The following is a 72,089-nucleotide window of genomic DNA, read 5'->3' as shown; positions in this document are numbered from 1 at the left end:
CTGAAATTAAACCAGATTTCAGGCACCTCACTGAGAGGAAAGGCAGCTACTTAAATACACACACAAAACCCCTGGTTTGCTTTCATTTCAATTTTCATTTCTAGAGATACTGAGACCATGCTGATTTTATTAGCAGGGTGTGTGAGGCTACATCCAAAGATTAATTAATTAATTGGAGAAGGTCTCCTTCACTCTAAACATGTCCTCTGCAGCACTGTTCATGTCCCATTCAGCTTCCCCTGCACACAGTTCCCTCCTGGGTGACAGGAACAAAGCCAGAGCTTGTGGCAATGCAGCAGTGCCCTGAGCAATCCCTTGTCCCATCCTCTGGCCATGCTTTGATTTGTGCTCCAAGCCTCTCCAAGTCAATTCCCTCCTGACAAGCCAGGAACAAGTAAAATCTTTACCACCAAGAGCTGCAAAGTTGAACTGAAACACTAATACAGACCTTCAAACATACAGCTGTCCTGTAGAGGTGAAGTTAAAAAAAAAATCCTTCAGTCATTTTAATAGACACTGAAAAAGCTTTTATTTCTAATAAAACTCTTTTTTGTGCATTAGAAATATTGTCCATCGTTCATCCAAACGTCCTCAATTATCCATCCCCATTGCCCTTCTTTCTTTTTTTTTCCATTTAATGCCCCTCAGACGTTGTCAATTCTCTTTTATGTTTATGAGGGGATTATTTCTGGCTTTTATGAAACAGCTTCATAAGACATGAGCAGAATTATGGATCAGTTCTCAAAAATGTTTCATTATCCCTGATGTGCTGTAATTAGATGAGAAGAAATGCAGCCTTTCATGTGTGTCAGCTGGTTTGTGAAGGAAAAACCAATAGCCTATTTATAAAGATTTTTAAAAGTTTTTTCCTGAAGCAAAACCAATACATAACTTGAAACCCTTTGAATAATTTCAGTAGGCTCAGACCACTGATAAAAATCCTCAGAACAATGGGTATATTTCCACTTAACAGACTATGACATTGTGCACTTCCAGTAACTCATTTGTCTCATATTTAAATTCTGCACCCCAACAAACAAAAGGTAAATCAAGCCTTGCCTAGCTCAGACCTGTGTGCATAAGTCTTGCAAACTGCATTATCAGCTCAGGACTTAGCCTTTGTCTGGAAAAATAAATGTTAAAAAATCTGGCAGTGTGCAGAACACGAGCTGGAACTACAGGTTACTTTTAAAAATTCAAAATACAGTGATTTTTTTATTCTTATTGCCTTTGGCATAAAAGAAGTAGTGAGCAGTGGTAGAAGACATCTGCTTGGAGTGAGAAAAAGGGAGAGTTTCAGAGCAAAACAAACTGACAAAAAATCCATATTTTTTCCTGATTAAATCTTTCTGACTTGGGAGGATCATTCCCTGAAAAAAAATTAAAATTGATTCTTAATTCTTAACAAGTGGTGACTCTTATTGGTAGAAACATTTGCCCGTGAAGTTAAATGGGAGTTTATTTGTCCCAGGCATGAAGAAAGGGCTGGGGATGCTGTCCAGGCTGTGTGACTCCTGGAAAAGGGGCAGCAGTGGGGACTTTGCTCCAGGAGAGGATGTACTTTCAACAGTCTTAGTACAGCCATGAGATTCCTTCATTTTCTTCTTCCATGGAAGGAGAATTCCAGAGAAGTGAGGAAAGTTTAAGAGGTGAAGTGCTGACGCTGAGGCACTGAGCTGAGGAAGGTTTGTTTCCCCTTTGGGTTTCACTGCCTTTTCCATGACCAAAAACTTCTCAAAGCTTTAATCAATACTCACCACAATCCCTGGGAGTTTTACAACACCTTGCATGTCATGACTCAAGGTTGGTGTAGCAGCTTAGAGTGATTTGCTCACATGCCTAGCCCACCTGGCCTGACCAGCTTCTCTTTCAGTCCTCACTTGCTGTTATGCCTGGGTTGCAAATTTTGGAGGGGTTTCGAATCCAGGCTTTTTTGGTATATTTCTGCTGCCTTCAGTTCTTGTGTGAGGTCAGTTTGTTCATCTCCTTGACATATTCAGTTTTAAATTCTGATCATTAGGGGAGGATTTAGCTGATTTCCCTATTTCTCTATTACACAATGACAGAATAATGGCTGATGCTGGAAAGGAAATCTGGAGGTCATCTGGTCCAACCTCCCCGCTCAAACAGGACCACCCAGGACATTGCCCAGGGCTGTGTCCAGACAGTTTTTAAATATCTCCAAAGAGGGAGACTCCACAACCCCCCTGGGCAATCCATTCCAGTGTTCCATCCCCCTCACAAGGAAAAAGTGTTCCCTGAGGTTCAGAGGGAACCTCCTGTGTCTCAGTTTGTGTCCACATCCTCTGGTCTTGATTCACTGAAAAGAGCCTGGATTTGTTCTGTGTCCACCCTCACTTCAGGTATTTTTGCACATCAATAAATCCCCTCTGAGCCTTCTCTTCTCCTGGCCAAAGAGTTCCAGCTCTCATTTTCTCCTCAAAGGAGAGGTGATCCAGTCCCTTAATCACTTTAGTGACCCTTCACTGGTCTTTCTCCAGTATGCCCACATCTCTTGCTCTGGGGGACCCAGAACTCAACATAAGACTCCAGAGATCTCTGCATTAGAGGGGAAAGGTCACATCCCTTGACCTGCTGGCATCCCTTTCCCTAATTCAGGCCAGCGGTTAGAGCTCTGAGGATGCACTGCTAGCTCCTGTTGGACTTGGTGCTCACCTCCTGAACAAGGCATTGCAGCAACTGCTCTGTTCAATTCCTAATAAATAACTGGGAAGAGATTCCTTGTGCAATTAGGAGGAGAATTTCCAAAGCAGAAGGGTGAATGAATATTCAAACCAACAATCTTTAGCTGACAACCCCATTCCAAACCCTTAGGATGGAGGGTTGATTTAACTTCACATGTCAATATCTGAGTTATTCACCACAGGCTCCCTTTGCAGATGTCATCAAGAGAGTAACTGAGACTCGGGGCCTGATTCATCCCTGCAAAGGAATGTATTTAAATATGCTGCATGAATCATGAGTTAAGACACGTATTTTTATGTAAGGCAGTCTGGACTCTGTTGCAGGCACTTGAAGAAAGTTGGGGAAGTGAATTCTACAGGCTCAATCCCTTTAGAAGGTGGTCTAAATAGCCAGGGTGTGGCTGCCTGTTCCAAGCTTCCCCTCCCCGAGACAAGCCAGGACTTACCTCTGCCATGTGTTCTGAACCCCTTTGTTCCAAAGGTGGGCAAAACCAAATGTAACTCTAACTCTTTAGCAAAAACCAAATGTAACTCCAACTCTTTAGCAGTGTCTGATTGTCCGGGCACCCCGAGTCCTCCCCCAGTCCTCCCCTTTCCCCTTCTCTGAATAAAAGAGAGTTCCAAGGGGGGACCCACCCTCTTCGGCTTTGCAACTCTTTCTGCAAACGTCTGTGTGCTTCTGTTTGTTTTGAAAGCTCCTAATTGCAGAAATTCGGCAAGCTGGGAGCTGTATTTCTCCCTCTTTGCTTCTGCTGGTGGTATTAGATTTGCAGCTACCATTTTGCTGCTTTTAGAGCTACTGAAATGCTGGAGTGCCCGTGCTACCTCTCTAGGCTGCCCGAGGCTTTCTAAGGCATTGAACTACGAGCCTAGCCGGTAAAAAGCTGTAAGTATACCTCCTCACCAGGGCTTCATCAAGAGGTGTTAATTTTGTCCTAACTCTGATCAATCTTTACCCCACCTTCATCTCTTGATTTTTCCCGATGAAATCTGTTCACAATGAATTATTCTCTTTTACGTTGTTTTTCTTAAATCAGTGTCTCTGAGGAAGAAAACTGACACCACCATTCTCGGGCCCACACACAAAACAAACCCTGATTAAATGTAGGAGAGAACTGCTTGAGTTTGTGCCTTTGTGTTTTTCAGTTTGAAACACCCTATTATTGTTACAGCCACTGTTCTGGGCAAGAAAATTCAACCAGCTGTCTGTGCATATTTAAAATACTCAGAATTTTGTTTTGATTTTTCTCCAGGTAATTTGCCTCCAAGTATAAAAAGCAGGGGAAGATGCAGTGTTTTTCGATAATGAATCCAACTTTTAAGAGCTTAGTGTGTCTTAAATAAAAAAAATAAAATTATTTCATATTGCTTTCAACTTTGTGTGTCTAGTTCTTTCTTTCCTCTAGGGCCATTTATACTCTAAATTTTATATCCATTGCTCTAGTAAGTGTATATATTTATTTTCAAGATGTTCTTGTCTTTTTTTGTGCACTTTATGATGCATAAAAACTAATTTGCTGTTTTCTCCTAGATGCCAACACATCCTTCCCATCTGCCCCTCTCACATGTGATAAGAAATATAGTCAGGCCAGAGCACCACTACCTTGATGCCTTAAGAGGCCTCCTAGACACCGAGACTGGGCAGGAGTAAAAGAATAAAATAGGTGTTTATTTGAAAGGCCTTCAAAGGTACCCCTGGGGGCCAGAGGCTTTTGCCAAGATGGACCCCAAAATGGACAACAGGTCACGAGTTCTTCACACTTTTATAGGTTTGGTTCATTTGCATGTCAGGGTTAATTCTCCAGTTAAAGCTTCAGTTCAATGATGTAATTCCCCTCAGCTTGCCCCTCTTAGAAGCTCTTTGGATTGTACTTTTTGGGCCTAGGAGAGTCTGGGTGACCTTGGAGTGCAGGCCCAGGCAGGCTTTTGTTATGTCCACCCAGCCTGAGAGAGCAGAAACCAACAGGCCACAAGAAACTTCAGAGTTACACTCTAAGCAGTACAGGATTTGAAAAACACAAAGGTCAAGATCTAAGGCATCAACCTCATATAAAAAAATTAACCATAAGTGAATTTTTTTCTTCTGAAAATGGGATGATTAATAGCCAGGATTGCTCCTGAATGAAATCCCTACCAGTGCTGTGCTTCCCTTGCAGGTGTCTTCCATGGGAATGGGCTTTGGAATTTTGTTGGTAGACATCAAACTTTTGTTGTTGCTTTTCCATCTTTCTTTTAGCTTCCTCTCTGCCTAACAGGATATTTAAAACCCACCAAACATTGATCTTTTCCACATAGGAGTCTCAGGACTCCTTCTGGAGATTTGGAAGCGTGTGTTGGTAATTCAGCCAGGCTGGAGGAGCAAACCCCCTGAGTCCCTTCCGATGTACTTATATTCCCTCAGATCAGACTCTTTTTATCATTGTAGCAGGAAAAATTACTAAAATCAGAACTTTTTGAATTTCATCTGGGTTCCTGGCAACCTTAATTTTGTGAAGAAGATGAAAGGGTAAATGACAAGTTCTGATTTTTCTATTGAATTCCTGCTATTGACTGAATTAGCAGGAGCAGCAGAAATTCAGGCTCCTGAAAATCACTCTTTGCTGCTTTTCTTCAAAGTCAAAGGGAAAAATATGCACAAACAGCATTCCTTAGAATAATTAAAGCTCAGCTTTGATCTCCTCTTTCCACCTCGTCCCACAAACACAGCAGGCAGTGCCCACTTCATGGTAAAATTCTTCCAGTCGCTGTTTGGATACAACCTTGAGTCATTAAAATAATTTCAAAGCTGTCTTATAAATATCAACTCATTTATGAACTGGAGTTTTGGGAAATGGCAGGAAAATGAGTGAAAAATTCTCCTTTAACTGAAATGAAATTAATTTAGAGCACTAGAAATAAATTGCATTCATTCTGCATTCTTTTAATGCACTATTTCACTGCCATGTGGAATGCGTGTGTACTGTAGAGGAAATGAAGTACCTTCTTTTTTGATTATGATCTCTCTCTTTAGACTATATTTGTATTTGTATGAGGCCAAACCACAACCTCATCAAGCAAAAACATTGTCCAACCATGCTTAAACAATTTCTTCAGCTTCAGATCTTAAATTAAGAATATTTTTATACTTACATAGAGATTAATGAGAAAAAAATGAGTGAAAGTTGGAGTTCTTTTCTTCAGTGAACACAATGAATTGCGGATATTCAGTTACCACATTCTCATAAATGAAGATGGAGAAGCAGAACTCTAACTGTGGGGTTATTTTGTGTTGATATTGCTGATTTCTCAGTTTTTAAAGGTCTAGCTTGAATTTATGATTGCCTGAATTCTTTTATATTTAAGAATCTCTTGTTCAAATGTTTCTTAAAGAAATTCAACTGAGCCAGTTCCTGCTACTGAAGTGCAACGATGCCCCAGGAGTTTGGGGACTTCAAGGAAGAGTTTGGAAGGTGCAGTGACACTTTTCCATTCTGCTTTCCATGAGCAACAACACTCTCAAAATGTGATCAGGGTGCGTTGGTTTACAGGACTGTGGGTCGTGAAACCCACGCTCGTTAAATGAAATCATCTCGTGGGACCAACACTGAGTCATTTCAGAGGAGAGTTCAAGATCATTGAAATTTCTCCTCTTCTGAATTTCCATGTTTTTGGGGAATATATATTTTTAGGATCAGAAATACTTGAGACTAAGGGTTTCTTGGGAATTTCTCCAAAGCTAACATTCCTGCTTTTTTTATTGGGACACAAATCAACAACTTGTGTGTCCGCACAAGAAAATCCAGACTTGGATACTGGACCCATTTAAAGATTCCACCCCCCCCCCCCCCCCCCCCCCTTTTCATTGTGTGACCTATGTGGTAAAGGGTAAAACATCCCCTATTTCCTGACCAGATCTGGCAGTCAGCTGAAAAGGAAAGACAGATTTTGGGACAGTATTACTATCGAGTGGGAAGTAGGGAGCAACTCACACCCACTGGGATCAGGGAATCACAGGATATCCTGAGTTGGAAGGGACCCACAAAGATCATTGAGTCCAACCCCTGGCCCTACACAGACACCCCAAAGATCTCACTCTGTGCTTGAGAGCGTTGTCCAAACACTTCTTGAGCTCTGTCAGGCCCCATTTCACAAAAGGGCTGACACTATTTTACAAATAAGTACATTTTTGTGGAATGGAATTTAACCAACTTTTTATTATAGTCAGATATTTTACATTTGGTATTTGTCCAAGTACGTTTAGAAGCATAGTGAATTTATCTCCTTTCTCCTATTATTGTAACCTTCCCTGAAAGCTTCTATTGCCCCTGAGAACAAAATAAAAGGTTTCCCTGCTTTGCAGATGTGCACAGTTCCACCAAATAAACCTGCATTTCTGTTTGGCTTTAAACCTGTGCAAAACAATGGTGTTCAGGATGAGCAGCTCGTTAAAACTGGGATTAAAATAAACAGCAGCAAAGAGGAATTTCACAAAAGACAGGGAATTTAAAGAGTAATACCATACTGGTTAAAGCTTCAACGTGTAAAAAGATGAAATGAACAGCATTTAAAGGACTGTTTCTGTGAAATAATAAGCTTCTATTCCTGCATCATCTGGCTCACAGCACCAGATTCAGTTTTATCCAACATCTGTACATGTTGGTGGTTTTTAGCACGTTGATTATAGAATAAGGTGGGCCAGTACTGAAAGAAGGGCTTGGTCCAAACCCCACTGTAATATTTATGCTTATTCCTGTCCGTTTTGGGGCAATGCTTTTGCAAGTGCATTAAATGAGTTCAGTGATATTGAGTGAGGAAGAGTTTGAGGCGAGTGGAAAATACCTTTTTTATTAAAGGATTCTTGAAAGCAATAAGAAAAGACAAGACAGGAGTAGCTTCAGGCACTATATTCACACCACCTTTGTAAGAGAATCACAAATAATATTTTAGATTTGCAGACTGATCCAGTCAGATTAGCAAATGTAACTGACACCAGAGATGATTCAGGAGGTTCTGCCCTGATGTCACAACACAGCTTCAAAATGTCTGACAATAAGAAAATTTCATCTTACTGCAATAAAATGTCACCAACTTTAGTACTTATGACAAACCCTTACAATCTGGGGTTTTCTAACCCCAAAAAGGATCCAGACTGTAAAACACTCGATAGCTGTAATTTAGCAAATATGCCTTCTGGGAGCAGATCAGAGAAGGAAAAAGAAATGACTGTAATATCAGGTTTTGGACAGAGAGAGGATACAAGTGTGCAGATAAAAGGAGGTTTCAGAGGGCACCTAAGCTATTTTTAGCTATTCAGTAACTGTGAATACTTGAGCAATCAGGAGGCTTTTAGGAAGCTCTATTGCTACAGCAGTCTAGGATGAGCAGCCATTTAGCAGCTGAAAAACTTGATTACCAGTGTTGTAGCTATGAGGAAGCCACGACTCTCCTAATGGGCCAAAATAAAAGGAAAAGGTTAGAAATTGCATAGTAATTTTAGGAGAAAACAGTGGATCTGATACCTTCTAACTCAGCTCTGGAAGGTCCAGGATCACTGAGCAGCTCCAGGGTAGAGTTATTCCTTCTCTCTTGTTTGTCAGCCCAGTTAATAAGTGACAAATTAGGTAACAGATTTTTCTGTGAGACATGTTAGATCTGAAATGATAAACGGGTTGATGAGGCCTTCCCTACTCATGTCCCCAGGTGTCCCCTCATTCCACAGGAGCAGGGAAAGCTTTCCTCCATAGATTGCTGAGTGTTAGACTGAGGTGTGAAACGAAATGAAGTGAAATATAATATAGGAGAAAATATCTCTTACTGAGGGAACCTTCAGCAAGGTTTAAGACATGAAAATAAAGCTTAAAGTCAAAGCTGGGATCATAGGTTAAACAAGACAAAGATTAGTAAGAAGAGCACAAATGACCAGTTCAGGTTTTTTAGATGAAGGAAGAACGAGGAAAAGTTTTGATGGGTGGGAGTTTAGAAAGTGTGACTCAGAAAATTAAATACCATTTTTGTAGAAAAATATGAAAGCAGGGAAAAGGAGAGATTGAGGCACATATGTAAAACATATTTATAATCAATTAAACATGAAAACAAAAAATAATTTCTCTACTTTTCTCATTTTTGTTTTGATTTTTTTTTTTTAGGTTTTTTTTTTTTACTTGGAATAGTTTAATCACTTCTGTAATGAAAAGTGACAAATTGCCTGACATTGGGGAGACTTTATATCAAGCAATTGGCATCTACTGGAGATTTTATCACCTCTGAAAACACCTAACCTCTCTTTCTGTGGGCTACTGGGATTACACTGAGCACTGGGCAAGGCACTGTTTTCAGGACTTCAGGTCAGAAATTCCATGTTTACATCTTACAGGACAACATGTGTGCTCTGCAGGGAATAAGAGAAGAGGGAAATGAAGCCAAAAACGAGTTTTCATTTTTGAAACAATTTGTTCTTCTGAAACACCTACTACTTAATATCCTCTGCAGCTGTTAAACCCTGCCGTGTACCAGCATTTCTCCAAAACAGACAAAAGCAGTTCTCAAGCTGTGGGTGTTCAGCCACTCCAACCCACAGAAAGCTGCTGCTCTACACGGAGCTTTTGTGTTCTAGGATGCACATGGGTGCACAAAGGAACAGATCAGAGGCTGTATCAGCTGGAAACTGATTAACTTGGTGTGGTTTTTTCAGCTGAACTGATCCCTCTACCTGGCTGCAGAAGCACAAGTGGGAAAGGGAAGGTGAGGAGATGGGCATGGATAACTTTCTGCAATAAGCCCCTGGCACGGCTCAAAGTGATGTCCAAATTTCACTCCAACATGGGATTTAAGATGATTATCCTTGAATTTTTCTAATTGCAAGGGAGCTGTAATGTGTGCAGAGATAGAAGGCACAGGAATGTTTGTTTATGAGTCAGATTTCTCTTGGCTGCTACAAGAGCCCTTAAGTGCTCACCTGCTTCTTCCTTGGCTGGTGAGAAACCCTTCAACAACAAGAACAAAGTCCTTGTTTTGCAGCAGGTTCTTATTCAAATGCTTTTGCTTTTGTTTTATTTTACTGCCCTTATTAGTATTTGTTTTTCTCTTCGGATTTTTTGTTCCTCCTCTCTTTTCTAAACTGCAAATGTAAATGAAAAAGAGACCAAATCAATAAAAAGGTAAAAAAGTGAGAACACATCGAATCAATTCAGGTTGGCAAAGCTCTCTAATATCATTGAGTCCAACCATTAACCCAGCACTGCCAGGTCCTCTACTAAACCAGGTCCCTGAGCATCAGGTCTTTGTTTTTTTCAATCGTTGAGTAAAGGGATGCTGTAATGAAGAATGAAGCAATCAGGAAGTCCAGGTTGGGGAAAAAAATTGCAGATCTCTACTGAATTTACATATATAAGGTCAAATTCTGGGACAAAGAATAATTCTAGAAATTGGATTGCATTTGTTCCCTTTTTTTTCAGTCGGAATAATTGTTATTCTCAATTTTTTTTGTATTCATCCCTATTAAGTTCCAGGCAAAGTGGAGTCCAGAGAAGCACTGAACTAGTATGGGCTCCTTAGGTCTTTTTCCTCCAATTTCTCCAGCAGGGAGCACATAAAAGTTGTTCTGTAGATGTTGGGGACACGAGTGATAGAGAATCAAGGTGTGCTGAATTTCAAACCCAGCTGCTCTTTCGGATCAGTGAACAGTGGGATTTGTTGCTTTATGGTGATTTCAAGTGGAGTAAATGCATGAAAAGGATTTTGTGTGGATTTTGTGGTGTGTTTTAATGCATACAAATGTAAAAAAACCCCAAACACTGTGGAAATAAAGCTTTTTTAAAATAAGAAAGAGGGAAACCTCTACCTGCAGCAAGCCAAAATTGTTGGTATTTAATTTTTACTTCCAGGCAAAGAAGACCACAAGAAGCTGAACAGCTTCTGAGGCAATTCCTGGCAGATTTGCATAACCTGCACTTAAAATCCTCAAATCACCAGCCAGATTAACTCACTGCAGTGCTGCAAACTGTTGGATGACCCAGGCTCTGAACCCAGACCTTGCTTTGTCAATAAACTGCTGCAGCACTATTGACCAGAGCTTAAATGAATGTTTGCATGATCCAGCTTCAAAAGCTTGCAGAGCAAAAGGCATTAGATGCTCACAAGCTGGGTGGAGTTCAGAGAAGGCCAACAGATCATCACATCATCCAGGGATGGATTGGTCTGTTAGGATTTGGGTATCCACATCCCTCAGTATTTTTTCTTTACTTAGCCACAGTTTGCTGTACCGTTCTAAAATCCTGAAATTTTAAATTTTTTCCTCACATCCATGCATCTGTTGTTTAGAAAAGCAGGTTGTTTTACCTTGTCAGTCAGTCCTTTTTATTCCTCATTTGTTTGTTCCCTTTCATCTATTCCTTCCTATATTTTCTGCATTTTGTCAGCATTATTCAGATGCCTCATGGGTAATGATAAATACAATTATGTCTTTTAATATATGGTCAGATCAAATATATCTATATTTATAACTCATATTGCTTGTTCCAAGGAAAATTGTTTTGTCAATCCCATTTTTATTCCTGGAAGGTCCATTCATGATGTCAGGCTTGGAGGACATTTACATAGAGGTGTAGGCACAGAAATAATCAAGGAGTTTTAAGGATGTTGGTGACAAGGACATAAATGAATCAGCTCTATCAGTAAATTCTTTATAATCAGACCTAGAAAATTGATAAGAAAAAGATCTCAAAGCACTAAATCCCAAACCAACACAAAATAGGAATCCATTGTTATCCCGGAGAGTTTCTGTGGTGTTTTTAATGGATTTACTGTACTGACTGTTAGATTTAATCCCCTGCAGTGCTGCTGTTCCCTTGTCTTTCCTAGGACCTCAAGAAAGGTGCTGAATTCACAGTCCTGTCCCTGGAAATTTATGCTCTCTAGGCTCTATTTAGTTTAATTGATTAAATCTCCTTTGAATAAGCACCTAATGCACCGAGAAGTTCATTAACCTGCAGTCTTAAATTTAGGTAGCCCCATCCAGGGAAATCCTACCCTGAGTTACCAGTTTCTTCTTTGCTTAAACAAAGCATTCTCACAGTAAATGTGGTATTTTGAACTACATTGCAGAGTCAGTTTTTACTGGTTTTGTTTCGTTTTGTTTTTTACACGTTGCTAATACTTTCCCAGCCGTGAAAAGAGCAGGTGTGAGACCAGGTGTGCTGTACTAAGAAAACATTCAAAAAATTTTAATGAACCTTCAGGAGATGGAAATATTTACTGGAAATATTGCAATTATCAATGTTTCTTGGAAGTTAGACTGCAGCTGATTACTGGAAATTCATCTGTGCCTGAAGACACTGACAAATTCCCTGGCCCTGCTCTTGTCTCAATGGATCCTGGGCTGACTGAACTCACGAGTGTCAGTGCTGTCAACTCTAAAGATGATTGTAGTACATCAAAAAGTGCAGGCACACGTTAATGTGTTCCTAATGGAGCTGCAATCCCTTAGTTCAGCACTATTTTCTGCCTTGTTTTATTCCTCTGCCTGCCAGTCAGTATTGGGGTACCATGTTCCAAAAACATACTTTTTAAAATAACTTTTAAATAAACGTTAATTGAACAACTAAAAATTAACATTTCAGTCAATTTTCACCGATTTTCATCTGCCCAAGAGGATAAATTTAAAAGAAAATTATATTTTTTCTTTTCTTTTCTTTTTTTTTCCTTTTTTTTTTGCCTCTTGAAGTGAGGGCCAAATCATGCCCCTATGAAACACATTTTGAAAAATGTCTACATAAGAGACTGAAGCCTTCTCCATATTCAGCCTCCTAAATTTCCTTATAGGAGCCAAGATGAAAAGATTTGCAAACCTATAAAGGTCTCAGCAAATTTTGCACCTTTTCTCCAGTGGAAATTTCAGAGGGTGACAGGAGGGAACAAAACTCTGAATTCTCCATTTTCCCCTTTCTGCCTGTGGACTTCCATCCCCGGGGCTGAGGTTTGGTGGGAAAAGGAGGCACAACAAAATCAGTGCTTTGTAATATTTGAGTGGATAGTTGGCCTTGTGGTGGGTTTTATGGAGGCAAGAGATGAACTTGTTTGTTTTCTATGCACTTCAGGTTTTTTTCAGTTGAAGTTGCAAGGATTCGACTCCTCACAATATTTCTTCATATCCACTGTTGATACCTTGCAGAATCATAGAGAGTTTAAGTTGGAAGAGCCCTTGAAGATCATCCATTTCCAACCCCCCTGTCATGGGCAGGGACACCTTCCACTGTCCCAGGCTGCTCCAAGCTTCGTCCAGCCTGGCCTCGGACACTTCCAAGCATCCAGCAGCAGCCACAGCTTCTCTGGGCACCCTGTGCCAGGGCCTGCCCACCCTCACAGGAAACAATTTCCTCCTAATATCTAATCCAAACCCGTTCTCTGTCAGTTTGCAGCCATTCCCTGTGTCCTGTCCCTCCATCCCTTGTCCCAAGTCCCTCTCCAGCTCTCCTGGAGCCCCTTTAGGCACTGAAAGGGGCTCTGAGGTCTCCCTGGAGTCTTTTCTTCTCCAGGTAGACACCCCCAGCTCTCCCAGCCTGGCTCCAGAGCAGAGGGGCTCCAGCCCTTGGAACATCCCCGTGGCCTCCTCTGGACTCATCCCAACAGCTCCGCATCGTTCTTGTCCTGGGGCCCCAGAGGAGATCCCAGCACTGCAGGTGGGGTCCCACCAGAGCAGACTGTTGTGACTGGGGAATACAGTCAGCCTGGTACCTCTAGTGAATTACCAAAAATAATCTAGCATTTAGTAGAAAGATAAAGTAGAAAGATATGGAAAAATAACCAACCTGGCAGAATGTGGGGGATTTTTGACCCAATATTGCCTGAAGTTCTTAAGCTTTGGACAGAGATTTGCTCTTTATTCATTTAGCTCAGAAGAGCTTGCTGAAGGTGTATCTGGACAGATAACCTTATCTAGCTGTTTATTTCTGGAGTAGAAGATTAAACCAAAAAATTTTACAAATTTATGTCAACCTTTCTACAATTCTACAGAAAATGTCTTTCTTCACAAAGGATTTTTACTGAATAAAGTTAAATTCCATCCGGAAACAATGTCTTACAGCTTGCAGTGCATGTTCTAAGATTGCACCTCATTGCTTCAAATCTCAGGATCCATTTCCGAAATTCTTTCACCTGATTGGAGTTATGTAATGTCTCCCCTTGTGTTTATAGTTTATGGCATCTGATGTATTTCCTGAGATCTTTAGGGTGCCCAGAGAGTGAGTAGGCAGCTTTCTGCAAGTATATTTTAAGTCCTGCATTATCCCATTCTGATCACATTCAAAGCTGCTTCCATAGCAACACCTAAAAATATTAATTTCTAAAAATAAGCAAGTCCTTTAGTCGCTTACCACATGCAATTCTCCTTTTGTGACAAACAAAATAATTACCTCTGTTATGTGAATTACACTTTGGAAATCTTGCCATCAGTTTTGAAGAGATTTGAGTGACTTCCCATATAGTTCCACCAACAAAAGTGTCCTTGAGCAAGTGACGAGGGTCTTTTAATCTTCCAAAATACCCCCCATTTAGAAACATGAGAAACCCTGTAAGTAACTAAAATGGGTTGTTTTAAATTAAGAGATGAATGCTTTTCCTGCTGAACCCAGGGATAGGTCTCCACACCCAAACCCAGATGGAATGGAAAGAAGAGGTGGGGCAAGAAATCCATGCACATAACAGTCTCATTGTTTGCACTGGAAGGTAGCAGGGACCAGACCAAGTGGATTAAGATTTTAAACTGCTTTAGAAAAACCACAGAGGATTAGAAAACCTGTGGGCTGGAAACAGGGAGAAACATTATCCATACAAGTACCAGTTATGGGATCTCAGCTCAGGGATTTCTACCAACATTCTCCATTCTAATTATTAACTACACTGGTCTCCCTTCAGCCTGTGTGTTTTGGAGCTTAGATGCAGTAGGTTTTTTGGCAACAGGTCACTGGAAAAATCACAGAATCATGGAATATCCTGGTTGGATGGGACTCACAAGGATCATCTTGTCCAACTCCAGGCCCTGCACAGGACACCCCAAGAATCCCACCCTAGGCCTGAGAGATCTTTGTGCTTTTTGTTCTCACTTTGAATTTTGAACTCCCTTGGAGTGGGAGGTTGGACCTGAAACAATCCTGTGATAAATGTTCTCCAGTTTTGCTGTCCTAAATCCAGAGTTATCCAATTCCCATTCACTGAAGAAACACTACAGGTGGTGTTACACTTCTGTAGAGTGATCTGCAGGTTTGTTTTTATCTTCTCACAAAGGATTTTGGTTTCCTGGTCTTGATTTGGGAGCGTCATGGTGGATCAGGTGAGCGCTTAATTTTCCTAATTCTCTTATCAGACAATTTCTTAAAAGGAACTAAACCCAGCAACGACAACCAAACGTTTCACAGCTGCCTTCTTTCCTTGCTGTTAGGACAATTCATTTCTGTAAAAGGACAAGGTGTTAGACTGAATATAAAAATGTAATATAAGGGCAAGAAATGCTTCCTGAAAGCAAGGACAGTAACACTGCTGAACAGCCTTCAAGAGGAAATTCGTGAGTCTCACAGATTTGAGGAGCTGAAACCTGCTAACCTTGGAAAGCAGCGCTAAAGACTTGTGGTGTTACACAATTGCCTGGTAATATTTTCTGTAGAGATCTATACTTTATGCTGTGACAGAGCAATGGGAATGTTTTTTCTGAATATGAGATGCTCATCCATAGTGACCCTTAGTGAGCAGGATGTGAGAGGACTCTGGAATGAAGTGGATTTAGGACAGGAACAGTGTGTTTGATTACTCTTCAAGAAAATAAATGATGTGTTCAAGGCAACTCAGACTTGAAGCACTACTGATCCTTTCCTACCAAAGAGGTACAAGATTTCAAGTTGTCATCGAAACTGAGGAGCAGTGCAGGAGGTTTGGTCTCCCATGGTAGCTCTGCTGGAAGGTAGCACCCTCAAATTGCCTGGAATTCACCCCAAATCAATCACTTTATGTCCTGAGTTGCAATGTATTCTATTACCATCCTCATGAGCTGTGGAAATCAGGTGGGGCAGTGTTTCCTTGCCTCCTCCCCCCCAGACTATCTTGCTGTTAATGGCCCATCATTGTCCTGCTGCATGACTCAGAGGTAACTCCCTCCGGACCATCTTCTGTTAATGAGCCTAATCAACACTTGGCCTCATGACTCATTACCCCACTGTGAGATGCTCCACCCAGGGGGAGGAACCAAGCATCCCATCGTGGATATAATCTGGGACTCTGAACACCAGAGACACTCTTTCCACTGGATTTCCAGAGGACAGGAGCTACACAGCCACCACTGGACCTTCTGAGGAAGAGCAGACCCTTTTTCTACAGGATCACTACTTCAGAGGACTGCAGCCACCATTCCACCAGACTGCTACCACCACCCTGCCTAACAGGGACTCAGGTTGCATCTTGACTCTGTCAGTTTGAACCAGTGTTTTCTTTTAGGGTTTTTTTTTCCCTTTTCTTTAATTTCCCCATTTAATTGTTATTCTGACTTGGAGCCTCCCACTGGTTTGTTTTCAAACTAGTACACTTTATTCTTAGTAAACTCAGGAATCCTCTCTACCTTTTCACATCTGTTTTACTACTAAACGTCTCAAGTCCCTCATGTCTAGAGCAATACCTTGACCTGGCTTCTCTCTCTCCAAGCCCTCTCACTCCTTTGATGATGCCGCTGACAGTCAAGTGCCACATATTGACCCTTTTGAGCAGAAAGGCAAGAGAAGACAGTGCTGATTGGGCACCTGGCCACAGAGCTTGTCTCAAATTTCCACCACTGGCATGAAGGAAATGACACTGTGGCTACCTGCAACTCCTGTTGGATTTTAAAGTCTTTGAGATTCTGATATTTTGTTGAATAGGTATGAAATTGGCCATTATTAGGTGAAAATTATTTAAAATATACACAGACAAACAATGTGGTTGCATAACCTGTATTTCTTTGCAAAACTGAGCCATCCCCTGCCCACACAGAAATAGGCACACACAGATTTCTGTTTCGGTAAGATTTCTCCATCACACAGCTGTCTAGCAATAAGTAGGTTAATGGTAAGTTGTGATTTCTTTTTCAGGCTGGTTTTAAAAATGTTCATCTTCCTCTTCAGGCCTAAACACCATATTAATTTTGCAACTCATTTCTCCCAGTGCCACCGCCAATGTTCTTTTATTTCATCCATCTGCTACATCTTAAAAGATCTTTATGGTAAGGACAGTTATGCTTTACATCTCTGTACAGCATCTGTCACAGAAAGTCCCCAAAATGGAAAATCATTTACACTGAAACCTCAGTATTACAGGATATTTCTAAGTGATTTCTATTTCTAAGAGTACAAGTTTTAAGCTTATATCAAAATCCTGAACTTGGAGAATTTGTCAGTGATGGTTGTTGAAGCAATTCACATCGAAGAGGTGTGATGGTTATTTTCTTTTTGATTTTTTTTTTTTTTAAATCTAATTTTTCCCCCCCAAACCAAGCTAAAACTTATCTTGGTGCCTCTGAGTGTAAGGCAGTTTTACTTGAAATCATGGAGCACAGTTCTACTGTGTTTGACAGGTCCTGTCTTGTTCTATCCTTGACATTGATCCTGAGCCAGGCAGGAAGCAGGGAGTAAACATTTCCACCGTGCCTCGAGACACAATGCTCAAAAAGCTTTCTTTGGCTTGTTGATATAGATTTGTGGAACAGTCAGTCCCAGGGCAGTGCTGTTGTCAGTTATTGATATTACAATTTAATACACTTCAGTAATGAGTGGAACAGCAACCTTAATCACCACTAGACAAACAAGCAACCAAGGGGAAAAAAAAAAGAGGAAAACAGCTGATGGGAATGTGAATTCTCTTAACTGGGGTCACCATTCATCTCATGGAGTAGCTAAGACTCAAAGGTCTGTAGCAACACGTGAAAGGTGAGCTGATGAATCAGGGTGAGGAAAAGGAAGGAAACATACACATGCATAGACCTTCTATAGAAGGTTTATGCAGATTTTCAAATAGTGGATTAGTAGGTGAGCCATTAGCTCAGCTGCGTGGGAAGAGAGGAGGATTAGCAGTTTATAAGGCTGAGAATTTAGACACACCCGCCTACTTTCACATTTGTAAAGTATTTCCTATGTGCTGGTGCACTCCTGTAATGTGAAATTCAGCTGTGGGTGGCTGCATTTCATCCCAGCGTGAAGAGGTGCTCATGTGTAAGATGGATGACTCTGTCATGTGTTGAGAGCAGAGCAGTGGTAAATGGGGCTTGCCAAACATTTTCAGCTGAAAACTACTCCGAATAAGGACTTTTGTCTGGAAAAGGTTGTGGGGATTTTTTGTTTTTTGTTTTTTTCCCAACTAACCAAGTAGTGGCCAATCAGAGTAATTCATCTTAATGTTGTTGATTGGTTCCGAGTGCTATGTTTCAACTTTGCTCACATCTCCATTTTCTCTCTAAAAACTCTTCTGTGACAAAGTGCATACACTGAGGTATAAATCACGAGAAGTCGTGAGTCAGAAAGCAAATTTTGGCCAATGAAGATTTATGAATCTCTAAACTGAAGGTTCAGTAACAACTTCTTCTTTTTTTTTTTTTTTTTTTAAATCACACAGCCTCAAAAAACCTGTCAGTGCATATCTGTGCAGTGGATGGGTAGTTTGACCCATTGGACAGAACTTTACACCCATTTTCTTCAAGACTGAATCTTAGTCTATGCAGGGAAACTCAGAGAAATGAAAGCTCAGGGAGTCAAGTCCAGACAAGTTTTTAAGGAATAACTTAAACACAGCCACAGATTTCAGCATATTGAAGTGAAATTCTGGCTGGCTCATTGCAGAAGGGATGGCTGTTTGTAGGGTGGCTGATAACCCCAAAATGATCAGAGGATCTGTTCCAATTTCTCCCATGGACTTCCTCTCTAACCTTGAGACTGAGAAGTGAGGAATGATTGGCTTTTGGAAGTCTTGGCTCCCAAAACCCCTTCGATGCTCCTGGGTGGGGCTCACAACCAACACACTACTGGCTTTTCTCAAATGGATCATTTCCTCTTGGCTTTCAACTGAAAACCTTTTGAAAATTCTTGCATTTAGCCAGATGCAGATTGGAATTTTTTTCATAATCCTGAAATGTTTTCTGGGATGTTGACTGTCATTATTTTCCATCCTGTAGTCAAGGCCTTCTGGTGATATATGCACCCAGAGAAGAGAAGGTGATCAGCTGGATGAACAACACTGATTCAGAGGGAATCGGACCAACTTTACATGGGAAAGATTTTAAATAGGATTTTTTTCTAGTGAATTTCCAAGCAATTTAATTTTGTCTTCATAAACATGGACATTTTGTTTAGTTGGTAAGTAGTTCGCCATAACTACATTTTTAATTGTCTTTCAAATTTCTTCACTGAAAGAGTGGTCAGGCATTGGAACAGGCTGCCCAGGGAAGCGGTGGAATCACCATCCCTGGAAGCATTAAAAACCATAAAGATGTGGTACTTAGGGCTATGGTTTTGTGGGGGTTCTGGAAGTATTGGGTTAATGACTGGACTCTGTGATCTTAGAGGGCTTTTCCAACCTCAATCATCTCTGATTCTAAATTAAGGATTGGTCCTCCAAGAGGGATCTTGGAAACCAAGTGGCCATCTTGTCAGTCAGTTACACTGACTTCAAATCATCAGGCTTGTTGGTATTTTTTTTCCAAAATCAGAGTCTGGTTTTTAAAACTCTGCCCAGAGATGGTGGGATTGAAGAAATCACTTGAAGGTACAGCTACAAATCATCTCTCACTTCTCTCTCTGGTGTGTTTAGCCTTAACCACATGAAAAGATTTTATGGAAATGTTATTAATGGGCCATTGTTCAAATATGACAATGTGCAAGTGTTTGCGAATAGGCTTTTCTTGTCAAGCTTAACATGTCACTGAAATAATTCAAAATCTTGCAGCAATTTTGCAGCACGATTGCCCAAATTATCCACGTCTGACACTTAAAACGCCCTGTTGCAGTGCAATACCATAATTTCTTCATTGCAGTACATTGTGAAATATCATTTATAATTAGAAGTGTTTCAATGTGTTTGTTTGGCTGGTTGGTTTTTTTTTTTTGTGGTTTGTTCTGTATTTTTTTTTTTTCTTTTTTTTTTTAATTGTAGTTCCTTCCTGCAAATAAGCTTTTGAAGAAAACAAAAAAGAGAGCTACAAATTCAGGAAATCAACAGCAATTGTATTTGTTGTCATAGTAGAACTAATATAATTTTTGACATTTCAATGCATTTTTGTTTGTCAGGAAATTTTCATCCTGTTGGATAGAAATGGGCTGATAGAGAGAATATTTTTCACTCCAAACAAGAGAAATGGATTAATCTGTTTTGATGCAGAAGGGCTACAGGGCAGGCCAATTCTCAAAAAACGAGGAAGCTAAGAGTTCATTTCTGGAAGTAATCACTTATATTGTGCATCAAAAATCCTCTCTATGCTTGTAAATCTGTTGCAATTTTCTGAAATAGAGTGGCCTCTGTCCATAAACAACATTGCTACCAAGAGCAGGTTTTCCTGTCCATTGCTGGAACCAATTTTCAGACAGTTTTATCAAGGCATGGGATGTGTCAGAATGAAACATAGCAGCTGTGAGAGCCACCTTGGAGTTAAAAATGAGTTGTGCATCCTGCTGCTCCTCGCTCCTAAACCACACCATTCTGATGCCTTTATAATTCTATGGATACACCTTCTGGCCTTCTGTGCCTCCAGATTTATCTTTATTAAACATAACACAATCATGGGATGCTTGAGGTCTCTAACCCAATGACACCAATCAAAGGGGAATCAAGTGGGTCAGGTTGCCCAGGGCTGTTTCTAACAGGGTTTTGCATATTCCTGAGAACGGAAACTCCACAATCTCCCTGGGCAACCTGCTCCAGGATTTAATCACCCTCACAGCAAAGAAGGTATTTTATGCTTAAGTTGAATTTTCTGTAATTCATTTTGTGCCTATTGCCTCACATCCTGAAAAATCTTGTGCCTGATTTAGTTCCAGTGCTCTTACAGCTTGGAAAGAAGGAATCTCAGGACAGACCTTATTGTTCTGCACAAGTACCTGAAAGGACGCTTAGCCAGGTGGGGGTTGGGGTCTTCTCCCAGGAAAAAGGATGAGAGGAAATCTCCTCAAGTTCTTCCAGAGAAGGGGCACCTGAAAATGTTGTCAGGCATTGGAATAGAAAGGAATAGGAATAGGCTGCCCAAGGAAGTGGTGAAATCATCATCCCTGAGAGTGTTCAAAGAACATGTGGATGCAACTCTTGGGGACATGGTCTGGTGGCAAACACGGTGGTTCTGGGTGAACAGTTGGACTCAATGATCTTGGAGGTCTTTTCCAACCTTAAAGACTCTGTAATTCTGTAGAAGCTGTTCTTTACAATTCCATTTCACATTATGTTGTTCATGGCCATGTCATAATTGTGCCATAAGTCATAATTAGGTACTTCAGTGGTTTCATATATGGCATTCCTGGGCTGGCCACTGGGCAAAAGTGTCACAAGATAAGTAATTTACTTAAGAGTGATTTTAAAGTATCAACAGGAATTATATCCCTGAAAAAGCCGGACAAGGAAATGCAGTTCTACAGTGCCTAAGGCAGCATTAACACTTCCTGTTAATTAACTTAGTGGGGCCCATAAGAAAGATGGGAAAGGCTTTTTAGCAGGACTTGCTTAATAGGACCAGATCTAATGGCTTAAAACTAAAAGAGGGCAGACTCAAACTATGGAGGAAGTTCTTACAGTGAGAGTGGAAAAACACTGGCACAGGTTCCTCAGAGAGGCTGTGGATGCCCCATCCCTGGAAATATTCAAGGTCAGGTTGGATGTGACTCTGGGCCACCCCAAAGGGCCTTGGACTACATCACCTTTAAAGGTCCCTCCCAACCCAAGCTGCTTTATGATTCTTTGATTCTGTGAATGTTAAATCTCCTCCAAATGCCCCATTTAAACCTGAATGCAGTGTCTCTGATGCTGCCACCCACAGTCCTGCTCACAGTCAGTAAATCTTCCCTTCAGAGGAGAATAAGGCGTCTTGTTTGAAAATTCACCAAAACCTGGGAGCGATTTATGTTCACTCACTGGGGGAAAGTAACATGTTATCCCTATTTCCATGGAGATGACGGTGTTCTGGTTTCTTTCCATTCTTTTGTTGCTCTTTTTTTCTCCACAAAACAGCTGAGAATGATCACAACAACCACAGGCTGGACTGCTCTTTGGCCAAACCTCATTACTGGGAAAGACATGACATGGCAACACTGCCCCAAACTTTTCCATGTCCATGAAAAAGGAAACAATGATTTAAGAAAAGAAAGAGGACTTGGAAGCATGAGAAAGGAGAAGAAAGCAAGATAAATGGCTGTGACCTTGGAGACATCACTCCTAGGAATGAGAGAGGGGAAGGAGGTAAATGTTAGGGCAAATCCTAGAATGCTTTGGGTTTGGGAAGAAACCTTAAAGATCCAAAGTCCTGCTATGGACAGGGACACCTTCCACTAGAACAGCAAAGGCAGTGTCAAGAGGCTGCTGCACTCCCTGAGCACTGGGAAGTTCCTGTGAGTGAATATATTCACTTTCTTTTCAAAAAGACTCAAATTCCCACTGTCCATTTTCTAACCTTCCTGGGCAGATTCCTTCTTGGGATGTGGTCTGTCTTGGGGAAATAAATCCAAATCTGATGCAAGGATTTATTGGTTAAAATTAGTGTTTGTTTGATATTCTGGGATATAGCCTCCACCACAACAGCTCCACTGCAGATTTCCCTCTCTCAAAAAACTGTTTTGTTTTGTTTTGTTTTGTTTTTTTTTACCATTCCTTTGCTGTTTCTTGGTGACTTGGAGGAGGATTGGGTGAGTGGATGCTCCCAATTCCCTTACATTTAACCCACTATTAAGTTCACTGAAATACTTTTGGGTTAATGGTTTTCTAACTTAAACCACTGCAGTGTCTTCCTACCCTGTTGTAAAAGCCAAACTGAACCATGAATTATTTATTAACCATAATAAATTCTTGAAAAGAATTCTTGAAAAGACTGAAATCTCTGCATGAAACAAACAGAAATATTGCCTCATTATCACATATATTTCATATAAACTTCATTAGCCCCAGCCCAGCCTTTCCACGTACTCAGTCACCCTGATCTCAAGCAGCATCTAGTTCACCACAGGACCATTCCTGGGTAGTTGTAGGCTTTTTTGCAGAGGCCATTTTTATAGCATCTCAAAATATTGAACAAATCTGCCCACACCCACCTCCAGCATCCACCTCCTTTCCATCTGTGATACTCACTCCCTTTGTCTTACAGGCTCATGTGAAGGAACAGTGATGGGAAACACTGGAAACAAATATTCCTCAGCAGCCTCCACGCTTGACACCAAAGTACTTGGTCTGCTCTTCAGCCTTCTGCAATCTTCTGTTGCTGTGGCTGTTTGGCAGCTCAGGGGAGAGCCAAGCACTCAATGTCATCTCTCCAAAAGCAGTGCTGGCTAAATGCAGACGTTTCCATTACTCACTCAGCCCACACTCCCTTGTAGTCGATGCACATCAAGTCCACAGAGTCAATATTCAAAGCATGATTCATTTTCTTCTGAAGCAAACCTGTTGCAATAGCAATGTGCTGTAACAAAATAATGAGCTGCTGAGCAGGTACTTGGCACGATGGCACAGAAATATGGCTTTGAAGGGACCTTACCTCAAACCCAACCCATGGCTGGTGCACACTCCTCAGGGTGCAAAAATATCATGGTTGACTTAACATGAGTTAAAGGAAAAAACATTTAAAGTGAAGGTCTTTCCAAGAAACCTGCATTTCCCACTCATTCTCTGTCCCAGAATTTCCTTCCAGGGCTGGGAGAAGGGTAGGGCAGATGTAAAACCTTTCCCTTATGGAGCAGCTGCTTTACATTTCCAGGGAATGTTAACCTGCTGGTGGGCTGCTGTCTGCCAGGACGTGTTTGTAGGTTGTTGTTATTTCATGAGCTTGCTCGAAGGAAATCAGATGGAACACGCTGATATCTGGGGATGATCATTCAGACAGGTCCAGCTGCAATCTTTCTAATCACTGCTCTGTAATTCTCTGTTTCACACAGGAAACAACCCAAGGACAGAAGCTTCTGGATTCTAACACTGCCTCCTACAAAGGCTCCCTCTGTATTTAAGGTAATCAGATGATCATTTGTTTTATCTTCCTTGAGGAACAAAGAGCCTGTGGAATTCTGTTGTTGGCTTACTTGAAAAAAAGTCTGAAAAAACCCCTGGCCCCAGATAAACAGCATTTTCAAGAACCAGTGTCCTGTTCTGCTAAACATGCATTTACAACACAGTCTTTTAAGTCTGTGCCATTGATCAAATGGTTTACATCCATTATGAATAGAAGTCCTGATTATATTTCTCCATGATTAAAAAAACGAACTGAGACCCAACATTCTAACAAACTTCAGCTGAAGTCAGTGGCCTGAAACCTGCAGGTGACTTGGCAACTGAGCTGACCCATGAGCTTTCAAAACTTCTCTTTTTCATCTGTCTATTTTCTCCCTATGACAGGAAAGGTTTGGTGAAGCTTGTAGGGAAAGGTCTTTGTTTTTTTGTGATACCAACTCATACGAGAAACAGACAGGCTTTCAGATTTACATGTGACCTCTCCTGAAATCTTTTGAAGGTGTGAGCATTCCGAATCTCTGAGGAGAAGGTTTTACCTCAACTATAATTCGTAGAAAAACTTTCTTACCTACTTCAGGCAATAAAGACAAACTAAGCAATTAATTGCTTGTGGAGGATGTGGCCATCTTGATCCACATCACATTCCCTTTCCATGATTTAGGGTTATCAAAAAGCATCCCTGCTTCCACTTAAATCATCTTGTGTTTCTTCCCTTCCTTCAGACAAGAGAGGAGAAGATGCAGATGAGAGCATCCGTAGGCCACCATAATTGTACAGAGGTGACAAGTTTGGGCAGTGTTTACAGGAATCTCCACACACACATCTACACACAGTCTGAAAAACTGATATCAGCAACACCTGAATTTCTGCCCTGGAGATGTTTTAGCAGCAGCAGAAAATATCAGAATTCCTGATCTCACACCCCAGTAGGAATAAATCTTAAAAATGCCATTGAATGCAGGTGAAATATTTGAGAATATTTACACTACCTGCAAATCTTACCCACAGACTCTGTGAGCAAATAGTCCCTCTTTGGATCTAAAATAACCTCCAATTTTCTGAATGATATCCAAAATTAGATGATATATTTTGGTAGAAGTTGCTCTGGGTTTGACATCATTAGCAAAGAAACATCCATGCCAAGCAGTTCTGAGGATATGAGTAAGTATGTGTGTCAAGATAGATTTAAAAATAAAGTGATTATACCAGATCAATATTCCAAATCATAACTGTGCAGGGAGAGGAGAAAATAGTAAATCTATTTTTATTTCTTGTGACGCATCATTTATGGCAGCAACAATTACTACTGTAAATATAATCAATTAAATCTATTGGATACACCAAATCTAATAATTTGGGAAACCTATAAACCTGGATTTTGAGGCTATACAGAACCACTGTGACTAACTGAGCAGTACAGGAATACTGGTTCTTGTATTTATTTATTTATTCCAGTTTGGAATCTATTTATTAGAAATCCAGCGTTGGGTTCTGTTGCCAAACAGATTTTTGCTTTCTATACATTTTTCATATATTTGTAGCTTTGTAGACTACTAATAATAGATGGTTGTAGCTTCTGGTGCTTTTCCCCTCCTTTTCAGAACACTAAGCTAACCTTCTAACACACTGCTGAAATACTATTTAGTCTTATTTTCAAGAAGAGAACCTCCAACAAGGACATTTTGTTTTCCAACCAGAATCTGAGAAGACACAAGAAGAAATGGGGCAAAGAAGCCCCTGGACCAACCCTAATGGGGCAGAAAACTACCTAACCAACTGCTCTTCTAATTGGACAATATTTGTTAAATATGCTGATTTGTTAAATTTGTAAAAACCATAGAAATCTGATGCTGGGTGTGCCCACAACCGTGGAGGCACCTGGGAGCTTCCATTAAAGACCTGCTTTTTATCTTACTATTTTAATACTGTTGCAAGTTCAGGGTCTTGATTTCAGGCAAGAGTAGAGAATTTCTCTGTCTCACTCCTCCTCTGGCTGTTTAATTCTTAGAACTATTTCATCTGTTAAGGTTTGTGGGGATAATAATAAATGATCAGCTGAGATTTTTTACTGTCTCTACGGTCACTCTTAATTGTTATGTATTTAGCAGAAAGAAAATCATGTGTCAATGTCCTGGGACTGGGATTTGCCTGTTTAAGCTGGACTCTAAAATGATCCTGGTAGAGAAATAAAATTCAGTGACCTCCCAAATACCAAGGCTGGCTGTTGGCTGCTCATTATGAGATAATGGGGGCAAGAAGTGTCATGGCTTGATACCACACCGAGTTCATCAATGGCAAACCTGATCCTGGGTAATGCAGTTAGAGGGAGAACTATTTGCCAGTGCAGTAAACAAAGCTGGGAGTTGTGTTTCAGCCTGTTCTCCACTCTCCTTTGGTCACTTGCTGTGAGCAAAGCCAAGGATTTCTGCAAACAGGGAAGCACTGTCATACAGGATACGGCAGCAGCTCCAGAGGCAGTGAGGGCTCAGCAAGAGCTGGAATTGCTGCTGTTTTGTGTGCTAAGTCTCTCTCCAAACTGCCTCTGTTAAATATTATTTTTAAGTGCCATGTCTTGTCAAAGAGAGATGCATTTAATGGCAGCTAACATCCTTTTTTGCAAACATTTATCACTCTCTTCCCCTTCCCTCCCCCCAGACCCTTTCCCCCCCTTCATCTGTAAAAACAACTATGCTAGGGATCAATTATCCTAAAGCATTAAATCATCAGCAGTACTCCCAGCTGTAAAAACATCTGCATTATAGACTCTGCTTCTTCCTAAGAGACAGAGATGTAATTGATTCCCTCATTCTGGCTTGTTGTAGAGCTTCTGGTTTGTGTTATGCTGGGGGAGTGGGTGGGGGAGGTGGGAGGGAGGCATCTTGCCTTGCTCTAAACTGATTCTTGTTCATGAAGCACATGCCTGGACTGAGAAACAGAGCACAGACCACACTGCAGAGAGCAGCTTCACCTCTGGTGCCTCCCACAGCCCTTGTCTGCTCTTTTAATATTGCAGGGGTAAATAATTTCCCGTGCAGCGAACCAGGCATTCCTGTGCTCCCAGGAAAGGGAGGATATGTGTGGTAGGGAAGCTGCCGCAGAGCTGCCACAGGAAAATTGCTCTGCAAAGCCCTTCCTTCTGCCTCCCTGCCTGTAGCTGCCTTAGGGACAAAACTAATGGCCACCGGTGCCCCTGCTCCAGTGCAGAGCAGGAAAACAAAGCCATTTGTGTTGTCATTCCTGCAGTCGTCTGCAGGGCTGTCTTCAGGATTAAATGTGCTGATTAAAGCCGTCTGCGAGCCTCAGTCTCTCCACACCTGTGGGTTTATCCACGGTCACAGCTGACTTGAGGTGCAAAGGTTCCAGCTTAGCCTTCTTTAGGGACTCCGTGCTTTCAGAGGTATCTAAAAGTCACATAATCACAAGAATGGTTTGGGTGGGAAGGGACCTTAAAGATAATCCAGTTCCAACCTCTGCCATGGTCAGGGACACCTTCCACAAGAACAGCAAGGGCAGTGTCAAATCTGTACTCCCTGAGCACTGTGAGTATAATTCCTGTCAGTAAATATATCCACTTTCTCTTCAAAACACTCTAATTCCCGCTGTCCATTTCCTAATCCTGCTGGGCAGATTCCTTTCAGGAACATTGTCTGTCTTGGGGAAATAAATCCAATTCAGATGAAAGCGTTATTTGGTTAAAATGAGCGCTTGCCTGACATTCTGACAGCATTTCAGCACAGATGTAAAACACAGCCTCGTAGTGGCTACTGAGAGGAAAATTAACTCCATCCCCGTCAGAAGCTGCACAAGGCAGGGTGGTAACACGGTAAAAAGGCAGATTGAGAACAGGGCTCTCCTCTCAGCCTTGCCTTTGGAACAGCTGCTTCAAGTCACTGAGTAAATCCATTATAAGCCCACACAGGTGGAAAATTAGGAACATCTATCTTACAGCAAAAATAAAAAGACTGCTGGGTTTGCAGTCTATGAGTTTTACTATCACCTTCACTTACATCTAATGGGTTGTTTCTGCACATAAATTACAAGCACTATTTTTTTCTCCTTTTCTTTTTTTTTTTTTTTTTTTTTTTTTCTTCTTTGGGATGTCTATGCTTGGGAAGAGCAAAGATGCTCAGGAGTATTTCCTTCTGTGAAGAGCTTTACTGCACAGCTCTGTGATGGACAATTACTTACCCAGTTCTTCCCCCACTGCTGAGATTCCTTGAAGAAGTAATTTTCAGGTAGAGAAAATATCTGCTTCTCTGGACCCCCAGGGAGGTGATCCTGTGCAAACTGCTCCAGGTGGGGCTGCATTAGCAGGGAGGTTGGGCTAGATGATCTCCAGAGGTCCCTTCCAACCCCAACCATGCTGGGATTCTGTGGAAGGTCCCTCAAGATGGTTTAATTGAAATCCTGCCTGTGAAGCTACACAGGGGTGCCACTCAGATTTAGAAAACTATTTTTAATGGATTTTCTCACTAAGGACCAAATTCAGTCCTTCAGGGTCACTGGTGTCAGAATAATTCTGACCTTAATTCAGTGAAAGTGTGTAGAGCTTTCACACATTCACTACTCAGATATTGGGAGAATCAGAAGACAAAACACCTGGGGAAGCTGAAATGCCAATAAAGAACAGGTTTCTCTGCTACTTAAAAACATCTTACCCGGAGAAGCAGTTATAAAAATGCTTTTCCAAATATATGCACTTATAAAAGTGCTTTTCCAAGTGTATCTATGTTTTTTGAAATGTTATTTTAGAATAAACTATTTCATGGACTTAGGAGTGCAGCTATGGAGGCAACAATGTGGGGCATCACGAATCTGCTCCACTAAGAGGAGAGAATTTTAGACTCCTTGTTTTTAAAAGCTGCATTTTCAGTGTCAGGAATGCCAACTTCTCCTGCACAGAAGTTATGAAGTGAAAGATAATGGAATGGGATCAGTAGGAGCTTTCACAAAAGACAACCCAAAGCTGGGTGAAGATTTGACAGCAATGGGTTTACTTCACCAAACAAGCAAAATATTGTTACTGCAGGTTTTTTACTAAGACGGAGCAAAAGAAGTAAAAATGTAAAAAATTTATATTTTATTAATTAAGAAAAGTCTCATATCCTTTGGGCTTACACCTCCCATGGTTATTTAGGAGTTCCAGCCCCAAAACAGAGCTTTATTTGAGTAGCACAAGGTTCAACACAGAAGGAATATTCATTTATATTTTAAAATCTTAGCAGGAATAGTTTAAAAATGTCAGCCTTAAGAGGCTGAATTACCAAGAGGTGTTTTATTCATACACCTTTAGAGGCAACAGTACATTCAGCAGCAAGGTTATTACCCCACCCTAATTTCTCACCATGTTTTAAAGCAATATTTTCTTGGATAATTGCTTAGATCCATTGATTTTTGCTCCTTTGCTTAGTTACCCTCTGATGACAATTATCAATCCTCCTGGCTCTTACCAGCATTAACAGCTGCCTATCCCTGGATTACATTGTTATTCTTAGTTTGTCTTCCTGGCTGGGATTTCCAAAGATAATAAACTGCATCTAAACATATTTGGGGGGAGAGTGGGGGTGGGAATAATCAAAAGAACAGATAATTTTTAAATATCTCAGTTAAGCTGCTGTGATGAAGAAACAAAACAAATCAGTGACATTCCAAATTAGGTGGAAATTATTCTGAGAGACTTACCAAGCTTCTGTCTTTAACAATAGCAGTTATTTATTCCATGTTTGCTGTGTGATAGGGTGGGGAATTCACACCTGAATGAATGAGGGAGCAGAAGGAAGTTCTCAGTTGGGTTTTTCACCTGGGATCATGGCCCCACTGCTTGGGGAGTAGAGCTGGGTTCCTGTTTTCCAGCCTGAAAGAATTGCTTCTGAATAGTAGTAAGAGCAGAAAATGTTAAGGAACCAAAACTAGATTTTGATCAGACCATGACACTAAACTCCTTCATGGTGTAGTGACTGTATTAAATATGACCAAATATCAAAATCCCAATTTATTACGATACACACAAGGGCCAAATGGTTTTTAGTTAATGTTAAGCTTCAGATGTAGAGAAGAGAGAACAATACTAAGCATAAACAAATCCTGAATTTTTTATTCTTGGACCAAGCAAATGTAGCAAAAAAAAAGCCTCATCAAAACTGAATTATAGTGTAATACAGACATGGAAATGGAAGATATCTGACAAGCAACAGGTATAAAATACCCCTGGCTCAGATGATCTCCACTGACCTCTTCCCTACTCCATTTTCTGTTTGTCATCTTTGAACAATGAGGGGAAAATGTGCTGTTAAGAAGTTCAGCGAGAATGTTTGGAAATGTATCCTGGCCTCAATTATTGCACTTAAAGGATTTAGAAGAAATTTAATAGACGTTCTCTCGATATTGTGCCTGTTATTGTTTCATACAGAACATGACAGCACTTCTGACAGCTGCCAAGCTTGAAATCTCCTTTGTTGATTAAGGAAAAAAAAAAGAAAATTAAATACTGAGAATCAGTGAGTTGAAAGTGAGGGTAAAAAAGCCCTTTTGTTATTTTTCTCTTTTCCAAAACCTACTCACCAGTTGTAGCTGCTGTTTTCACTTGCAGGGCTATCTGCAGGTTGAATGCATTGTCACAAATTCCCTTCTCAGAATCAGAGAGGATATAATGTTGTAAACTGTTTATTACAGCCTTAAGCTTTTCAAATTATGGTAAAAAAATCAAACCCTGGAGACCCAGAATCAGAAGGAGGATGTTTTATATCCAAGAAGTGACTCAGTGTGCAATCTCTAATGTTTTTGCATTACAGCAAACAACATTTCCTGCTGCATGTTCTCTGAGGAAAGATTCAAATTTAGGGATTTGGGTTTTTTTTAATATAGACTTCAGTGACATCTGCAAGTCAAATATTAAATTATTCCTTGGTGGGATGCACAAGACAAATTTGTGCTGAGAACAAAATAGTCCTAAAATAATTTATAACCTCATGTAAATATTGAATGTTAGATTTCCTGGTGATTGAAGAGGAAAACACACTTACAGTGTATGTTTGATCTAAAAATAATGAACAAAGGATAACTTATTATAAAAATGATGAACAAAACCAACTTAAATGAAAAAGCCTCAAAAGCAGGAATAATTTTATTGTTTGCACGCACAAGGACATACATTGGCTACTTGCAAGGAACTACAGGGGTTTTGGACATTCAGGTATGTCTTAATCACTGTGTTTTTTATCTCTAACACAGACGTAACATTTGAACAATATCCACTGAATAAAAACCTTTCCCTGGCTCCACGAGTGAAAAGATGGGATAGCAAATATTTCATCATCCACCCTCAGTGGCCAAGAGACAGGTTTGACCTGATATATCTTTAAGTCAGGCCTGACCTGCTTAGACAAGGTTTAAAAGATGCTTTAAGGAGGATATTTTTCCCACTTGCTCTTCAGCACCCTCTCCAGAAGGTCATGACTGTCCTGTGGACCTGCAGATGCATCATCTCCCACCAGGAGGCTGTGCTTGAACTAAAGCAAATCCTAGAGGTGTATTCAGCTCCAGTTTAAGAATGTTAAATTTGTGTGTCTAACACGAGTGCTCAGATACAGCCCAGGTATATAAACTCTTGCTCTAGCCAGTGGATGTACAACCAAAACCATCAGCAAATTTTCCAGCATGATCCAGCACACTCATGAGCTGTGCTAAGCCCCTGATCTTTGTTGGCTGCACTGGGAATTTATTCACATAGATGGAAGCAGGTTGACACCTTAATTTTGATAAAGCTGAATCCCACCCTCTGGGAAACAACCCAAAAATTTATTTTCACCTGAATTCCAAGAGGTTTCCTCTGTCTAACTATTTGGGGAAAAAAAAAAAGTGAGCAATTAACCAAAAATAAAAGTCCCATTGGGGTACCTAAGTGAAACTGGTACAGAATGCTCTTCATAAATTTTTGAATAGAAATCTGTTGGAGAACCAGTTAGAGAAATCCCTGGACTGTGATCCACAGGAAATAAAAGTAGATGATACAAAAAGGTTTTTGATTTGTGAGGGGGAAGTTAGTGATGACATCAGTGACTTCAGTGGTAGAATTAAGACAATAATAGGAACTCCAGTAAATCACCATCCAGGAATAAATAAACCCATCACTTTTGACCACACCAATGAATCACCAGATTGCTCTGGAGGCACTGTGCTGTTGAAAAGGCTCCCATTTTTAGATTTAGTACAAAACAAATTCTGATCTTTTATTTTCATTAACAGCTGTGGGCCTTCCTTTTGTGTGTGACACATAAAATGGTGAAGGATGCATCAGCTCTGCAGAACTGACACCTTTGGCCTCTGGAGCTGGATTAAATAGTCAGGTTTTGCAAGTGGTGCCTGGAACGAGTTTCTTTTATCTGTGGAAGAGCTTCAGGGCATCCTGTGACTCCTGAGAGCCAGACAGAGAGAACCATTCATCCCCAAACTGAGCTAATTGGTGGATGTAGTAGGGAATGGCTTTAAACCGTGAGAGAGTAGGCTTAGATGAGATATTAGGAAGAAATTCTTCCCTCTTAGGGTGGGGAGGCCCTGGCAAAGGTTGCCCAGAGGAGCTGTGGCTGCCCCTAGATCCCTGGAAGTGTCCAAGGCCAGGTTGGATGGGGCTTGGAGCAGCCTGGGCTAGTGGCACATGGCAGGGGATGGAACAAAAGATCAGTTTTAAAGTCCTCCCAACCCAAACCACTCTGATTGTTAGAGCTAGACAGAGAGGGCCCTTCATCCCCAAACTGCTGTCATTCCCAATTGATTACTCTGGCTGGGACTGGCTTTGCTGCAAGCATCCAAACCAAAGCCTTCTCTATGCGTCTTCTTCCTATGTTCACTTGGCAAATGATTTTTGGTATAACTTTATTGCACATGGTTTTCCAAAGGTAAACTCTTCCCTGTTAGCCTGTGAGAAGTACGACCTTCACATGGATGTGTGACTTCTCCAGCCAAAGCCAGAGCCCTGCCCATCTCTGTGCCTGGCAGAAGCAGCCTTTATTTGCTGCTGCCCTGTGTGATGGCTCCATCCAGACTGCTGATAACAACCAGCACTTCTGAGGCTCCACAGTCGGGCTGAAGCCACATTAATAATTGAGATGGGCCAGAGAGCATTTGCTACCTCTGCTCCATGAAAATCTCTTAGCTTTCAAAATGGGATCAAGTGCCTGTATGGATAACTGGGAATGCTCCTTTGCCTGTGCCAACTTCTGCACCATGCCTGGGAATTACTGGGGAGGATGAATTGATTCAGGCAAAACTCTGCCAGGGAGAGGGGTCACACTTAACATATTTGCAAGGTGGTGCCTTGGTCACTGCTCTGGCTGCTTGATTTATTATTAGAGATGTTTACATAATTATAATTTAGATAATTGTAAACAGAATAAATGTAAGGCATTTGCTGGAGGTTTGAAATATGACCAGGAATTCTCTAGATATTGAATTTTTGTATAAATGAACATATGAGGACAGCCCTGGCCTCAGATCATGATTTATTCAATAGAGGCAGGGATGAGGGTATTGCTTGAAGACCAGACATCAATTAGGTGAGCTGAAACAACTTTCTGACAGCCTTTTTCTCCTCTGCATGAAAAGTGAGGCTGATCCTCTGGGTTAAAGCCAAGCCCATTGTTCAGTGGATGAATTTTATTTATGCAGATTTTTATAAGTTTTAATAATCTTTTATTTATGCTCCTCTGCCTCTAAACTGTTTCTTGGAGCTTTGCATGTGGAATTGAAATAATCTCATTTTCCTCTTATCTAAAAGACAGGTGTCTTAGGAAAGGCTCCAGGGTGCCTGGAGAGACATGAGCATTTCACTCTCAAGACAATACTGATGCAAGACTGGTGCATCTGCAGCGAGCAGCACCCCAGTGCTTCAGCAGGGGAGCAAAAGCTGTCTGGTGTCCTTCATTCTGAGTTTCAAGGGCTGCCTGGGTAGCTGTTAATGGGGGCTACTGGCTGGAGGGAAAAATAGTCCTAAATAAATCTTCCTCAGCATATTCTTGGTGTGCAACTGCATAATAAGGAGGGCATCCAAAGCCTGAAGGGGTATTTGGGTCAAAGAAGACATCGTGTAATTTATCCTGATGCTGAGCAGAGGCTGAGGGATGTAACGGGTGGGGCTGTGCAACAAGGCACATACCAGGTTTTTGAAAGAAATAATTAATGAGCTTTCTAGAGTAATGAAGGATACCTGAATTACAGGAAGTTCATTAAGAAGAATTAAAATTTCCTGGGTTTGGTAAACTCAGTTCTCCTTTCCTAACCTCCTACCTGCAGTGTGCTTGGCAGATGTGCACCTTTAGCAGATGTTTACAAGCATGGTCCATGTTCTGTGGGCTCTGAATGTGAATGTCTTTAACCTCAGTGATCTGACCATTGGCCACCCTGTCAAATTCAACTGCTTCTTTCTTTTAAAATGTGATGAAGGTCTTCTCTTCCCATCATATATTTCTGATTTGCTCTCTTTGGTGGGATGTCCTTGCTGGATGGACAGGGGCAGCCATAATCCCTGTTTTTCATTCCCCATCTCCTGTTTATACACCCATTATCACGGAAGGTTCTCTGTTTGAGTTTCGATTTTCCTGTAATGTGGCAGAGTAATTTGTAGCTCTCCCTTGAGTCATTGACTGTAATTTTTAACACCATCCCCACTCCTTCACTGAGGCTGCTAACACGAGTTATTACAGTTAAGAGGAAAGCTTTCTCCTCTGAAATGTGTCATCAGATTTGTAAAAGCTATTACTGAGAGATGTATTCATACTCCTGCACTTATGCCAAGCAGCTAATGATCTTTGGGGAAAAATAAAAATTAAAAAAAGAAAAAGAAGAAGGAGGATTCGAGACAAGTAATAATTTTTCTGTTTCATTTTCAACAACCCAGTTTCTAAAAAGTGAAAAATCTTTTCTACCTTGTGTTTAGCTACAGGTAGATATGATGAGGTAATTTGAAATAATTTAATTTAAGCATAATCAAGGTATTCTCTTCTGAAAAGTGAACTCCTTTTTGTCATCATAATCTCAGAGTGTACAATTTCCAAATCCATTGCTAGTGGCACTGTAGAGTCTTCTAATAGGGTTGTATTTGCACAGCATAGAATGGTCTCTTATATTCACAGGGATTCCTATTTTCAGCAGACACAGGTCAGTTTTTTTCCAGGATATTCCAGTTCTTTGGTCATTTCAGAGATGCATTCTCCCTTTTAAATTAATGAATAAAATCTCAATGGGAAAAAGTGAGTGAGCAAAGTAAATAAATTTTATTTACAGCTTTTTTTTTTCTCTTTTTCCTTTCAGCTGGAGCAGTGTGCACAAGAGGCTGGAAGCAATGGGCACCACTTGAGGCTTCCAAGCTCATCAATCACTTCCTTAAACATCTCCTCTGCTGCTACTCAATATTTGTGGCAACCTAGAAGTGCCTGCTGATGGGTAAATACCTGCCTCTAAAGAGAACTGAGCAGTGAAGGGCTTATTTCTTACATTTCAGCTTATTAATCATCATGACACCACCCTTTTTCTGCATGGAAGAGCATCCCTTAGCATTTAAATAATCTGGATTAGTGCAGCTCTTAGTACCTCCTCTTATGGCTTATAAATATGGAAGGACAAATAATGGGAGTCTCCCTTCCTAATTAAATTTCCTAATCACCAATCAATGGAGCTGGGTTGAAATTTAACTCTTGTACTCCTGTCTCTCAGTGCTTTACAGCAAGTTTATGAAGCTTTGGGATTTGCATTGTAGTTAAATTCAAGAACTCTGATGTGTAAATTAAAAAAAAAAAAAAGATTTTGTGGATTTCTCTCTCCGTAACTTCAAAATGTCAATTTTTCTTTTGCTTCCTGCTGAAAAAGTGTGTTCCCTGCTGTGGTAATTTTGCCAGGCTCTAGGAATACAGTGTGCATTGACAAATAATTGGACAGAAATGCTAAGTCAGAAGCATTGTTTGGTTTAGATTTTGGGCTTTTTTCGTGTTTCTTTTTTCTTACTGTTTTGCTTGTTGGTCAATAGGCAGGAAAACTGGGGGTTTTGGGGGTTTTATGTTTGTTTTGGTTTTGGTTTGGATTTTTGTTGTTTGTTTTTGTTTTGTTTTGGGACTTTTTGTTGTTGTTGGGTTTTGGTTTTGTTTGTTTTGGGGTTTTTTGTTTGTTTGGGTTTTTCTAAATTTTTAAAATTTTTTTTTCTATTTTTACTGACTGCTTTTATCCCTTCTTGTTGTCTTTTGGCTTTATCTCTCCAGGACCTCCCAGTGAGGCTAAACCCTGCTCTGCCCATGGCCACAGCAGCTCTTTGCTCCAGGGCAAGGCACACGCTGATGGCAGCAGCTTTTAATTGCTGCAGGAAGCAGCAATTTATCTTGGATTTACTAAAATCCAAGATAATTTTTGCTTTCAGAAAATCCATCTGTAGCCTTTAAAGGACCCCCTTCAATCTTGTCACATATTCAGCAAATGATGCTGCAAAAACCACCATAAAGGGGGGAGTGAACAATTCTACACATTAGCTCAGATATCAGGGTGGGCATCAGTGGGGTCTGCAGTGCTCTTCCCACCAAGGTTTTAAGTTTTTCTGATTTATGTGGAGCAGAATTAATCCAGAATCAAGGTGTGACTTGGGCCAAATAAGTGAGGCTTCAGTCATATTGCTGGAAAAGAAAATAAACTGTATGGGGCAGAAACTGTTTGGTTTGTTCTTAACGAAGAAAAAGATGGGAAAACAAATATCCATAAGTTTTCCATTACTTGGCTTCCATGTCACTTGTGGAACCTGAGTTGAATTGTTCTAAAATCAATATCAAATATCAATAAAAATAAACTCTTTCCCCAGCAGGAAGTGAAAGCTCACAGTGGAGCTGGAATGACCTTCACAGAGGATGGGAACCCAGGACCTGGCCATGAACCACTGAACTTTTCACAGGACTTCATTTTTCAGTTACCACTCTGTGTTTTTTAGCCATCATTTGCATTTTATTCTCCACAGTACCTTAAAATAGGGTAATTAACCTGATCTTCTGGCTAAATTTAGTGCAGGTAATTAATTTTTGCATCTCCAAACTTCCCCCATAACATTAATTACAGAGCTTTGCATTTGTTGCTGCTGCTGGAGTGTAAAGATGATGTTGTGGAAGTCCTGGGATGGTTTCCCACTGAAATAGTTTTTTTAATAGAGCTCTGAACAAACTGAGTGCACCAACTGGTGTTCTCACATTAACCTTATGAAGCAATAAGGAGGCCCTGAATAATTTATGCCCAGAGGGGGATTGCACAGCTCTCCTTGAGCCAAATGGGATGAACATGGGAGTAACTATGGCAGGGTCATTCAACGATCCTCAGAGGAATCCTGGAAAACTCTCTTAGGAGCTGGCATAGTTCCTAAGGTGAAATATTGAAATAAGAGGGGGGAAAAAAAAATTTATGGCTCTACAGCAGTGTTCTAGAAAGTGGTCATGAGTAGGTGAAAGTACACAGAGCCACGTATACAGGAGGAATTTCTTAGCCAGGGAAAACAACCTGGATTTTTGCTGTCAAATATTCAGCAAATCTATAAACAAACTGCTTTCCATAAATCTCATTTTTAAACCTGCCACTAACAGAAAGGATTGGTATTAACAGGGGATTACTGTAACTTTCAGAGAGTAGTGGAAGACTTTATTTCCAGTTTTTCGTGATGGTGGAGAGCATCAGGGTACCATGACCTTGGTTAATGTATGGTGAGGGGGCAAAGACTATTCAGTGCTCTTCATCATCCTGTGAATAGAACAGATTATTCTGGTTTTTGCAGATTCTCTTGGCTTTCTCAGAGGTGGTGAACATAAAATCTGGAAGAAAAGCATGCTCCATTATTTTTTATTACTTACAGAATAAAATACCTGAATAGTGAATTTTTTAAAATGTTGGAAAGAAGATTGACTGTGGATCTCAGGGAATATCAGTCAATCCTAGCCTTTTGGTGGTTTTGGAGGGAAGTTAGAGAGCTCCTTAAAGGCTTTTCTTGCTTTGTTTTTCTTGTTCATTAGTGAAAAAAGGAATATGAAAATTGTCAATCCTTTCTGGCCTTTTTTTCCTCCAAGCTGAAAAACATTTTAAAGGGCAGGGCTGAAGAGGCAATCTGCTACAACTGAATCAAAGAATGATCATTATATCAAACCTCTGATCACCACAAATTTATTTTTTTCAAGTTAAATAACATCATCTGCACATCAGGGCACATTCTTTGTGTTGCTGGAGTGAAGTGATGCCAGGAGTTAATAAGTCCACCCTATGAATGAGTGACATCTCAAGCTGTGCCTTAGCCATGTGCTTGCCCAACTGAAAAAGAGTCCTAAAACCCAAACATTTAGAAATATTTAGGTCCTTAACCCTTATCTGCTAATTTAAGATATGATTTATATGCTTCAACATGAAAATCTGGTGCAATTTCAGATGTTCTGCTGTCTCCAGGTGCCTCCACAGAAGGGGACAGGTTTTAGTACCAGATCCCTCAGCTCTGGGATGCCTTAGTGTCCCTAGGAATCAGGCTTGAGACTTTGTGTTGGTGCTCAGGCAGGTCAATCCACCTCCTAGAATTGAAATATTCCTCTAGAAATTTGGCTTTTTACGTTGTTTATTGCCTGTGTAAGTTTTCCTGTGTGAGGAGTTGTACTGAGGTTTTGGGTGAATCCCACCTAAAACATCGTGGTGTTGATTCCTGCCTATAAATCCCTGTAAAGGCTGGACCTAAGTGACAAACCTTCAAATCACTTTGAGAATCTGTCACTGAGCAGGGAAGTGACATTGAAATTCCATTGTCAATGCTCAAGGTGTTGGATTGAATTATTTTCTTAACAACTCCCTCATTGCTGGTTCCCTTCTGATATAAACCACTGCTTACAGATTTGGGTACAGATGACAGAGTCAGTTTTTGTTGATTAATCCTTGTCTTGACCAGCTGCTGAAATTTTAATGGGAAAGTTTCCATGTCAGAACTACACCCATCCTCCTAAATTCATTTCATCCCCCTTTTTCACTGTACCTGGCAAAGTAAGTCTTACTTAAAGATTCTATTTTCCATCATTTTCAGAAGTGGCCTGAAAGAAGCCCCACTTTTTCCTGTTTATTCTGCATTCAGATTAAGCCATTAGCTGTGTCTAAGAATATATTAAAGATGAAAGAATATATTAAAGATGAAAGAATATATTAAAGATGAACTATTAGAACAGAAACCAGGGTACTATTATGGTATTTTGTGCTGTCTAGGCCATGCTATCCTTTATTCAGCCATATGCTGACATAAAATAAGGATTTTTTTACCCCTCTATTACATTGACAGTTCTCTATATCTTTTATTTTCCTTTCTGATTTGTGTCAGCTGGTAAAGAACTGCCTCCCTCAAACATGTTATTTAAAGTGGTTTTGCCAGGGGTGGTTAAAGCTTGTTCATCTCAGCAATAAACATGTGCTAGATATGGTTGAAATAATATATATATTCCTTTGGAAATTGCTGGATAAAAATAGCTGTTTCCCTTAAATTGTTCAGACAGATAATGGTGTGAAATTGCAGACGGCGAAAGGCTCAACAGAGCCTGCGAAGATTAAAAATAAAAAAGGCTTTTTTCCCCAAATCTCACAAAAATTTATTCATGGTTATTCTGTTGGAAAACGGTGAAGATGTTCTTCCTGACTGAACATGCTCCAGAATCTTTGGCTCCATACTATTTTTCTGTCATATGGATACTTTTAGGCAACTGTGCTTGGTTTTGGTTTTGTGGGGTTTAGTGTGGGGTTGTTTTATTTTGTTTTCATTTTGTTGTGGCTTTTTTTTGTATTTTTGTTTGGGTTCTTTTGGTTTTTGGTGGTTTGTTTTCGTTTTTTTTTGGTTTGGGTTTATTTTTTTGATTCTTTGTTTTTGGTTGGTTGGTTTTGGGTTTTTGGTTGTTTTTTTTTTTGTTATTTTTGCTTTTTTGTTGGGTTTTCTTGTTTGGGCTCTTATTTTGTTCTTGTTGTTGGTTTTTTGTTTGGTGTTTTTTGTTGGGGTTTTTTTTGTTGGGTTTGTTTCATTTGTTTGGGTTTTTTGTTTGTTTGTTTGGGGCATTTCTTTTTGTTTTTGAGTAAATTTTATCATCTGAAAGACCCAGAGACATTGTGGATGCCCAGTCCTTGGAGGTGTCCAAAGCTAGGTTGGACAGGGCTTGGAGCAACCTGGGATAGTGGAATGTGTCCCTGCCCATGGCAGGGGGTGGAACTGGATGAGCTTTGAGGTCCCATCCAACCCAAACCATTCCATGATTCCATAATCAGTTAATAGGGAAAAACCTCCTGTACCTCCTTTGTACCTTCCCTTTTTGGCAAGAGGGAGTTTGTTGGGGGTTTGTTGGGGTGCTGCACTTCTAAGCTTTGAGGAGGATCTCAGACTCCTAAGAGAAACTGAATTTACTCATCAGAGGGAGTTTGAGAGATTAAACTACAGTTCATGAGGAAAGTTCTCCAGAATCAAGAAAGATAGAACAAGAATAAATATTTGCATGCTCTTTGTTTTCCCAACATGCCTTTTTCCTCCTTCTGCTCCCACACTGAACTCCAGGTAGGTGCACAGAGAGGATGGGAGTTATGTCTCATGGCTTTCAACGTCTTCTGTGTGGCACAGGAATTCTGATCCGGCTGTTTTCGCTCGATCTCAGCTGTACACACTGATTTTATTCATGTAGTCACTCTTGATTTTGCAGGCAGCCTCGGCTGCCTGGTTTAGTTACACATTTAAACATCAAAATCCCACTCATAGAGGAATCCAGGGAGGCTTATTCAGTCTGGAAAGGAGACAGAAATACAGGGTCAGTGTTGTGTTAGAGCAATTAGGTAGAGGCAGCACAACCAGAGGGACACAGTATTAGACCATAAAGAAGAAAAATGAAAACCCTCATAGGTGGCTGGAGGTAATTCCTATTTTTTCCATTGCTTTTGGGTCCAGGATTATGTTGTTACACCTTTGAAAGAAAGTATATATATATGGGGCAGCTTGCTTCTATAGTGGCAATAAACCACGTTAGAGCCAAACCTTTTGCTCTTCTCTACACAAAATTTCACTTGAAATTGTATTTCAAGATTAGACAAGAGTATAAATTCTGTATTTATATAGTGTTCTTATAAAAATCCTCTCTTTTTGGTGAACCATGTTCTTCCTTATGCATCAGCATTTTCTAAAGAGGAAGAAAACCCACGTGGGAAATTTCCAGCCTTCTCTAATCAAATACTTGTCACTAGAAGAACAACTTGAAATATTTCTGAGGCCTTGAATCACAGCCCTGCTCGAGTTTGAAGAAAAACTCCAAACACCATTTAAAATCTAAAAGCTATTCAAAACCTAAACATGTGTCTCACCTGGTTGATAAGGTTCCTTTTTCTGCCAAGAAAAAGAAGAAAGAAAGGGAAAGTTACTTCTAGGTGCCTCTAGAAGGCATTTTTGTGCAGAAATCTTAAATAAATGTTTTAAGATGGGATGAATCACTGTCTGTAAGTATCTGTCTCTCTTCATAGATGATTGAGGGTACCTCAGAGTTTGATTTAGAATAGTCAGGTAAGTTTGTGATAGCTAAAAGCAACAGGATTCTTCTCAAAATATTTGCCTATTACTTCTTTTCTACCTCCTTCTGTTTTCACACGGCCCTATTAAAACCTCTACAAATATAACCACCACCATCTTGTTACACCCAAAATCCCCACGATTGGTGCCATTTCCATTCCACTCTCTTCCACCAGGAAGCTTGATTTAATTCCCCAAGCAAACAGGTGCCTTTTTTTTGGTTGCCTGCTAAAAACTTCACGCAACTTAGCTTGAACATCACCACTACAATTCTTCCATTTCTGTTTCACTGCAGAACACCTTCAAATGCCCTCTCAATTCAGATCTTCTGGAAGCTTCATCTGAAAGTGCAGTCCCTCCTTTACCACTTCCCATTCTGTCTGATTCATTAACATAATTGGATAGTGATGACTGCCTAATGAATACTTATTAAGAATTTCCTATGCATATCTTGATGCTAATTTTGCAAATATCAAGGACACAGCCATCCAGTGTGTTTCAAGTCTGTGTACGAAAATCAGAAATGTAGAGCTCTCACAAAATAAGAAAATTATAGGTGTCAACTAAGGCTTCTTCTCATTCTTTTGTTTCACTACTGAACTGTTTTCTTCAGTAAGAAACCTTTATTTATCAAAAAACCCACACCATGATTATTAAAGGATACCATGAATAAAACTGACATCTCTAAAATTTTCCATGTATATGTATTACAAAAGGAATGGCAAATAAATGAATAGGATGTGAGTCAACTTAACTGGTTATGCAGAAATGCAGATCTTTCTTGTATCTCCACTCAGGTAATCCATAATTTATAGTGCAATGAAGACAGAATTCCGAAGAACATAGATGAGATTTATCTGCTATAATGAGGGTTTTTATTTTCCAGCAGAAGTAGTTCCTGTCCATCCATGATCAAGGAGTCGAATCTAGTTTCCAATTACTGGCCAAAACTCCAAGGAGATGCACAAAATATATTCTGTAAATCACACCTTATAAGCATTTTTCCCTTTGACTATCAAATAACAGGCAGTGTGAGTCAGACCTTCCTTAATCAGGGACCAAGCTGCACTGTGCAAGGGCAAAGATGGATGGGGCTGTGGTTTAGCCCAGGGGAAATTAAACCAAAGGAAAAGCTGGGGTGGGTTGGCACTGCTGAATGCCAGGTGCCCACCAAGCCACTCCATCACTCCCCTCCTCAGCAGAACGGAGAGGGAGAAAATAAGATGGAAAAAACCTTTTGGGTCAAGAGGAAGGCTGTTTAACAAAGCAAAAGCAAAGGCTGTGTGTGGATCCAAAAGAAAATGGAAAATATATTGTCTGCTTCCCATCAGCAGGAGATGTGCAGTCTCTTCCCAGGACATAGGTCATGTTGTTTCAGAAGACAAAGCTCTTAATCAGGAGTATTCCACTTCCTCCTCCCTTTTCTTGGCTTTTATATAAAGTTCTGGCCACCTGGCATCCAGACAAGGTCAACCCTCTACAGGTCTGTGTGAAAGACAGGGAACTAAATACAGGGATTCTTGGGATCCTTTCCTTCACAGAGTGGTCATGGAGTTGGACCCTTCCTGGCCATTTTCATAATAACTTCTTTATGTTTCATCTCTCTGTAAATCACATTAACACTGACACCTCATGAAGCATCTTCAAATAAGTAGAAGAATTCCTTCCGAAGTTTCCAGAGCATGTAGAGGAGAACTGGGTTGCTCTGTGTCCACATTCTTTTAATAATTGCTCTCCAGATTTTCTACAAAGAGAAGAGGATATTGCCTGAAAGCACGTCCCGCCCTAGTCCTTATCTGCCCTTCACTGTAAAATGATTGCAATAACCTGGAATCTGTTCTGCATCATAAAACTGGTTAAAAGAATGATGCTTATAATGAGCTTTTAGCATGTTGCCTCCCACAGCCTCATTTGAGTTTATCACTGCCTTGTTTCCTGCTGGACATGAGTCATCCCAGCAAGTCATCAAGCAAATCATCCCAGATTCCTCTCCAAACATCAATTAAAAGTTGTCTTGCCATCAGAATGTATCCCAAAGAGCACCCACAAGAAACAAACTCTTACAGAGATGTGACTACTCCAACTGGCTCAAGTATTTTGCATTTTACTTCATGGGAGTTGGGGTTTTATCCAAGTGTAAAGTGCTCCAAGTAAGCCATGATCTTCTTAATCCAAGCCTTATCAGGGAACTCCTTTCAGTCCAAGATGACATTGGTGGGTTCTCAAAACCAAACAAGTACATGGCAGATCATTTCCATTTGCCAAATACACCCTTCAACAGAATCCTGGGCCTGGCAGCAGCTGAAAACTGTGTTCACACTGGAGGTGTGAACTGGATTTGTGCAGCTGTGAACTGGATTTGTGCAGCTGTCAGAGATGCTGTCACTTCTGAGTGACAGGTGCATGGCAGGTGGCTTGCAAGGATTCTTTGGGCAAACAAATCATCCCTTCAGGTCACCTGAAGTTTTGAAGCTTGCAGTGCCAGTTTCTGTGTATTCTGGGTGCTGGCAGAACAGGGATCTTCCAAAAATGCAAAGATTTTTAACTCAAGGGTCCTTTCTTTACCTGTCATTTAATGGCAGCCTCTTATGAGTCTTCTCCTCAGCTTGGAGGCAGGTTCAGAGCCTTCCATAGTGACTTTACACATTTTACACCCTTCCTCCTTGAAGGGGGAGCAAGCTGTGCTTGTACATCAACAGATAACAAAATTCTATCGTGTCAGGATTGTGAAGCTGGTAAATTCCACGTCCTTCTGGTGTGTGGGGGTAAAGAACTGAGGAAACCACATCCGGTTGACTACTCTTGATTGTCTTCAGGTAATTAACCATGGCTGGAATCAATGATCCCAACTCAAAACTGACATGGAGAGCTTCATTTCCCAGATCATCTGTCAGCTCTTCTCTTTCGGGTTACGTGACTTGTTTTTCAGTTTTTTGGTTTGGGGTTTCTTTTGGTGATAGAGTCTGGTTTTGTCACTGATTTGGATGTGGGGGTTTGGGTAACATTTCTAAGATCTTGATGTAAAAAGCTTTTCCTGTACATTCAGAAATGATGAGTGAACAGTCCTTGATACCCTCATTAATGCTCGTGGGTGATGCATTTTTTAATGTCTATCCAGGGTTTTCTCCAGTGGGACACTCTTCATGTTCAGTTGTATGTGAATATCATGGTTTCAAGATGGGCACAGAGATCTGTAAACTGGAGGAAATCAAGATAGAACCACAACTTGATATGACAACTCAGTCCCAGCTAATTAGTTCCACAGGGAAACAAGATTAATTAGCCCAGACACAACATCACCCTGGTTAAGCTTTAGAGTTTGGGCAGCTGACCTAATAACTCCAAACCCCAGTGTGAGAAGACACCCAGTGTGATAACACCTTGTGCTGCACTCCATCAGTGTGAACACAAGCACAAGGACACCCCCTTGCCCAGGAGACCAGTGGGTGATTTGCATAATTAAATTTATTGCAGACCCAACAGTCTAGTGAGTCAGGGCGCCAAATAAAACAGAGTGGGCTGGCAGTATTAATTCATGGGTGTTCTGAATTAACTTAGAGATTTTTGCAGCTTTTTTAATAGCACAAAATGATAAAAGAACCAGCAATCGGCGCAGTAAAGTTTTATACGTTAATAACTTTTTAAAACACTAAAAGGGAAGGAACTGTATAATGAACCCTTTGTGTCTGGTATCTAAGTACTTATAGAAGACATAATTCTGACTTTGGCATCCTTACAGTTTGGCAAAGAATGGGGAAACAGAAGACTCTAAGAGGAAATTAAAGCTAGACAAATCAAACATGAAAAGAGAACATATAATAAAGCAGGGTGGCAGGGATCATTAGTAAAATCTTCATGGAGAGCATCTTTGAATCAAGACTGATTTGAGATCAATCACTGGATGCTGGATCAATCACTGGAGGAGCATATTGGCTCCTTTTGGCCCACAGTAGAGCCAGTAGTGAGAGCTTGTGGGAATGAAGAGCCTGACAGGAGCTGAGGCAGACAGTACTTGGGTAGGGAACAGAAACTCCTGAATTAACAGGAGAAGAAATTTCCCCTCCCGTGCTGGAAGAATTGCTCCTCTCAGTTGGGAAAGTCTGTGCAGATGAACAAGGCAAGGAAAACTCGACTTACAACATACCAGCTGAAGTCTCAAATTAATGAGCCAATTAAAGTTATATCATCACCTGAGCAGTAGTTACTGATGAGATGCACTCTGTCAGCCACGTGGCACATGTAATGAACTGTCTTGTAACTTAAACTCACGGAGATAATTTTAATATATTTCACTTAGCACTTGTGAAAAGGCCAAGCATCCATAAAAAGAGTTGAGCTCTCATGCATTAATGTTTCCTGCAGGCTGATGTGGTACATATGGGCCATTACAACAACTTAGCTAACTTGCCAAATTGTGATAATTAGAACCCAAAACGGAATCCTTAAGAGAAAATTATTCTTTGCTCTTTAAGAGTTTGGTTTATAGTGGATGCCTCTGTATGTAATATCATTCTCTGCTTCACAGCTGGGCTGAGCAACACGGGGGAATTTTGCCTTTGCCTGAAATGTGTGGGTGCATAAGAGAAAATTTCTGTCATGTACTCAGTCACATACCACAGAATCACAGAATTACAGAATAGATTTCTTTTAACACCATGCTGTGCTTCACACCTCTGCCTGTCCAAGGTATGTTCCCCTTTTGGAAGAATAATATTAAAAATTAACTGAAACACAGCTAAAAAGGAAATGTGTTCACAATTAAGTCCATCATTATGATAATTTTATGTACATCTCTCCCTGAAAAGCCTCGATGCAGTGCCAGCCCTAATGTAACATTAACAATGACATAAATACATAATGGTTCAAATTCTCCACAGCAGAAAATGAATCCAATGCCACTGATTGTGGTGGAGAAATGCCACTTCATAAAAGCTGGGGACCTGCTGTTTTCACAGGGCTCATTTTAACGATTAATAAGGTACCAGATTAGTATTTGTTGTTGTTTGAAGTGATCAGGGCCTGATATTCTCACATTATTATTTAATTCAAGCATCAGAAAGATTATCACTTGATTTGGACGGGTCTGTGTGCATAAAACCCAAGCCTCACAAAGCCTATTTAGGATAATCCTATCAGCTGGCAGCCAAGAATTGACTGAGTGATTTGTCAGCCCCTATGAAGCTGGAATCTCTCCTTCTTTCTCCTCCTGCTTTTATGGGGATGTGCTGCATTGTTACAGCCAGCTTTTATCCTCCACTGGAATTAAAGAATCTCAGAGAAAACAATTAACTGCACACAATGAGCAGGGCAAGGGAAGGATGAAGGAGGGTTTGTAGGAAAGGGAGATGTGTCTGTCATCATCCCTGTTAAGTGCACAGGATGTACATGGCCAGGTGCTCCAATTTCACTGCTTGAAGCAGAAAAGTTCGGGGCATCAGGACATGGAAAAGGAGCTGCTTTAGAGGAAGATTTACAAGGTGTTGATGCAGTTTTACTGAGTGGACTTCAGGTGCTGGAGGAACATTCTCTGGACTTGTGGAGTCCTTCAGAAGTAACAAACAAAGGTGCTGCCAGTCTGAGTGATATAAAGAGATGTTAATACTGATCCTCACTGCTTTGGACACTCAAGCTTGAAACTCAGCAGAGTCTGGTTATAAAAGAGAGCACAACCACTGCTCCTGAGGACTGCAAAGTGCCTCCTGGTGTGCCACTGCTTCCCTCAATCCTGCTGCTTTTACACCACCTTCCAAGGCAGGGCTATCATGCTCTGGTCCACCCCAAGGAAAAATTTGGTGACCAGCATCTGCCACTGGCTCCTGCAGTTTTCTTTTCCAGAGCAAACCCAGGAGATCTCTTCCCTCCTGTGAACAAGGGCTGTGGCAGGGTCAGGAGCCATGGGGTGGTGGACGGAGCAGTGAATGCTGCAGAGCAGCTCACAGAAGTCTTTCTTGTGGATAGGAGGTGGTGAAGATGGAATACTAAAGCACAGAGAATGTGGAGAGGGGTATTCAGGAGGAAAGGTGCTATTCCTGCCAACTCCTGTTCTCTCTGCTCTGCATCCTGATCACTCCCCAGGTTCCACAGAGACAGGACAGACAAAGAAATCCAAAAAAACCCTGTCACTAATTACTGCTGAGCAGATCTGCAGGGCTGTAGTAACAAGTACAGAAAAATATTAAAAAGGAATAAAACCCACAACAAAACCACCCACAATGTTTTCTTCTTTTATTAGTACATTATGTAACATCTCCAAATCCTAAGGATAAAGTAAAGCATCTTGAAATCTACTCCAAGAATCTGGTCTTTTTTCTTTACTTTTTTTCCCCAGCCTGTCTTTCCTGTCTAGAAGACATAATGATTTTTGACAGTGTGCTTAAAGCTTAAGGGCTGTGTGCTCTTCCTTAGAGTCAAGCACAGTGCAAAGGGCAGGGATCTGCAGGGATCGCATGGACAAGGAGGAAAGAAAACATAATTTTCACTCCTCTGGATTTTCGACACCTTTCAAAGAGAGAAGAAAGCTAAGGCAACCCCTCAAAAGCATGGAAAATACTGAATTTGGGGGTTTCTAATGGGATTTGGATGCTAGGAAATAGCTATAAGGGAACAGTATATAAGCTGCATGCAGTTCAAAGGGAATCCTGCACAGCCCATTCCTTCCAGTCAGCCTCCACAGATGCAGAAATCCACTGAAACTGCGATTTTGCCTCAAAAAGACATCCAGATTTCTCTGGATGGAAAGTTTACTGTTCACAGGAAGAGCAAAAATGTATAGGATGATTTTCATGGTAAGCAGAGATGGACAAAACTCTGAGTTGGCAAACAGCTTCCTGAGTGACTTTCTTGTTCACTGTGTCCTTTCCCATCACCCCCAAAAAACTTTCAAGATGAGCAAATACTGCTGGTGAACAGCAGCACAACACCTGTGAGCGCCTGCATTTAAAGGATAGAAATCTTACCTCAAAATATAAATTATTTTCCCTCTGTAGAAGTATAACCTTAGAGTCTGACCCCATGATTAAACAACTCCCCTAAAGTGAGATATCTGCATTGTTGATGAACATGGCTCAGCTGGAGCTGAATTTCTTGCTATGAGTAATACAGAGAAACAGATGATTCCTTTGACTTATTGCAGACACTTATTTCAACATGAGATTAATCATCCCCAACAAATCCTTACTTCCCAGTGATTCTGAAAGAGTTGAGAGAAACAACCAAGGTACAGACATCTACACAGTACTTTCAGATAAAATCATATCCCTTCAGACAATTCTTGGTTCTTTTCAGACAATTCTTTGTTCTCTAAAACCAGCTGATATTCTGGGTCATAACAGCATTATCATAATAATGATTATTACTCTTCAAAATTAAAAGGAATGAATAATGAAATACCTAATAAATTTCCATAAACCCCTGTGTAAGTCCCCTTTAGGGCTCAGTAGGCCAGTATTTTTTTCTGAAATCAAAGAAAAAATGTGTATTATTGTCATGGTTTCTTGGAACCCTTTTCTTTAGATCTTAGGAGGATTGGTGTTATTGTACAGTCCTTGTAACAAAGGTACTGCATTTTCTTTCCTCCCTTCAATATAACTCAGGGTTGGGGAGAGCTTTTCCTGCTGGTTTACCCTTGTATAACTGGAAGGAGAATTAGGTCCACAGCAGGTGAGCCATCAAAGGCAGAAGATGGTAAATTGAATTGGAAGAACACAGCAACATTTTAAACTCTGTGTCTTCTGTGGCTGCAGAGAAGTCAACACCAACTGGATGATCTGCAGACTGCTGGGAACGGTGGAGTCATGCTGCTTGAAAGCACATGGACTTCTCAGAGTGATTGTGAACTTCCCCTAAAAGTGTGGTTTTTGTACAAATAACAGCCCTTCATGCTTGGCACCTGAACGAGTCTTTGTTTCCAGCAGAGAAACCGTGGGTTTATGGCCTGAGAATGACAATAGGAATGTGTTTATTGCTAGGCTCACAGCTGGGGATGATTATTACTTTTTTCTTTGTCAAAAGGAAATGCTACAGGCAGCTAAATGTGCTTTCAGGCTGATTTGAGGGAGGGTTCTTGGTAAAAAGTCCTCTCTCTCTCTCTCTGCTTTGATTTTCCTTTGCCAGATCCAGGTTTACTGCAGCACCAGGAGGCTGGAGGCCCATCATGGTTTTGTTCTGACAGGAAACCATGCAAAATTTTAATGATTTTCTTTATTGAATAGCCTGGGGAGATATCAGGGTTACGGGTTTGGAGGATTAGGGATTCTCATTTGTCTGCAAATTTGCCTCAGTGCCCGTGCATAGCAATGGGCAGTCAGAGTCTGTCTGAGCTGTGTATCAGAGCTCTTCTCTCATTAGAATGTAAAATCTAAAAGTGCTGGAAAAATCTGCTAGCACCAGGCTCCTGTGCTGGCTCATGTAAAACCAGCTTGGGGTGGTGGTGACACGCTCCAAAACCCCAGTCCAAACCTGACTGTAGCAAAAAGTGCTCTAAAAAAGACATTCCACCAGCAAAATGCTGTGGCAGCAGCTCCTCTCTGCAAGCCAAGCCCAAAGGAGAGCATTTTTCACCTCTCAAAGATGCACCTCCCCTTCCAAGCTCAGCAGTCAGCTCAGTGGCAACCTCAGCAAATGGCTGGTACCAGCCTTTACATAGACAAGAATGCATGTCTAAACATCATCTTTTTTAATTAATACAGTCCATCCCTCCATTCTCCCATCGACCTGGGGAGCTGAGATGTAATCTGATTTCATTCCTGTAACATAATCTTGTTTGGTTTTATAGTACTTCCCCCTGCTCATATTAAAATCCTATTCATTTACGTGTATGCACTGCGAGATGGATGGGCATCTGTGGGGGCACTGGAAACCTGGAGCAGCTGGTGGGTGAAGAAAGGCTGAAATTAAGTCATTCAGGGGGACTGAAATTATTTAAGGCTGGAAAAACCTCCAGAAAGCTGAGTGTCTGATATGTCTTTCAGCAACGTAGTCACAAAATTCCCCGTGCGAAGGCAGCTCCAGAAGCACAAGTTGCTTTGTTCAGTTTCCTTTGCCTGACTACAAACAATACTCTTTACATGTAATTCTAATTTCATAAGATGGACTTTAAGCGCCAGGAAATGTCATGTTTCAGACTGAATCAGTTGGGGGACATCCAAGTTGTAAATATAGGCCGGTGCCTGACCATTTGTAGACATCTTCAATGTAAACATCTTCTGCTGAGAGTCTCCTTAGCATCAGAAGAGAGAAATTATTTTTATTGGGAGCAGATCAAGTCATCAGAAGGATGGACAGTACAAATGCATCAGAGAAACCATGCATAAAAGGGTTTATTTCTTTCTTATGGCAAATTGTTCACAGATCCCTGCACTGCAGATGGTGGGAGCTGCTGAAGTCAGTTGAGAACATCTCATGGCTGGAAGTGGCTCTGTTGGACACAGGGGAAGCTCCTTCTCACAGAAGCCACCTCTGAATTCCCCCTCTTCCAGACCCTTGCCATGCAAACCCAACACAATGGTAAAGAGGGATTTGGATGCCCAGTAGGATTTTAAATACCTTCAATCTGGAGCTTCACCACCCCTGGGGGAGTTAAAAGCAGTTATAGCTCACCACCGACACATAAGGAGGTGTAATCTTCAAGCCCTAGATATTGTGGGAGAGCAATATCCACCTGATGTGTCTGAGAAGAAACCCAATTACAACTGTAATTTCCCATACCAGTGAGTTTCTCTTTGGAATTAACGGGTCCTAGGTACTTATACGGGAAATTCACATCTAAATACCAGAACTAGACAATAAATGGAAAGACCCCTATCATAGTATGAAACCATTACCTGGTGTTCTATATCAGCACTTTACAGATATTCCAGCTCAGATGGGAAACACATCATTTCAAGTATGATATAAAAATACAGTGAAGGACAGGCGTCGTTTTAGCACTAAAATACTTGAAGTGAGATGATAAGATAAAGGATGTCAGAGGTGAAGAGCCTTTTCTTTTATGAATCAGATTAGGAGCTAAATCATCTCAGACATCAGACTTCTGGAGCTTTCCTCTCCCAGGGGGTCATATTGCCTTCCTACCCTGTGTATGCTCAAAGGACAGCTATGGGTAATGAACTCAATTACTCTAATTAAAACCAGAGCCGGCTCCCACTCCCTGCCCCCTGAGGAAATGCCTGGACTTCACTCCCATGGAATTGTTAGACTGCATTAAAGTAGTGGGGTATAGATGCTATTAAAGTCATCATTAACCCAGAGACAGAGGCAGAGACAGAGGCACACAAGGTCAGGGACGTTGCTCTGTGTCTGAGCAGAACCACAGATTCAAGTTCATGGTCCATCTCCTGTTTATAGAGCAAAAGCTTTAGATCTGGTTTTATGCACAGGTTATCTCAGTTGCTGAGATGTGCTGACCCTTTGAAAGTCAGCAGGATGAGGACAGTCCAGCCTTGGGACTGAATGCGTGTAAACACAGGTATAGAAATAATTATATCATTATATCATCTGTATAGAATGTGTTAGTTCTTGCCTTCTCAAAGCTGAGCAAAAGATAACACATCTAATAATTTTTTTAATATGGATACTGAAGACTAGCTAAAGCAGTTGGTACCTCCTCACTTTCCCTCCCTATAAGCATGTTCTGACTGAAATCACTCCCTTTGGGTTAACCAACTTCCTCAAGATTGTTATAATCAAGAAAGAAACAAAAACCCACCCCCCCAAAAAAAATCTACTGATTAAGTATACACATGAGAGTTGCTGCCTGTGCTGCCTGATTTCCAATGAGCATTATGTCTCAGAGAGGATTCTTTAAAAACATGTCTTAGATGGGATTCTTTAAAATAAAATGGCCAATGAAAGCTTTTTTCCCTAAACTGAAATCAGCACAGCTGTTTTCTGTACTGCTGCACTGAACAGCAAGCAAAAATGCAGCTGTTAAATCAGTTGCAGATCAGCCTGGCAGGCCTAAGTATAGCTAGTTCTGCTTGTCTTGCAATTAATGTCAAGTAAAAGGAGGTGACAGTAATTGGTGTTGCTGGGAAATAAGCTCTCCTGAGAAGGGAGCAGCTCTGTGAGTAGAGAAATGCAGTGCAGGGTGGATTGAGAGCTTCATGTGTCAAGGAAAAAATTCCAGATTCGGGGCTAAGGGGTGACACTATGCAGCTGATGACATACACATCTGAGGAATCCTTCTTTTAAAATATTCAGCTGGATCCATCCCTAGCTTATGTCTGGGAGAGCAAAGAATCCTGTCTAGTGATAATCCCATTATATCTATGGATGGTGTTTTCCATATATTTTTGTTATGGGATTTTACCTGGAATTACAACTCACTAAAATGAGTCCATCATTAAAAATGGTCCAGATAAAAAAACTTTTGCTGAACTTAAACAACATAAAGTTCTGAGTCATATTCATTGCCTCTCACCTTTGTCTCTGTGGATGAAAGTCAATTGACGGAGTGAGACGTCACTGCTGGGCATCCTTGTGCAGCTCTGGGAGCAAACCAGGCTCCTGCACTGCCCTCTCAGCCAGGGCAGAGCTGCTCTTTGCTGTCTGTAGGATTCAGAGAGTGATTCAGCTCCTCAGAGGGACGTGTTCTGAGGTAAGCATTGGACTTTCTCACAAGGGACTCGATTCTGTTGTCCTCAGAAAGTCCTTTGGTGTCATTTGAGATGCTCAGAGGTACCCAGATATCCATGTAGGGTTGATGGATGGCACAATCATAAAATCAGGGAATGGTTTGGGTTGGAAGGGATCTTAAAAATCATCCAGTTCTACCCCTGCCATGGTCAGGGACACCTTCTACTGATGAGGTTGCTCCAAGCCCTGTCAATCCTGGCAGGGAAAACTTCCAGGGATGGGGCAGCCAAAATATCTCCAGGAAACTGTTCCAGTGTCTCAGCACTATGATTCCATGACTCTGTGACTTTATGATTCTATGGTTCTGTGTGAGATGCCAGAGAGGTTCTGAGGATCTCTGTTAGGGCGGCCTATATTTAAAATTATTTTGCATTTGTTATGATTGTAAGGTCATTATATTCCTATCAAAATCCCAGACAGGGATATTCAATGGCAAGGAGTCGATAATTAGTGAAAGAAGGCATCATTGGTATGTTCTGAGATATATGCAAATTAATATGTAAATGAGAAGGCCTGGGTTAAAAGGGCTCTGTTTGAAGAATGTTTCTGTATGAATTTTTTGAGACAACTTTCAAAGTTTCTGGTCAAATTTCCTGTTAGACCAAAAAAGGTATATAAAAAAGGGGAGGAAAACCTTCTAAACATTTGCCTTTCTAGAAATGCTTTGAGTTTTTTATTCATAAAGTTTTTAACTGCTCCTTCTTGATTTCTTCCAAAATATGTCTGTGGTTCTGTGCAATAATTTAGTGGGACTGATGAGAGCTGGAGCTTGAAGCATTAACACATGTTAAGTGAGACTCCTCTAATTTTAAACTGATCATACAATGAACGTATTTGACAGGGCCGAGTGAAGCGAGATATCATTTGAGCTTTATTAATACACTCTATTAACAGAAATACCACTTCTCTCTAATGGTGATCAAGTGAGGTTTTTAAACAGTGTTCAAGCATGTACAGATGGATACAGATGGTGCATGAAGCAATTCTAAGTGCATCAATCAACAGCTTCAAGTGTGTTCCATACACAAGAAAATGCACATTGCTGAGAATGCCTTTGGATTACCACAATTATGCTCTAAAGTGAAGATTCCCAGTACGGCTCCTGCTATGCAAAGACTGAGTCAATCAGGCAGAAACTGCTTCCTGTGTCATTTAGAATTCCTGTGAAATTCTCCATCTGGACCAAACAGAGGGGAAAATATGAAATGGGAAAAAATTATGATGTCCTTGCTTCGCTTATATCATGGAGTAGAATAGAAACAAGAGGTGAAATATGTATAAATGAAGCAGTGAAGAAGTGATGACAAAGATCCACTTATAAATGGAAGGAGAGGGTGAAAATTAATAGTGAAGGACAGAATCTGTCTGTATTTATCCATAATGGCATTATGCCCTGCCAGGGAAGCTTTAGGTGGGATATTAGGAAAAGGTTCTTCACCCAGAGGGAGGTTGGGCCCTGGAAAAGGCTCCCAAGGGAGGTGGTCACAGCAGCAAGCCCAGCAGAGTTCAAGAGGCCCTTGGACAATGCTGTCAGGCACAGAGTGAGATTTTTCAGGTTTTCCTGTGCAGGGCCAGGGGTTGGTCTTGATGGTCCTTGTGGGTCCCTTCCAACTCAGGATATTCTGTGATTCCATGATTCTATTATGTTTAGGCAAGGCAGACATCACAGTAGTAGAATAAGTACAGGTAGACAAGAGCATGGTACTGCTGATAATTTTTCCATCTTTTACCTTGTATTTCGGGACAGGAGGAACATTCTGATGAAATGGAGCCCCGTGCAGAGTCCACTTGTTATTGGAGTGCTCATAGAATTGCCCTGAAGAATTTCTGAGAGGTGTAATCACAGACTCACAGAATCATGGAATCATAGCAGAGTCATAGAGTCATGGAATGACCTGAGTTGGGAGGGACCTTAAAGATCAGCCAGTGCCACTCCCTGCCATGGGCAGGGGCACCTTCCACTATCCCAGGCTGGTCCAAGCCCCATCCAGCCTGGCCTTGGGCACTGCCAGGGATCCAGGGGCAGCCACAGCTTCTCTGGGCAACCTGTGACAGGGACTCACCACCCCCACAGGGCAGAATTTCTTCCTAATATCCCATCTAACCCTGGCCTCTGTCAGTTTGAACTCCAGGCTCTTGGAAGGAGTTTCTCTCTGTCTTCCTTGTCAGCTCCCTTCAGGCATGGTTAGGTCACCCCAAAGCTTCTCTTTTCCAGCATGAATAACCACAATTCTCTCAGCCTCTCCCCACAGCAGAGCTGCTCCATCCCTCTGATCATCCTGGTGCCTCCTCGGGACTGTATCCAGCAGCTCCAGGTCCTTCCTGTGCTGGGCCCCCAGAGCTGATGGTACAAACTGTGCATCCACATGAGAATACAAGCAAGGGTGATGAATTTACTGCTCTTACAGGCTCAGCTACCCGGAGCATTGATCCTGCTTCTTGCCTTTGGGATAAATGCTGCATCCCTGAGGAGCTGATGGCCAGCTCAGTCTTTCTGCACACGTGAATGATGCTCTTTCCAAGGAGAAACACGGCGGGTATCAGTAATTCAGAAAAAGCTGCTGATTCCAGCCTCTCCAGCACTCCACCTGAAGTGGATGTATCATCCCAAAGGGAATCTCCATCAGGCCAGACTGCTCTCTGAGGAGGAGAGGAGCCTGTATCCCTGACCTGACCTTTATTTCACGGTGCTGTTTACTCACAAGAAGGAACCGCAGGACAGAGATCTTCACTGTCCAAGCAGAAAGGTTAAAGGAAAACAATGGACCATAAATTTGGATGTGGAATTGAAATGTAGCAGCTGAAAAGGAAACATGTATTTAGATGTTGAGGCACAGACAAGAAAAATATGTCAGATTTGAAAGAGATACAGGGTAGATTGAGAAATCCAGTGCAGTGAAAGCCAGCACTAAAATGACAAACATAATGTAGCCATACCAGCACTGCAGATGAATCGTGCAATAGTTTGGATTATGGAATTTCAGTTTTGCCAGAAGTTTATCCAAATTTGTAACTCTCTGAATTCAACCTCTTCTTCTCAGCTTGAAAAATTGTTTACCTGGCAAGTGTTTGGAGGGCAGATCTAAGATAATGGCTTATTTCAGATCTGGACAGCTTTTTGATCAGCTTTACATTTCCAAAATGAAACCCAGCACTGAGTGAAAACCAAGTCTGTCTCTCTCTCTTTCTGTTTTTTTCAAAGAGATTTGTCTCCAAGGTTTTTTGTTTTATGTCACTGACTTTATGAATTGAGTGGGTTTTTTACTCCTGAATCATTGTTTCTGGCTAAGAGAACCTCCAGGATGTTGGTATTTGAGATTCTTGAGGGGAAAATAAAGGATCATAAAGGGGAGAGAAATGAAATATGTTGAAAGAACACATTGTAGGGAATTGCATTTGTGGGAGGGCAAGAATATGTGAATTTCCCATAGTAATACATGATGCATTGAAAAAAAATGCAAATTTCATGCAGTATTTCAACACACTGCACCATGGTCCTTCATTCTGGGACTCACAAGTGATGTGAGTTTTCAAATTTGCCTCCTGAATTTTCCTGTAGTATTCTGGGAATATTTCGTTTAGACAAGAGGCTGCCATTCCAGACCATTTTCTCCAAGATGCACCCTCCTAAATTTCTCACTTTCTCCAGAAACTGGATAAATTCTGTCTTTGGAGATAGGACTGAATGAAATGACACATCCACAAGAGTTGTGCTGGTTTTCTAACTCTGTGTGTCGTTTTAAGTACCAAAGCAGACCTATTTTGAGGCAGAGAACATTTTTCTGTGCTGGGTGCTCCACAGGTGGCCAGAGGAGGGAGTGAGACACTCACAGGGGAAGAACAATTTTGGGAATCAGTTAATCACAAGAAAGACTGGATTTGGTGTGGGCTCACCCACTGACTCTGTACTTGGAATCTATGTCAAGGGGTTAGGGTTACATTATATTAGCAAGTAAAATTCACTGGGCATTGCTTTTTGTCCCTCACTCACACCTCCCATGTGCCCAACCTCTTAAACCCTCCACACTCCATAAGGAGAAATCCCCAAAGGTAACAGGAATGTTCCTGGTGCAGCCTGGTTTTGTCTGTCTGATACTTCTGGGAGGATGATGAGGATCCCTGGGAGCAGATCAGCTGTTCCAGCTCTGTAGCTGAGCAGCACAGCTGGAGTTGAGATATCACCCTCTCAGCTCCCATTCATCACCTGAGCACACAAACACCAGGGACTGTGCACAGCCATCCCTGGGTGAGCCTCTTCATCAGGGCAGCAACTTGAGGTTCATGTGGTTCCCCTGACAGCCTGGGAAAAAAAAAGTCCTGGGTTGTTCAGGATGGGAAGTCCCTTCGTGCTAGATTGGTCACTCAGGACATCAAGGCTGAAGTTCATCTTCCTTCACTTCAGATCTCCACAGATGAGAAGCTTCCAGCTACAGTGGAGCCACCTGAACTCCATTTATTCCCTTAGCAGAACAATCATTTCAGCTTATGATTAGCCTGATATTAGACATTTGTTGTAAAACCATCAGTATCACAGGCCAGATCACCACAGACTGTAAATTCTTGTTCATGTCAAAAGCTGGAACCAGATATTCCCTAAGGTCCCTTCTAACCCAAGCTGTTTTATGATTCTGTGATGACCTCTCCAGTGCAATATGGCTACATTTATTCAAATAAATTTATTCACATCCCACATTTTCCTTTGTCCTTTCCTACCACAAAGTACTCACCTTTTCCTGCAGGTTTTTACCACTGTAGGCTGCTTATCAGAGGACAACATTCTGCTCTAGCCCAAGAATCAGTCAGCCACAAATAAATTCCTCATGAGGTAGCTTTGAGCTAAGATATCAAAATCTTCACTGGAGCAACAGTGGAGCTGTTATCTCTGCTGATTCTGCTATGGATAAGCAACTTTTGGCAGAGAAATTATAACAACAGGCTCCAGGCTGGTAGTTTTTCCTTCAGTACCTACTTATAGGAAGGAGCATGGAACAGCTCCCTATATTATCCAGCCAGTGGAACCACAGGGGTTTAAAACAGCTGAGCATAAAATCTTTATTTTTACCTTTTTTAATTATATATTTTTTTTGTTTTAGTTCCTCATAATTTCTTTCATATTTCAGGGTTGTTCCAGACCCACAGAAGATGATTCTTCTCATCCACTGCTTAAGGAAAATGATACTGAGACATTCTGTAGACACAGAATATTTGATGTCATGCATGAATTACTTCAAAAAAAAAAAAAAGTCGAAACAAGAAAGGAATGTATGAATCAAGAAAGAACAGCAGAATGAACTCTGTGCTTCTCAGGAGTTCCTAAACACAAATAGGGAATGTGTTCATCTTGTAACAGGGTTCATTTAGTGCTTGTGATCCTGAATTTTGGAAGCCCTCAGTCAGTCTCCTTTGGTTTTTGCTAATTTTTTAGACAATTTCCTCTGGACTCTGATTTTTTGGTGAGTAAAATGCTCCTCTGGGCAACCTGTGCCACCGCCTCACCACCCTCAGAGGGAAGAATTTCTTCCTAAAAATCAATCAATTCTTGATTGTAAGGAGTTTTTTCTGTTCTTCACTTGCTGCACTGAACAGCTCCTACTGAGATGTCAGACGCTCTACATATTTTATGCTTAGGTTTGGGTGCTAGCAATTCTGTTTTAGACATCCATGAGAGATTTATACCACGACTTCTGCATTTATTTATGAGCCCATCCATGTTAGGAATCAGATCAGAGCAGAGCAGATCAGATGCTGTTCATTGCTTTGCTAGTACCTCATCCTGGGTTATCCTGATTGCAGTAAACTCTATTGATGTAATTTTTCAGATCCAGTGGAAAGTGAACTGGCTTTTTGAGAATTACTAATACCCTCTTCTTTTTGATCTACTTTTTTTCTTTTTTGGTTGTTTCATTTTGGTTTGCAGTTCTTGAAAGATGATCAAGATCCTCACTTTCAAATATGTGTTCTTCTGAACTGTTTATGCATGACTAACTTTAATCTTCTGAAGTCTGTCTCCTGTAGGTTCTGCTAATCTAAACACTGTAGGGCTTGAGGAAAACCACTCAGCATCTTCTTCCAATGCATTATAAATTCTGAGATTCGGTTTTTCAGTTAAAGTGTTGTGTCAAGTCTGGATAAACTCCCCAAATCCCTTCTCTTCCTGAAGCCTTGCAACCCACAGCCCGTGGTTATTTCTATGTGATCCCATTTGGCCCAGTTTGGTGCAGGAGAGCTGAGGGATCTTTGCTGGGAAGATAATTTTGTGTTGTGTGAGGAAGTCTGTGTGTCAAAGCCATGTGAGAGAAGTTGAATTTTTGAGCCAGTGGCATGTAGGCATTCCAAGACTGAAAAGAATGAACATGAGGAGATATTAAAACCATCAGGGAAGAAATGGGGAACTGAAAGATCGCAAATCAACAGGACAAAGGGGCAAACAGGCCTGGCCAGCAGAGATGCTCTGAACACTACTTTTAGAGTCATGCCTGAATTAATCTTTCATTTAGTAGAGAATGGATCCTGTCTCTCCTCAGGGAGAGACAATAAATATTTGCTGTGTGCTTTTCTCTTCTTGATGCTCTGCACACACAGTGTATTTGTGCATGGTAGGAAACATCCAGCAAACCTGGACTCCTGAGCTGGGATCTGGGGGAGGATGGCAGCCTCATGCCAGGCACCAGCATCATGTACATTGGTTGTGTTGGAAGGTCAAAACAAAGGAAAGAAAAGTTAATGGCTTTAATGGCTTTAAACTGAAAGTGAATAGGTTTAGATTTGAGATTAGGAAGAAATTCTTCACTCAGAGGGTGGGGAGGCCCTGGCACAGGGTGCCCAGAGAAGCTGTGGCTGCCCCTGGATCCCTGGAAGTGTCCAAGGCTGGGGTGGACAGGGCTTGGAGTGACCTGGGATAGTGGAAGGTGTCCCTGCCAATGGCAGGGGGGTGGAATGTGGTGATCTTTAAGGTCCCATCCAACCTAAGCCATTCTCTGATTCCAAGAATATTTGCAGGAATTACTGACTTTTTCCCTTGCATGGAAGCATTTTTTAGTGAATTTTTTTTTTGATTGATACTTCATAATCTTCAATAAGAAGCATCAACCCTGCAAATCTGTGCCACTCTTGAAAAGATGAAATTCATTTTGCGGAACAGCCCACATTTTTCATGTGTATGAAGAGTCACATGTGCAGTCCAAAGAAAGTGATATTTTTCTTTGTGCTTTTGATCAAAAAGTCTTACTCTGCTGAGGCTTTTTAGAGCACACCTGATAAAATCAATTATACTTTTTTCTGCTTCACTGCTGATCAAAAGCCTCTGACAATTGACAATAGCGAGGCCATCTGTCACTTTGAAAACCTGTACTTTTAGTGAAAGGAACAAAATCAGCCCCTTTTGCCCCAGTAGGGAAGTAAAAAACCCAGACAATTCTTTCCATACATAAAACATAAAGCTTGTGAATAACACATGGGCATCCCATCATTCACATTACCACAGCTGGAAGCACGGAGTACATGGAGGTGAAGTAACTGAAGAGCATCAGCCAACAGCCTCTGACCTGAGTCAGAGAAAGAGCCTGAGTGTCTCACAGACAGTCTTTGTGCCAGGGGTTCACAGCTCTGACAGTGACAAACTGATCTAAGTGAGCACCACTTTTGCTTTCCGGGAAGGAAGCTGTACTTCAGCTCCCCAGCTAAAATTCAACTTCTTTTGTAAGAACTAAAAAGTGGGACAGAGTAAAGGCTGGAACTCCAAACACTCATGAGTTACTTCAGAGTTTGGGAGCTTTGGTTCCTGTCCTTCACTGTTTTATCAAAAGCAGAATTCTCAGACCTCTAAATAGTCATGATGGTTTCGGGTTTGATGTTAATTTGGTTGTTTTGTGCTTTTTTTGGTTTTTTTTAGCAGATTATAAGCATGAACACTTTATTTTTGTCCTCCTCCTGCACCTTCCACCAAGGGTGCTCTTCTTGCTGTGCTTAACAGATGCATATTTTTCAGTAGCACTTGTTTTGTTCTTTGCTCAGCACTTGGAAAAGATCACAAATCAGTGAGGACTAGGTCTCAGCAAAAGACTTTGTCTCCTGCTACAGGGCTTGAAGTTGCTTGAAGGTTATGGGTAGTTGTGCTAGTTTGAAAACAAACCAGTGGGAGGCACCAAGTCAGAATAACAATTTAATGGAAATTAAAGAAAAGGAAAAGAAAGTAAAAGAAAACACTGACAGAGTCAAGATACAGCCTGAGTCCCTGTTAGGCAGGGTGGTGGTAGCAGTCCTCTGAAGTAGTGATCCTGTAGTAGAAGGGGTCTGCTCTTCCTCAGAAAGTCCAGCGGTGGCTGTGTAGGTCCTGTCCTCTGGAAATCCAGTGGAAAGAGTGTCTCTGGTGTTAAGAGTCCTAGATTATATCCAGGATGGAATGCTTGGTTCCTCCCCCTGGGAGGAGCATCTCACAATGGGGTAATGAGTCATGAGGCCAAGTGTTGATTAGGCTCGTTAACAGAAGATAGTCCGGAGGGAGTTATCTGGGAGTCATTAACAGAAGATGGTCCGGAGGGAGTTATCTCTGAGTCATGGGGCAGGACAATGATGGGCCATTAACAGCAAGATAGTCTGGGGGGAGGAGGCAAGGAAACACTGCCCCACCTGATTTCCACTGCTCATGAGGATGGGAATAGAATACACCTCAACCCAGGACAGTAGTTAACAGCCCTGGGTGTCTCTGACCAATCCTTTGGGTGCCAGTGGGGATGGTGAAGGAGCAGGTCGGGGTTTTGGGTTCTCTAACATAAATACAGAACACATCCAGTGCCCAACACAGCTGCACTTTCAGTATCTTTGTTGTGCAATTTCATGTTGAACTAAAGATTTCAGCCCAGCACATTTCAGGTTGCAGTGATGACCTTTCATTTACCACTTATGAGTAGCTTCATGTCTCCAGATCACTTTAGGTATTGGAGTTGAACTCTGGAGAGTGAGACTGAGCTGAATAGAACAGATTAAATCCTGTTGCTGTGTAAATATTAAGATCTTGGATGCTAAAATACACAGGTGGATCTAATGCTCCAAAGCATCAGATGCTGTATGATAGATGAATAATCCTTTGCTGTAGCCCACACAGTGCTGCCATCTCTTTATTTATTTATATAAAGGTAGAATTTATCCACATACTTGTACCAGGGAGAGGTGAGTTCACTTCTAGAAATAGCTACATTGAGATGCAGATGAGTAATATTATAAGCCTGTTAAATTATCACATATTTTTCTTGTTTGCAAGTCATGGAAAGTCCTGCTCTTCGCTGATGAATTTTGACATTTTTCTGAGCAGTGCAAACTGAAATCGATGTAATAAATTAAGAAAGCCTGAGCAGACTTTTAAGGATAATAATTATTCCAACTCATCATCTTTTGTGCTTGAATTTTTTAGCAAAATCAGTATGTCAGTGCATTTCCTTAATGCTGCAAGATAGATGTGAGAAGGAGTAGGACTGGTTGTGAGATGTGGGACCTGCAGGAGTTACAGTTTGTCACCTGTGCCTCACCATGTATAAATGTCCTTTTAGTTAAGCACCAAATTCTGGATGCTGATCTACATTCAGTTCTGGTGTCCCCAGCACAAGAAAGACACAGAACTGTCCGACCAGATCCTGAAATGGGCCACAAAGATGCTCAGAGAGCTGGAGCACCTCTGCTGTGATGAGTGACTGAGAGAACTGGGGTTGTTCATTCTGATTTAGGGAAGACTCCGGGGAAACTTTATTCCAGCTGTTCAATAAATGGAGGGGAGCTTATGAGGAAGACAGAGATTTTTTTTACCAAGGCCCACAGTGACAGGACAAGGAGAAATGGTTTTAAACTGAAGTAAGGTAGGTTTACATTTGACATAATGAAGAAAATTTTTTTTTACTATGAGATTGGTGAGGCACTGGAACAGGTTCCCCTGAGAAGTCACGGATATCCCATCCCTGGAAGTGTCCAAGGCCAGGTTGGATGGAGCTCTGAACAAATTCATCCAGTGAAAAGTGTCCATGTCCATGGCAGGGGAGTTAGGATGAGGTTAACTTGGGTCCTTCAAACCATTCTATGATTTTGTGAAGACATCCTTATTTATTTATTTACCCTTTCACAGCCCAATGAGTCTAAGAGCATGAGGATGGCCACAAGCAATCAAATCAAAGTCTCACCAAGTTCAGCCTCCCACTTGCACTGGTGCTTGTTCGTGGAAGAGTTTAGGAGAAGCTCAGCTGTGTAGTGATATCAGCCTGCTGTGCTCATTTCAGTGAATTGTAGTTTGGAGGCTTCCTGAAAGAAAATTTTGTCTTTATATCAATAATTCTCAATGGACTTTGTCATATAAAATTTCTTCAGAGTTTTCTGTACATGGTAGTGTTTGGCCTCTGGAACATCCTTTGGTGAAGAGTAAGAGTTTAACTAGAAGTTATATGAAGAAATTTATCCTTTTCTTGTTCTGTATGAATCACAAAAAGCCTTCACTTCCATATTGCCTTTCAGAATCTCTATTATTCCCACAGTGCAGGTGAATCTCCAGTTGTTGTACCTGGAGAAACCTGCATGAATTTTCTAACACTAAAACTCTATAAATATTGACATTTTTTTTTTTTTATCTCCAAGTTGATACAAATTTCAAAAAGCTAAATTGTCTGGTAAGCATGTTTTCCCAGGGTTTTTTGTTGTTTATTTGCTTTTTTGTTTTTAAATCTTCCTCTCTTCCTCTGATCTCGGTCATCCCTACTGTTTCCTGTACATTGTCTTTCACTGTTTGAATGCCAAACTAGACAAGGGGGATTCTTCACCTCTAGCAATGCATGTTCAACCAGAGAAATGTGTTTTTTCCCTGGTGCCCAATTTGGATTCAAGAGACTTTGCTGCCCTTAATGGAGCCACCTCCATTTACATCAGCCAAGAAGCTCAGCTCCTTCCTAAGGATAATGAGAGCACTGAGTGAATCGTTCCTTGATGTGAAGTGTTCTTTAAACTGGGAAAGCCCATTTCGTGTTGCTCCTAACAGCTCCTCTCTGATGCAGCTGACACAGTTCTCAGCTTCCTCACAAACAGCAGGCAAAGAGGCTCCTCAGGAACAAAGTATGAGCTGAATGAAATAGAAGTTATGGCTGTGACGTTGCCATAGCAATCAAAGTTCATGCCTGATGCCAAAATGGTACCACTATAATCACCCATCAAAGTGTCCAGTTGCCATGGCAACTCTGAAAAGCCCGGACTTCAACTTCAGTATCGCCACAATTGAAAATAAATAAATAGGGCTGCTTGTGATTCAAATAATTAGAGTTTATATCTCTACACTACCATCCTATGATCATGACATGCTGAAGGCAAACCACTTACTAAACCCATCAATAAATCCCACACTTTGGCAATAACCACTGTATGCACCATAGCCACACTGGACAATGTTAGCTTCTTTTTTCCTCACGTGTAGAAGCGTTCCATGGCCTGCTGCCTGCTGGAACGTGTGTTGAGACATCCTGCTACATGGTGTGGGGCCGGCTTTGATGTTGGGGTCTGGGAATATGCTGTCCAAGGACTTGTTCATCTGAGGTTTCAGTAGTGGTAAAGAGAACGGAGTGAAAAAAGGCTTTGTTAATTAAGACAATTTTGCTAGAAGTCACTTTCAATCTGCTGTTATTTTATTTTTGCTTACTGCATACCTTGTGTATGTATATGTATGAAATGCAACCTGAATGGCAATTAAATGGGAGTCAAAAATATCTCAAGTCTACTGAGGAGAAGAAGAAAATCCTCTAATTTAAAGTGCACATAATTGGCAGAATGCTGCTGGGGAGCTGGATTCTTGCTTAGCTGTAAGTCAATCTTTTTTCTGTGTCATATGCCCCAGTGATGATGTTTCTGACTTTAGCATTTAAAGGACTGAAAGAGTAGAAAATCGAAGTGAAAAAAGTTATAACTCAAACCACTTTATCAGGGAAAAAATATCTTAATCTCTCCCTTTCCTCTCATTGGTTTCTGTACCAGGAGAAAAGAAATATCTGTCTGTTTTTGTTCAGATGACCCAAACTGGAATCCCACGGCCAATATCACAATGCATTTTCAAACGGTTCCAAAAGGTTTTTTCTGTACACCGTCCCCCTTAAATGTCAAGTTCTTACAGCATGTCTAAGGATGTGAGCTTCCTACTGTATCTTGCAAATATTAAATAATGTATAAGCCACAGATGTTCCAATGAATTAGGGCACAGAAAATACTCGTAGCTTATGAGGAGCTTCTTCTTCATAGGATCCTGGAATGGTTGAGCTGGAAGGGATCTTAAAGACCATCCAGTATCATCCCCCTGCCATGGGCAGAGACACCTTCCACTAGCCCAGGCTGCTCCAAGCCCCATCCAGCCTGGCCTTGGACACTGCCAGGGATCCAGGGGCAGCCACAGCTTCTCTGGGCACCCTGTGCCAGGGCCTCCCCACCCTCACAGGGAACAATTTCTTCGTTGTACCCAATCTAAATTTTTGTCAGTTTGAAGCTGTTCCCCCTCGTCCTGTCACACCATGCCCTTTTTCAGGGTCTCTCTCCAGCTCTCTTGGAGTCCCTTTAGGTTCTGTAAGGGGCTCTAAGGTGTCCCTCGAGCCTTCTCTTGGCCAGGTTGAACACCTCCAGCTGTCTCAGACTGTCTCTTCTTTTTCCTCCTGTCAGGAAGGGGATGCACTTGCATATCAATGCAAGATGCCCAATATTTGAATCACATGAGGTAAGTTTAGCCAGCCTTGATGCTAATTTCTGTACTGATGACCTTGCTTAGATAATAGGCCATAAATGGAAACAAATCCTAGGAGATTTCTATCTTCTCCACCTACAGCAGCAACCACTCATTTACCATTGCCCAGGATTTTTCAAAATCTTTCTAGCACCAGATTTTGATTCTTTTCTTGTTGGCTAAAGCCACTGAGTTTATTGCTAAAGAGAGAAAACTTGGTAGAATTCCAGGCAATCGTTTTTGGATATTATACCCAGGTTCTTCCAACCCTCTATTTTTTTGCTGGGAATGTTACAAAAGATAGCAATGTTTGGAAAAGATATTTTGGTTGTTAGGCTCTTTCCCTCGTAAGTAGGTTACAGTTAAGTACATGATGACATATGTAATATTTTTTATGAAGCTGTAGTGATAAAATCACCTGCACATTTTACACTATTAATGCTGGAGGAAGCAGGAAGTTATTTAATAAACCCACATAGATTAAAAACTTTAACTTTTTCACAGAATTATGCATTGAAATAGAAACAAAAAATTTTTCAGATTTTATCTGATCCAAGGAAGCAACTACAAATAATTTTCATTCCTCACAAAATTAATGAAGTATTTTCTTGTTATGATGTTATCTTGTATTCTTGCTTTTCATAAACCATCAATCATGGAGGTGAAAAATCAGAACTTAACATCCCAAGGTCCGTGGATCAGCACCATGATGATGACTTTCATTTTGTTCTCCATTATTTTCCGAATAATTCTCAAATTTAGATTTCATAAGTTAATATTTGTGATATGTTATCGTCATCTCCTACTCAATCAAAAACCAACTGGTACCAAAATACCCTTCTCTAACCCTCCCAGCAGTGCTTGTCCTTTGCTCAATCAAATACTGTCATCAGCAAAATGTCACGCCACAATTCACCCTTTCCTGTCCTAAATCAGTTACAAAAAAATCAGTTATTTTGACCAATCCAGGTTATAGCAGAGCACTCAGAACAATCCCATTGCCACCATCATCCATTGGGAGAAATAATTATTTATTCTTGTTATCGGTTTCCAACTTTTTATATAACTTTTTAACCAAATAATGTCCTTCCCTCTAATTCAGCAGTAATTATTTTCTCTGACAGCCTCTTTAACAGTTGTTTGGCCCAAGCTTTTGGTATGTAAAAGTCCATAGTGAGCACGAAGGGTAAGAGTTTCCATAAAGTGAGAGTGGATCACGAAAGGAAAATATGACAGTTTTCCCAGGAAAGAGTTTTGCAAACAAATGCTTTGATCCCTCTCATGCTGGTCTCAGAGGAAATGTTTATATTGATACAAAATCGTAGATGAAGGAAGCTCTAAACTGATGGTCCACAATTCTACACAGATACTCACATTTCCTTGAAAAAACTTTTATCAACACTTCTGCATTCATTGTAGAAAAAGACCTCATTTCCTTTCCGTGGAGATTCTGATTCACCACTGCTCCTACTTTTATTGGCAGTTCCGGGTGGTTTTTATTATTCACGGTATTTCACCTCTCTGTATCAGTAACTGATATTCTCTTTTTCTACTCATATAATGTAGTTATTCAGTGTTATATTAGTTAAGTATATTAAATATTGTACACCATGTGTAAGGTTTGTAAAGCAAACGATACTTTAACATTGACACCCTCAGACCATGGTTCCATTTAATGAGAAATCTGAGGACAGGCATCTTAACACCAGATCAAAACAGCCATAACCTCACAGAGCAAGAATATCAACCTACAGGCACACTTCAAATTTATTCCAAAACCAGAACAATGAAAATGACAGGGCAATATGTCTTGACAGTCTCAAGGTCAACTCAAATACCATCTGTACCCTTCAGCAGATACCATTCAGTTTTTAAGACAGTAGCTGCAATAAATACTATATCATGAGATTTGGGTTTTTTTGATTAATTTGAAAGGAATAGAAATGTGTACCCACACCTGGGTCATGTTAAATATGTTTTGATGGGCAACCTGGTGGTGCACACATCTTGCACCTATAAAAGCAGTCTGTCTTACACATCACTTTGCTCCAAAAGGAGCCTCGTTGGCTACAGTTGGGTTGGGATTTAGCCAAGATTTCTCTCTCTGAGGACTCATTTACACCTCATTTTTATCTGGGAGATGAGTACTTGTCTCGAAGTCCTGAGAAATTATGTATGGTGGTAGTGACAGAATTAATAATTGTCACATTTTGGTGCATTGTGTCCTGCCATCCAAAACTTAATGACATCACAGATCTTTTCCAAATCCAGTGGAGAATGGGCAGGAATCTGCCCCTTCATCAAAGTAATACTTTTCCCCCCATTTTCCTTTCCACTGGTCCTGGTGACACCTACTCTGAGTCATGTGCTGAAGCAGCACAGGAGATGAGTAATTAAAGCTTTGTCAAGTGCTGAAAGAGTCTCTATAGTGCAGACAAGATGTCTTTGCATATCTATAGTGGCTCAAGTGCATCATTCACTGAAGGGGGACAGCTTTCATTCAGAAATAACAGCTTTGGAGGAAGATTTCAGCTGGTGTGGCATTTTAGTAGAGCTTTGGGTGTGATTCATATAAGAGGCAAATGTGCACACACATATATTTTTATATATATAAATATATATATATATATGTGTGTGTATGCATGGCAGATGATTCAGGCTTTTATTTCCCAGATGGTTGCTGTGACCCAACTTTTCTGAGGCAAAGATAAGATTCGTTATACAATTTGTTATGTAAGCAGTTTTTCCTGCCACTACCTCATTAAAACGTTTGTGAAGGGAGTGAGAACGAGCTGAACTGGGTGAATCAAACCTTTGGGTGAGCACTTGTGAAAGGACAACCTTGTAATTTTGCAGTTTTTTTGTGTAAAACCTCCCTCAGTGAAGTAAATAAAGCTGATCATTTAAAAGTTGGCCAAAACCCGCATGAGCCTTGAGAGTATAAAATAGAAAAAATAAGGCAAAGTGAAAGAGAGCTGGTTTAAGATTGGATATCAGGAAGAAATTCTTCCCTATGAGGGTGGGGAGGCCCTGGCACAGGGTGCCCAGAGAAGCTGTGGCTGCCCCTGGATGCCTGGAAGTGTCCAAGGCCAGGTTGGATGGAGCTTGGAGCAGCCTGGGATAGTGGAAGGAGTCCCTGCCCATGGCAGGGGCTGGAATGAAATGATCTTTAGGGTCCCTTCCACCCCAAAGTATTCCATGATTCTGTGATTCTGTGAAAGAAAGTTCACCAAAAGAGTGAATCTCTTGCAACTTTCTGAATTCCTGGTGTCTCCCCCGTACCCCATGTCTGCCCTTTAGATCCCTTTTAGAAAATCGCCAGACTAGAAACCTTAAATTAAAGTACAAACAAAATGTTGAGTGAGTTAGGCAGCATTTACCGACTTAGAAAAGGGTAAAGAGAGGGTTGGGAGAGTTTATCTCATTCTTATCCTTCTCTAGGTGAATCCTATGCTCATAAAAATGAGATCCTGAATGGGCTGAGTCCTCTAGTCAATATGAACACTCTGCATGAAAGTCTAAGTTGACAGGGAAGGAAAGGACACCAAAACAAGACCTGCTGCCATATTCCTTCCTCCTCCTGATAAGAAACTTCAAGGTGAGAAGAAAATATGAAGAACAGAAAAGAAGTTTTTCAGTCCTTCTAATTAATGAATAAAATGGGCTGGGGAAGGAGTCATGGAGTCACAGAGGACTGGTTTCAACAAGAAAGAGGGAAAGCATTTCGTGAGACTCCCGTAAAGTGGGAGGTCATAAGCAGCCAAACAGAGATGGCAGTTAGGCCTTTATCTATAGCAATACTTATTTCATTTGAGAGGAAGATTGAAATTCAGTCTTCGGCCAAACTACGTGAGGATTCAGAAAGGGCACAGAGTATAAAAAATGATCGGAAGGAAATTGGAAGGAACAAGCAGCAACCCCTCCAACAAAGAGAAAGTGCTCGTGCCCTCACCTCACCTATCCTTTGTCTGTAGAAATAGCCTGACCCCAGCTACTAAACTGAGTGAATTGAGACAGCCTGAGAAGGGAGGACCCCCGTGGATTCAGGAGCAATTACTTGGCTTGGCTGAAAACATCAATAGTGTGTGTCAGAACAGAACCCCGGAGCCATGGAGAATAGAAAACATGAACCCTTTGGCTGAGTGTGGAACTGAAGATCTGCTGGGAGATTTCTGCTCTTTATGGCTGGGGCTGTTGTCAGCCTGTCACTGCAGGAGAATGAAAGAAACAACTTTAAAGCATTTGTCAAAGTTGATTTTAACAAAGGCAGGTGCTGCTTTGATACCTTGCCAGTGATTTGACTTTTCTATTAAACATTTTCTACGCTCCACCTTATCCTATATCTACCTGGAGGGCTTGAAAAGATCATTGCTGGAAGTGAAAGCTTCCTTCTGAGGCAGCATTTACCCAGGAGAATTCAAATGAAATGAGGTTCCTCATTACATTGATTAATATGGAATAAAAATCTGCTGCTGAAACCCATGGCTGAGGAAAGTTATGGCTTAGATTAAATCCTGGTGTAGATTTAAGACCTTCAGGTTAACTGAAGGCCTTCTGCAGATCTTTTTCTCTCTCTGTGGATTGTGTCTACTCAGTTACTGGGTGAACCTACATATGGGACTATTTAAAAGTGAAATAGATGCTACTAACTAATTAATAATCATGATAATCAGTGATGGAGAATTTGAATCCCTATAACCCAAAGCTACCAGGTCCTACCTCCCTGTGCACTCAGGGAGGCTTTGGATGATCTGGTGTGAAGATTTTGATCCACCCTGCTGTGCTGGCTGTAAATGTTGTCTCAGATGTTCTGAGCTCCCTGGCCCTCAGCTGGGAGCTGGGATGTGGCAATATTGGGTGTGTGTGATAGATCTGGGAAGTGGGGATGATGCCAGGTTCATCTGTAAGGGCTGCCTCAGAAATGGCAGATTCTTCACCAGCCACTAGCAGTTCAAATTCCCTTTCTAAAGCCATGCAAACAATGAGGTGTCTGGCTAGGAAGGGAACTCTGGGTCAGCTCTAGCCCAAGGTGTGTTCTCACTGCAGAGGGAAGTTTCACTACCTCATTCACATTTTATTTCATTTCTGGGCTTCTCCACATAGTGATAATTTAAGAGAAGAAGGTGCTAAACTCCCTTCTTCTCCAGAAATACATTCCTATCTGTTGGTTTTTTAACCATGGCTTGGGGCCATGCAGTCTGAAATGTCCAAATACCCACCATCTTTTTTTTTTTTTTTCTAAAAATGTACATTACAGTAGAGAAAATACTGCTATTACACTTCACAACTGATTAGAGGCTGGATAGGAGAGGAACAGCAAATATTTGGCAATTAGGAGCAGCCTCTAATACACGGCCTCAGTGCCCTCTGCTTAAGGGGGATAGAAACACACATTGCTATTTCTGCTGGAATTTATATTTCCTGATTTCTCAGCACTGCTGATCTTCCCCATCCTCTTTCTGGCAGAAACGGAGCCGCTGATATTAGTGATGAGCACAAAGAAATGGGCTGTTACATCTGCTCAGGTGGCAGTGATTTGTCTTGAAAGGAAATATAGTTCTTTAGATTGAGTGTCTAAGAGAGTTTTCTACCTTGGTAAAAAAAATACAAAGTGAATCCAACTGAAATAAATAGACTATGGGGCCTCTTAGCATCACCTAAAAGCTCTGACTTAAAATAGCAGCTCAAGACACCTCTCCTTTTAGCATTTTATAGAGTAATAATTGAGTTGCCTGCTCAGTTTTAAAGTGCTATGTAGATTCAGGCTGCTAAATAAAAATTCTTTACCTTTTTCCTCTTCAGGATTTATTTCCCTTCTCTTTCCCTTTGCAATGAGACTCAAACAAACCTATTTTTTGCCTCTCTTGCCCAATCATCATTTGCTTACGGTATTGCTGATGCCACACTGTGCTTTTCTGTTTATCTCAGGCTGGGCTTAAATAAAAATGCTCAGCTAAAATACTGCAAACTAACCTGTGACTGTTCTATTTTTGGTTGAAAATCCAAACTGAGTGTGTGGGGATATGTTTAGACAAGTAAATGTTGAGAAATGTGGCTGCTTTGACTCTCCAAAATGATGAGGAAATGAGAAGGGTTTTTTGAGTTAGAGTTGGAGCCAGGCTCAGAGGTTCAGAGGAGAGGTGCTGACATAGGCCTGCACTCTAAGACAACATATTCTCCCAAAACCATACTGGAGTTGTACTGGGGAGTGAAAAATATGAGCTCTTCACCTTGATTTAGGAGAGTTGATTCAAGGGCATATCTAAGGGCCAAGATCAATCAATCAAACAAT

The 72,089-nt window shown here is 41.1% G+C and overlaps 2 long non-coding RNA genes across 5 annotated transcripts in view; one reads left to right on the top strand and one right to left on the bottom strand.

The window, feature by feature from the left end:
• The window catches only part of LOC138106165 (uncharacterized), a 22,540-nt gene extending 14,259 nt beyond the window's left edge, over positions 1 to 8,281 (bottom strand). Inside the window, exon 1 of the long non-coding RNA XR_011148924.1 lies at positions 8,204 to 8,281. This is a non-coding gene — a long non-coding RNA (uncharacterized lncRNA). The remainder of the gene's footprint in view (positions 1 to 8,203) is intronic.
• A 10,162-nt stretch (positions 8,282 to 18,443) lies between these two features.
• On the top strand, positions 18,444 to 39,460 carry LOC138106164 (uncharacterized). 4 transcript variants are annotated; one of them, XR_011148921.1, is made up of 5 exons: positions 18,444 to 19,042; positions 21,897 to 22,124; positions 23,807 to 23,876; positions 35,181 to 35,312; positions 36,709 to 39,460. It is a non-coding gene; the product is annotated as an uncharacterized lncRNA (long non-coding RNA). The 4 variants fall into 4 exon arrangements; XR_011148923.1 differs by lacking the exons at positions 35,181 to 35,312; positions 36,709 to 39,460 and adding an exon at positions 25,478 to 25,949 and having other exon boundaries at positions 18,447 to 19,042; XR_011148920.1 differs by lacking the exon at positions 36,709 to 39,460 and having other exon boundaries at positions 18,448 to 19,042; positions 35,181 to 35,637.
• The last annotated feature ends 32,629 nt before the right edge of the window (positions 39,461 to 72,089 follow it).

The sequence above is a fragment of the Aphelocoma coerulescens genome, chromosome 2 (genome assembly GCF_041296385.1).
Source record: "Aphelocoma coerulescens isolate FSJ_1873_10779 chromosome 2, UR_Acoe_1.0, whole genome shotgun sequence".
Classification (NCBI taxonomy): Eukaryota; Metazoa; Chordata; class Aves; order Passeriformes; family Corvidae; genus Aphelocoma; species Aphelocoma coerulescens.
This window is presented reverse-complemented; position numbering and strand designations above follow the sequence as displayed.